This window comes from Erythranthe guttata, chromosome 12 (assembly GCF_056151865.1).
Source record: "Erythranthe guttata isolate IM_541 chromosome 12, IM_541, whole genome shotgun sequence".
NCBI lineage: Eukaryota > Viridiplantae > Streptophyta > Magnoliopsida > Lamiales > Phrymaceae > Erythranthe > Erythranthe guttata.
Window position 1 is genome coordinate 6,904,208 of NC_142544.1, and position 72,089 is coordinate 6,976,296.

The 72,089-nt window shown below is 33.1% G+C and overlaps 1 long non-coding RNA gene across 1 annotated transcript; it reads left to right on the forward strand.

The window, feature by feature from the left end:
• Positions 1-25,260: 25,260 nt before the first annotated feature.
• On the forward strand, positions 25,261-38,670 carry LOC148766339 (uncharacterized). Its single transcript, XR_016034983.1, has 3 exons — positions 25,261-25,388; positions 25,526-26,031; positions 38,467-38,670. It is a non-coding gene; the product is annotated as an uncharacterized LOC148766339 (long non-coding RNA).
• Positions 38,671-72,089: the final 33,419 nt, after the last annotated feature.

The following is a 72,089-nucleotide window of genomic DNA, read 5'->3' on the forward strand; positions in this document are numbered from 1 at the left end:
TGGGAAAAATAGGTGTTTGATATATGCTTAAAGAATTGATGTACAATTGATCGACTGATTGAGGCCTGAACTCATTCGGGTTTACTTTAATTGCTTGGTTAAGATTCAAATTTTTTGCTGGTGACTCAGATCGTAATTAAGCTCTTACAAGTTATTTCTATGCTACAATCGTTGAAAGTTATATTGAGATTTTTACTATTGATCTACACGTACCAATATGTGTGTTTGTTTGTTTATAAAATGGTAAAGAGTTACCTGGTGTATTTCACATGGTGTAGCACAGTATAAATCGGCTCTTGCATTAGTTTACGATTTCTGTTGAGTGGAGCTGGTGATTACAAAGTCGACCTCTTGTTTAGTTTTTTTTTTCTTTTAATTAGTTTATTATCATAGACTTATTAATCTAATTTATTAAAGGGCGAATGGCAAAAAGGTCCGTCCCAAGGGACTTAAATGCATATTGATCCAAAAAAAAAAAAAAAGTCTTTTAAATACAGCCATCCCTTTGTCTTTAGTCAAAAATGCCCTCCATAAATATATTTTTTGTCAAGTTCATCCATTATGCTATAACTTTCTTAATATTACACATTGACCCCAAGTTTAAACAAATATATCACATTGACCCTCATTTTAATATTTTCTGAAAAAATATTCTTTTTTCAGAAAATAATTTTTTTTCTGAAATTCATTTTTTTCCGGCCAGATTCCGGCGTTGACTTTCTTTTTTTTTTTTAATTTTTTTTTGAAATTTATTTCCGGCCGGTAAACCACCGTTGACCGCCGGTCTCTGGCGTTTCCGATTTCTTTCTCTCTTTTTTTGAAAATTTCAATTTTCTTAGAAAAAAATATTTTAATTAATATTTCTGTCTTGGCTGCTAAATTACTATCTCATACAGTAATATTACTGTTTGGGATAGTAATATTATGAATATTATTTTTACGAACAGTAATATTACTGTCCAAACAGTAATATTGTTGCATAAGATAGTTAAATTACTGTTGGAGACAATAATTTAGCAACCAAGACAGTAATATTTATTAAAATAATTATTTTTAAGAACAAAATAAAATGTCAAAAAAAAAAAGTCAATTACTGTCTTCGACAGTTAAATAACTGTTGGAGACAGTAATTTAGAGCAAAGACAATAATATTAATTAAAATATTTTTTAAGAAAAAAAAAGTCAATTAACAGTTCAATTACTGTCTCCGACAGTTAAATTACTACTGAAGACAGTAATTTAGCAGTCAAGACAGTAATATTAATTAAAATACTTTTTTAAGAAAAAAAAAGCCAATTAACAGTTAAATTATTGTCTCCGACAGTTAAATAACTGCTGGAGACAGTAATTTAGCAGCCAAGACAGTAATATTAATTAAAATATTTTTTTAAAGAAAAAACAAAATTAAGAAAAAAAAGTTAACGTTGGTTGACCTACCGGAAAAAAAATTCAGAAAACAAAATTGAAAAAAAAAAAAAAGTCAACGTCGGGTGACCGGCGGTCTCCGATTGTGGCGAGTCAAAATTAGGGTCAAAATTAAAATTAGTGTCAAAATTGGTTAATTGGTGAAATTGGGCTAGATTGTGGTGTAAATCATGAAATTGAAGTTGAAATGGGTTTCAATGAATAGGGGGTAATTTTGGTATTTATATAAGGGTTTTCGTTATGTGCAAATAAGTTTGAATGAGCTGGAAATATTTGCAAGACAAAAAAGTTGGATGTCCCTTTTTGAATTAAATGACTTTTTCATGGGTCTTTTTGAGATTAAGCCTTTATTAAATTTGGGCCATGTAAAACAATATCTATTTCTTTTATATAATTGATTGTCAAACTTCCAAAACCCATGTATTATGTAATTCGCTATTAGAATTTCGGGTAAACAACATAAAACCCTCTTGTGTTAAAAAAAACCTGCGTCAAATTCCTCTGTGTTTTTTTCTTGCGTAAAAACCCCTTGTATTTTATTTTACTTTGCACGAAATCCCTTTTCCGTTAAAAGTTAACACCGTTAACTATAGATGGGGTTTTATGCAAGTTATTTTAACATAGGGGAATTTAGTGCATATTTTCTACAACACAAGGGAATTTTATGCAAAAATTAATTTATTTGTTTAAATTTCATATTATTTTCTAAAATTAAGTTGAACACATTTATTCAGTTACACTATTGAAAAAAAAAAAATTCAACGCCGGAGACCGGCGGTCAATGGTGGTGACGGACGAAATTGTCCATAAAAATGTGTTTTGGGTCAAAATTGAATAATTTGTGAATTTGGAGTCAAATTGAGGTTAAATTAAATTAAATGATGATATTAGAGCATATTAAAGTATGAGAGACTATTTTAGTCTTTTACAAAAATCTGGACCATGTGTGAATTTTTTTGTAAATGAATTTATTATCTAGATCTCTAAGTACCAATTATGAGTTTATTTGTAAATACCCCTAGTTAATAAGCTGGTTCTGGACTTGTTTTATTAATTCAAGATGACAAGACATACAGAGTTCACTTCGGACAGTAAATCAAAGTTGACAAGTACCCATAATAAGTCAACTACATTAATAACATTGCATTAAGCTTGATTCTTAACATTTTAGTAATTCAGGACATACAAACAGACACCCTAATCAAAGTTGACAATGAATAAGTCAACTACATTTACCTTGAGCTTGTTATGAAGAACAGCTGACCTAGTTGGTCGGTTTGAGTGATTTGACTTTGAAGACTGGATTGCGTTCAAACAAATTGGTTGGCTTCAGCTCAAAAGCACCACTTAAAGTTTGCATCTGACTTGGTCTTTGCCACGTCATTCACGACCGTCCAATAGCTCCTCCTCGGCGACGACGGAGGAATTCCGTCGCTGTTCGGAACAACTTTCGTCTGCAGGTGATTTTGTACGAAGGAGTTTGCGCCGCCGTTGATGTCTAGGTCAAGATGGAAATTGACCAAGTGATCGTGTCGGGTTCCGACGGTGTTCTCTGCGACTAATGTACTGTATAAATCCTCCCCATCTTCTGTTTGGTCCTAGTGAGTGTATTTTGATGTCTTCACTAAGAATTCCTGATAAACTCACCTGTTTTGAATTTGTAGGGGCAACTAATTAATTAGTTTCATAAATTATGAATTTAGATAGTACATTATAAATTTGATCAGTTTGGAATATCTATATATCAAATTTAATTTGATTATAGTTGCATCTTTTATTTTTTGAAGAAAGAGAAGATATTATTAGGCTAAAGCTGCCAGTTCGTGAGGAAGAGAGGAACCCTCCAAAAAAGCTAGATTCAGCTCACTCGCGAGATTATTACAATGCCGTTTCACAGCCAAAAATAGACAATTATGAAAAGAAAAAGAGATAAGCCTAATATCATCGAGAAAAGCCCCGAAAGACTGCATGGATTGATCTTCATCGCGAATTGCTGATATTACTTGTAGGCAGTCTCCTTCAAGGATGATCGACGTACATCCAGCCTTGCAACGATGCCTTATGTATTGCTTTGAAGGCCGCGTGTGCCTCTCCCTCAACTGGAAGAATTTTTCCAGGAATTCTATCGACACTCCACCATAAAACAGCCCCCGGAGAGTCTCTCGCCACCATTGAGATTTGATCAAAATCATTGTTCGGAGGGAAAGCGGCATCAAAGTTAACTTTCACCACCCCCGAAGGAGGAGGTCTCCATCTGGTCTGGTTAGCGGGCTTATGAACCGAAAGAGAAGAGTGTTGAGCCTGTTGGAACACTTGCAAGAACGTTTGGCTCCAACTGACCAGGTCTCGACCCCATAACCCTTTTTCTCCATGGATTTCCTTATTCCTTGACTCCCATGCTTGCCAGCACACAACCAAAGCTAGACGAAGAAGATCTTTTGTCAGATTTTGTTGTAAAAAGATATACCAGTTTCTAAACGATGAGAGCTCTCCCTTAATTGAGAGTTCGAACGGGCATGAGCTCCACACACCATACATTCCTCGACAACCTATCATCACGTGCATGCTGGACTCCGGTTGTGTTCCACATTCACGGCAGAAAGGATTGGCTGCCACTCGCCTTCGGAAGACGGAAACGTTAGTTGGGAGAATATCCGAGATTGCTCGCCAAGCAAAAATTCTAACTTTCGGTGGAACTTGTAATGACCAGACCTTCCAAAAACCTTTAAAATTCCTTGTATTTGATGATTCAGCTTGACCCTTTCCGACTCCAGAGTTTGTTCGGTTTTCCAAAATATTATAGTAGCAAGATTTTACCGTGAATTGACCCGATCCGGAGTAGTGCTAGACTACTCGATCACGAGCTTGAAAGCTTCCAATGGGAACCGCCAAAATCCTTTCTCGGTCCATCGACCAGAAAATCCTATTAATCAACTCCAAATCCCATAGTCGCGACCCATTGAGAACAAGATCCGACACCTCATTAGGAAAAGGTGTATGGTAACACTACAAAATACGCTAAACGATTTTTTTTGGAAATAAAAAAATATACTTCAAGTTCTTTTCAGAAAAATTTGTAAAATTCCAATTCTCTTTCCAAAATCGGAAGATCGAAATTCGCGGAAATCGGAAAAATTCCACCTTTTTAGTCACTAAAAATATCAAATGTATAATAATATATATAATATAAGTGTAATTTTTGGAAATCTAATGAAATTTTCGGAAACTGAATTCGGGTATTTCATATATATATAATAACAAGCAACAATATTCAGTTTGGGCCAAATTTGGCACAATATTAATTGGGCCTTAGACCGGCTAAGAAGATTTATATGCAGTTTTTTGAGATCGACAACTTCAGATGTCCATTAATATCCATAAATCAACAATATTAACAGTCGATATTATTCACCATTTTAGACATTTACTTGTCGATTTTCTATTTTTTGACGAATAATATTGAATAAATGTTGGTTTATATATATGGGAATAAGTTTTTCGAATTTTGGAATAAATTTGTTAATTTTGATTTCGAAAATCCATTTTTTTGTAACGAAATCGAAATTAATTTTTCACTTCAAAAAATTTTGAAGTTCCCAAAAATTACTGATTCAATCCGATATGTCTAATTTCCACCTATGATCGTGACCTTTCAAACTGACTATTTGGAACTTCTTCAGTTTTTATTTTTTAATAGAAAATGTTGAAGTATTCTCGAAAGTGGATTAAATTAGTTATCGGTCTCGAAAAGTCCTTTGCCAATGAACCCGTAGGACTCGTATAATTTTTTCGGATGTCGTTTTGAATGTGATTTGTAGTTTGGTTTGTGGTTGTTAAGAGAGAACAATTTATGCATCGTATTTTTTGTTCTAAAAGTTCCGATTTCTTATATTTTTTGTCCTTTGATGTTTCTTTTCTCCTCTCCATTTCATGTATGCTTGAATTTGCAAAAGTCAACTTTATTTACCTTGTTTTGTTATATGTGCATCGTATTAACGCAAAGGAGAAGTTTTTTTAGTCGTTTGATTAACTTTTGAGCGATTGTATATAATCTCGAGGACTTAAATGCACATCCAGATCAAAAGAGTTTCTCAAATAAATGCATCCCCCTTCTAAACTATACCTCATGATATATTTTAAATCACTTTATCCATAGTAGTTAAACTCGCGAGATATCGTGATATATATCGCGAGACGGTATAATAATATTATTATATGAGAGATTAATATTGCAGGGCAACATAGTAATATTAATAAAAATAGTATTTTGAAAGAAAAAAAGTCATTACAGGAGACCGGCGGTCAACGGCGGCAGACCTGCTGGATAAAATTAAAAAAAAAATGGTCAACACCGGAAACCGTCGGTCAACAATGGCTGACCTGCCGAAATTTTATTTTTAATAAATAATCAACGGCGTTTACCGGCGTGCGGTCAAAACTGGGGTCAAAATTGGAATATGAGTTAAAATTGTTTAATTGGTGAAGTTGGGCTAAATTATGATTAAATCATGAAATGGAGTTGAATTGAGGTTTCAAGGAGTTGGGGGTAATTTTGATATACATGAATAAGTTTTGTCCTTAAAAGAGAATATAAGTTTAAATAAAGTGGATAATTTAGTAAAAAATAAAAATAATATGTCCATTTTTTAATTAAGTGTCATTGTTATGGATTTTTTTACAATTTGCCCCTAACTTTTAATTACTATTGGAAATTTTAATTACTGAAATTTACTATGTTCTTTCAAATTGGTTTGCTGTATTATAGATGGACAGGAACAAAAAAAAATTATTAGAAAAAACAAAAGGAAGAGAGGAAAGAGACAAAGGGTTGAATAGAGCTGTAATAAAATTTATTTCAAATTAGTAATTGTAATTTATGTGGCCGATTAAATCCGGTTCGGTTCACATCTATCCGGTTTAGATTAAATCTAGTTGGAACAAACGGATCAGACCAAGTTGACTTTTTTTTTTTTTAAAAAATCTGGATCCATATGGATCCACTTTAGATCTATATGAAAGTTCAACTAAAAATGAAGGACCATATTAGATCCAATCAAAACCCAATTAAATATTAAAATAATTTTCTCAAAAAAAAAGTCAAATACTGTTTTAATTATAATTTAATCGCTAAAAAATTCTCAATACGTTCTTAGATTTTCAGCCCTAATATTTTTCAACCGATCGCCACTCCGCCACCTCCACCACCTCCGTTGCCGCTCCTCGCCACTGTATGCTGCTTCTTGCCGTCAACAACATCCACTCCTAAGCTGCGCAGTCTTCCGCTCAGCTTCATCTCCAACTGCCAGCACTTCCCTAAGGATTTCTCCCCATCTATTGGTGTGTGTGTGTATGTGTTTCAGTGTATGTGTGTGTGTGTGTTTCAGTGTGTGTGCACAGGCGCGGACCCAAGGTCCTGGAGGCCCAAGGCGAAAATAAAAAACGAGGCCCTCTTAATTATTAACCTTGTTCTAACTTATCAACTCATTCCTCAACCACAAGTCCATAACTTCATTTTCAACATATTTTTTGCAAGGTTTTGTTTTTTATGCATAGAGCTCTTTTTGTGATTAATAATATAATACTAAAGAGCCAAATTATCAAATTCAAATACAAAGACCATAAACAAATCTAGGAATAAAAATGAAACGTGAGAATTTTGTGTTAAAAAACTCGGTTATTTGCTTACCATTTTGGACCCTTTAGCTTGGCATTATGTTTTCTTATTTATGTTTTGGGCTCATAAGATTGGCCCATATATATATAAAAATGAAAAAAAAAGGAAAAAACAGCCTTCCAAACACAAAACCTATTATTGCTTATTATTTTGGGGCCTTTAGCTTGGCATTATGTTTTCTTAATTATGTTTTGGGTTTTATTAGATTGACCCATATAAATGAAAAAAAGAAATAAATGAAAACCCAACTTTTCCAACTCTGCTGAAGACAAATTTAAAAGAAAATTGTACATGTGTTTGTCTATAGAGAGTTTATGAAAATTTGAGGCCCAAATATTTTCGATTTTCTGGAGGCCCAAGGCGACAGCCTTGCTCGCCTTGGGCTTGGGCCAGGCATGTGTGTGTAAAAAGTGTGTGTGAGTGTGTGCGAAAAGTGTGTATGTATGTTTGAGTATGTGTGTGTAAAAAAATATGTTGGAGTGTGTGTGAAAAGTGTGTATGTGTGTGTGTAAAAAATGTGGAGTGTTGAAAAGTGTGAGTGTGTGAAAAGTGTGTATGTGCATGAGTGTGTGCATTGGCGGATCCAGGATTTTTGTCAAGGGGGTTCGAAATTGTAGAGTAAAAAATTTAAATATCACTTTATAAAAATAGTGGACCAAAAATTTACAATTTAAAAATTTTAGGTGAATTGTGTAAATATTTAATGAGAAAAAAGGTGAAAAATGTTCAGATTTGGAAAAAAAAAATTAGTGGACCAAAAATTTACAATATAAAAATTTTAGGTGAATTGTGGAAATATTTAATGAGAAAAAAGGTGAAAAATGTTAAGATTTGGAAAAAAAATCAAATATTGAAAAAAAAATCAAAATAGTGGACCAAAAAGGTGAAAAATGTTACGATTTGGAAATATTGAAAGGGATGGAGTTTGAACCCGGGACCTATTAATAAAAAGAGGCATATCTTTACCACATCAACAGCCTATGTTTTCTGTTAACATATGTATAACAGTATTACTTGTTTACAATCAAGGGTGTGCAACTGCACACCCTAGACCACAGCTAGATCCGCCACTGAGCGTGTGTGTGTGTGTGTGAAAAGTGTGTACGTGCATGTGAGTGTGAGCGTGTGTGTAAAAAAGTGTGTGTGTGTGAGAAAAAGTGTGACTGTGTACGTGTGTGTAAGTGTGTGCTTGTGTGTGTGAATATGTGTAAGTAGACATGGCCATGGGCGGGGTCTGACCCGGAAAAAAGACCCGCCACCCGGCCCCAACCCCACCTCCTTGGACCCGGACCCGGCCCCAAGTTAGCATGAGTCAGTTTCAGGTCCTATTTATCCGGATCCGAAATCGACGAGTCTACTCGACAGGAGACCCGAGGGTCCACCTGAATTTAATGTGAAATATCACAAAAATTGCATGGCTTGGGGCTGAAACATGTAGTCCGAGTGGTTTAGTACTTTAATAAACCATTCGGGCAAGCAACTTATTATTATAATCCGAACTATAAATATATAAATATAAATACAACTTTAAAATGATAATAATAATGGCTCGTTCGGTTATTGCTATAAGGTTCTACTGACTAAATAATATGGGTTAATAACATGTCCGGTTAGCAAGATTCACATTTTTTTAAATTCGCTACTAAAATCAAAGTGCGCTATTAAATACAACTATTTCATTAAATTAGTAGCACCCCTCTCCCTATAATTAATTTAATGGGGCTATTTGACAAATCCCTCTCATTGAATCATGACTTTATTATAAATCTATTTTATTAATTGATACTTGACATAAGTTCATTTAATTCAAATTATCTGAAATGCCCATATCACACTCTCTCTCCAAAATAACTCCTCACAAATCTCAAGTCATTTCAATTTTTTTTTAATCTTTTTTTTTGTGGGTTTTTTAATTTGAATTTTATAACAAAATATTTCTTTTATTTAATTTCAGTTTTTTTATTTAGTTTTTTATTTTTTCCACCGGTTTTAAAAAATATGATTTTTAACAACTAATTTTATTTAAATTTTTTGTTTTTCTTTTATATTTTTTTAATTATTTCCACCAGGGGTACGAAAATTAAAATCCACTATATACTCATCGGAAACTATTACAAAATTATCGAGAACCACTGTAAAATTCTTGTAAAATTCACTATAAAATTAACATAATCCACATTAATATTAACATGATCACAACAAATTTATTGAAATCCGCTAAAAACATATGTAATCCACTACTAACAGAACTCAATAATAACAAGAAAAAAAAACGTAAATTCACTATTCGAAAATCCACTATTTGAAACGTAAACCACTAGTATGCCCAGGAAAAAGTGCCAGACCAATACACCACCACCAACAAAGGACGACGATAGTCACTAAATCAATCTGAATAAGAAAAAAATTAATTAGCAAATGAAAACCAATTTCCAAAGCAAACATTGGTGTCACACCATCGTTGGTGGGAACAAAATCTGGGAAGCTTTCATAAACAAATTCTTTCCAACCTACTAATATTGCATAAATCTGTTGAAACGAAAAATGAATGAGGGAACAATAATGAAAACCATTCTGTATAAACAGCTATATAAACATGAAAACCACTATGTATAAATAGCTATATAAAAGGAAAACCACTTTATATATACTTATCGAAATTCACTACAAATTTATCGAAAACCACTTTGTATACTTATCGAAACCATTATAAATTTATCGAAATCCAATTTGAAATTAACGAAGTCCACTATACAATACAACAAAAGAACAATAACAAACATATAAGGTTTATGTTTTAGTTTTTCAAAATTAATCCCATGTTCATCGAAAAGTTGTCGATGTATTCATACAGAGAAGCAGCATGTGCCTTCTTTCTTAATTGAAGAAAATGAATTATACTAAAAAATAAAGAACATAATTCTAAGTTTCGTACGAACATTCCTAATTATAGAAGAAAATCAATTATTCAATTAAAAGTTAAAAGGCTCCGAAAAAACAATTAAAAAAATAAACAAGAAAGTCCATTATTTCTCCACAAATTGCTAATTAATGTGTTGTTTTTCCAATATTGTTATTCATTATTTATTCATTTTTATTTTCCAATTTTACTTAAGATCGTAAAAAAATGAATAAATGATTATATTTATATACATTAAACAATCGAACAATAAAACATCAATCAAATTGAACATATCCCTTCTCAAAATAAAATAAACAAATTCAGATCCAAAATTCTATGGCTCAATTGAACCAAATACATAAAACAGAACAAAAGAACAAATTGATAATAAAAAAAACAAATCTAATAATTATTACCTTCTTATCAAGTTGAGTAAACGTCGATTAAATAATCTAATAATTTTTACATTCGTTGAGAGAAGGCTGAAATTGATGGGATTGAAGCCCCTCACGACGGGTTTGGTTTGACGAGAGATATGAAAGTGATCTATGAATTGTGGATATCGTTTTCTACAGCCAAATCGATTTGAAAATTGCAGCGGCGGAGGCCAAAACAACGGAGAAGAGATGGAGAAGACGAAGAGAGAAAACCAAAGAGAGAAAAATTGGGCGGTGAAGAGAAAAGCGAGAAAGAGAAGAGACCGTGGAATATAGGGTGAAAGGGTATAATTGTATTAAAATAATAAAATTTTAGTATTTATGGTGATTAAAATTATTTCGGATTTTTCTTCAAAAGAGAAAAAAAATATGGGCCCATCTTAATTGTACAATGCATATGAGGGGGCTTTTGTCAAATAATCCCTAATTTAATAGGAGTGACTAAAAAGGAAAAAATACAATTTTATACTTAAAATCATATTTTGTTATTGTCAACTAAGTGGTGTTATAGACAATTCATATACAATAACTGATTATAATAAATTTAATAGAAAATCTAATCTAAGAAACCGAACATGCTACTAGCTAAATAATTAAATAGTCAGTAGGGAGTTAATCCAATCTCATGTAATCCAATCTAATCCAATATAGGTAACCGAACGAGCCCTAATTGTACAACTAATGTTTAATAAATTATTAATTGTCATATTCACTATTATTAATATTAAAAATCTCCACTAATAAAAAATAAATATATATTTAATTTTTAAAAATATAAAAAATTACGATTCAACCCGTATAATTTAAAAGAAAGATTGAATTTTGAATTTTTTAAATTTTTAAAATTTTAAAATTCTCTCAATTATTATTTTCACTTATAATTTATAAATACCCCTAATCCAATCATCACCAATTCATTTTCACAACTTTCATTTTATTTAGTTTATTTCCCAGGGTCTTAATTGTTCCATTTTTTCTAAAATTATTTAGTGTTTAAATTCAACTTCTTTCTTTCCTTTTGTTTTTTTAATTTTAAATTTAAAGTTAATCTTTAGTTTTTTCAAATTTCAATTTACTTTTTTTTTTCTTTCTTCTAATTCTTCGGAAAAAAAATTTGAAAAACCGATTTGGACCCGGACCCAGATTGACCCGGCGGGTTCCCTAAAAGTCGTGACCGTGTCTATGTGTAAGTAAGTGTGAAGGTGGAGATATTTACCACATAAGTTGAAATATTAAACCCTAAAAGTTGAGATATTCAACCTCATAAGTTGAATTAAAGATGCAATGAATCCATGTAGATCACATCCGAATGGGTCTAAATTTGATTCACATTAAATCAATTCATATAGGTTGATTTTGGATCCGATTCCTTTTGTATCTAATCCACATGGATCGGGTCCAAGTTGAGAAGTTGCCACCCCTTTTACTAGTTTAATATTTTTAATTTTCAATTTTCAATTTTATTATGAAAGCCGTTAAGACTTGAGAGTGAGTAAATAAAGAACGGTAAATTTACGGGTTAGAGTTTACCAATAATCAGCTAGTGGTCCCACATTGTATTTCAAATCTTTTTATTTTTGCAGTTTTTTCGTGTGTTAGAATCCATGATGGTAAAAGATTGATCGAATATGACGAATCTATTGTGTATCGGACGACCTTAACAAAAGTGTTTTATAATTTATATATACAGCTTATATATTTATTAGTTAAATATTAAACATTAATTTAATGATCACAAATTTATTCCTATAAAGAAAAAAGAACAATGGAACACAGTTAATTTGGAAGAAAATATGTAATAGAACTTATACATAATCAAGCAAAGTTTATATTTTAAACAAAAATTGAAATAAATTTATAAATACTATATTAAGATTTATTCTACCATACACGCTACTGAGAACGTTATAAGATTTCACATCTAATCATTCAAGGGATAATTAGCAAGACCCCCCTTATCTAGGTAAATGAGTTAAGAAAACCCTCATTCCCAAAAATAATTAGAGAAAACCCCCTTACCTAATATCCTACCCAAATATTATTTAATAATTCTCAAACCACCCTTATTATCCCTAACCCATTGCCGTTCTCTCTTTTTTTTTCTCGTCTTCTCATCTTCTCGAATCTGCCGCTCTCTCTTCTTTTTTTCTCGTCTTCCCTCTTCTCGTCTTCTCTCTTCTCTTGGCAATTACCTCCGCCATGGATTATCGGTCAGAGGAAGATGTCTTTGTATTCGCCACCCAGCTGGCCATGGCGGCAGTGTTACCCAGCAGCACTCAAAATTGCCGTCTCCGCTCGGGAACTCGCCGCCCAGCTTCCCTCCGCCGCCAATCCCGAAGGAGGGTTGGATTCTGATGGGAGTAAATCAAGGCCCATAAGCAATTAGGGTTTTTTGGTGTAAAAACAGTTAGAAAATGGAAGTGGGGTGGTGATGCTGTGGTGTGGCGACAAAGTGGTGACGATGAAGAACAGATCTAGGGTTTTTTGGTGGATTGTGGCGGAAGACGGCGCAGAAAAAAAATTTCGCGCAGGCAGGGCCCTTAATCGACTACGTGGTTTAATCGACTAAGTTCAATAGTCGATTAAGGCTTAATCAACTATGTTCAGTAGTCGATTAAGGTTAACCGACTCTAGTTGTTAATTTTTTTTTTATTTTTTGTTTATTGATTCCAATGTATAAATCAATTACAATGTTTGTATTTTTTTTAAATATAATTGATTTTGTATTTTTTTTGTAATTGTGATTTTTTTATTTTTAATAGTTAATTTTTAATCGACTATCCATTAATAAACCTGATAGAGAAAAAAAAAAAAAATAAAAAAAAAAAAATTAAAAACAAAATTGGAAACCAAAAAAAAGTTAAAAAATAAAGAATTTCCTTAATCGACTATGAAGCATAGTCGATTAAGACTAATCGCTAATCGACTATGCTTCATAGTTGATTAAAAAAACGGAAAAAAAAAATTTCGCGGAGCGCGTGGCCTAGTCATGAGGTGGCGTGCGGGGGTAAAGCTGGAAACAGAATGGCTGAAATCGGAACATGGGCTTTTCTCAAATGGTCTATAATATTTTGGGCTTATCCCCATTAAAAAAAGTAATGTGGGTTATGTCAAAGAGCCCCATCATTCAATTGTTTTAAGGCGAGTGGCAAAAATGCCCATCACATAGGACTTAAATGCATTTTAGTCCACAAAAAAACAGTATCTCAATTCAACATCCCCATGTCTTTAATCTAAAATATCCTCCATATTATAATTCTTATCAATTCCTTCCATTATGCTCTAACTTCCTTAATATTACACATTGACCTCAGATTTAAACAAATATATCACATTAACAACCAAAATACTCTTTTTTTTTCAGAAAATAATTTTGTTTCTGAATTTTTTTTTCCGGCCAGATTCCGGCGTTGACCACCGGTCTCCGGCATTGACTTTTTTTTTTTGAAAACTTTTTTTTTTCCCGAAATTTTTTTTCCAGCCGGTCAACCACCGTTGACCGCCGGTCTCCGGCGTTGACTTTTTTTTTCGAATTTTTTTTTCTTAGAAAAAAATATTTCAATTAATATTACAGTCTTGACTACTAAATTACTGTCTTAGACAATAATATTACAGTTTGGGACAGTAATATTATTAATATTATTTTCTCGAACAGTAATATTATTAATATTATTGTCAAAGACTGTTAAACTACTGTTGGAGGCAGTAATTTAGCAGCTAAGGCAGTAATATTAATTAAAATAATTTTTTTTAACAAAAAAAATTTCAAAAAAAAAAGTCAATTAACAGTTAAATTACTGTCTCCGACGGTTAAATAACTGTTGGAGACGGTAATTTAGCAACGAATACAGTAATATTAATTAAAAATATTTTTTTAAGAATAAAAACGTCAATTAACAGTTAAATTACTGTCTCCGACAGTTAAATAACTGCTGGAGACAGTAATTTAGCAACGAATACAGTAATATTAATTAAAAATATTTTTTTAAGAATAAAAATGTCAATTAACAGTTAAATTACTATCTCCGACAGTTAAATAACTGCTGGAGACAGTAATTTAGCAACGAATACAGTAATATTAATTAAAATATTAAAAAAAAAAAGTCAATTAACATTTAAATTACTGTATCCGACAGTTAAATAACTGCTGGAGATAGTAATTTAGCAGCAAAGACAATAATATTAATTAAAATATTTTTGAAGAAAAAAAAAGTCAATTAACAGTTAAATTACTGTCTCCGACAGTTAAATAACCGCCGGAGACAGTAATTTAGCAGCCAAGATAGTAATATTAATTAAAAAAAATTTTAAGAAAAAAAGTCAACGCCGGACTGGAAAAAAATTTCAGGGAAAAAAAAGTGTTGAAAAAAAAAAAAAAGAGTCAATGCCGGAGACCGGCGGTCTCCGGTGGTGGCGGGTCAAAATTGGGGTTAAAATTAAAATTATGGTTAAAATTGGTTAATTGACGAAATTGGGCTAAATTGGAGTGTAAATCATGAAATTGGAGTTGAATTGGGTTTCAATGAATTGAGGGTAATTTTGGTATATATAAAAGGATTTTCCTTATTTGTAAATAAGTTTGAATGAGGTGGATTTATTTGAAAGACAAAAAAGTTGGATGCCCCTCTTTTAATTAATTGCCCTTGTCATGAGCCTTTTTGTGATTAACCCTTGTTTTAATATAATATTACTAAAAAAATGCAACGAGTAAAAAAAATGGGGTTTATGTGCATAAGTCCCTAACCAAGCATCTTTATTATTATAGGTTTAGGGATTATATCTCTTTCATCAATAAGTCCATCCATTTAATATTTATTATAAATAAAGGAAACATTCATGTATATGACAATATTACCCCCAACTCTTTATACCCAATTATTAATTGTTATCCCAATTTAATCAATTTTGTCCACAAAAATCCAATTTTGACCACAAAAATCCAATTTCGACTTTTTTTCTTCAAAAACATTTTTTTTGCCGCCGGATTCCGGCGTTGGCTTTTCGATTTTTTTTTTTCTTCCAAATTATTTCACCGGTTTCCGGCGTTGAATTTTTTTTTATTTTATGGTCTGTTTTTTTCCGGCATCGGATTCCGGCATTGATTTTTTTTTAGTGTTTTTTAGTGTTTATTATTTTATTTTATTATTTTTTTACGTCCGCCGCTAAACGTTGACCGAAATTGTGCTGTCACTGACAGTAAATTAACGTAATTGTACTGCCGTTGACAATACATGTATGTAATTGTTCTGCCGTTGACAGTAAATTAACGTAATATTATTATTATTATTATTATTATTATTATTATTATTATTATTATTATTATTATTATTATTATTATTATTATTATTATTATTATTATTATTATTATTATTATTATTATTATTATTATTATTATTATTATTATTATTATTATTATTATTATTATTATTATTATTATTATTATTATTATTATTATTATTATTATTATTATTATTATTATTATTATTATTATTATTATTATTATTATTATTATTATTATTATTATTATTATTATTATTATTATTATTATTATTATTATTATTATTATTATTATTATTATTATTATTATTATTATTATTATTATTATTATTTTTATTTTATTTTGTTTGATTTGTTGAAAAGTCAACGTAATTATATTACTGTCGTTGATAGTAAAATAACCGTAAACACAATAATATTGTTGTCAACCACATCAATATTTTTTTTTGTTATTTTTTTTTTTTGTTTGAGTTATTCACGGAGCAACGTAATAATATTACTATCTATTATTGTAATATTACTGTAAACACAATAATATTACTGTGGTTGACTATAATATTATTGTTGTTATAATAATATTGATGTCAACCACATCAATATTATTATTTTGTTTGAGTTTTTTTGTTTGTTTGAGTTATTCATGGAGTAACGTGATAATATTACTGTCTATTATTGTAATATTACTGTGGTTGACGGTAATATTACTGTTATTATAGTAATATTACTGTGACTCACAGTAGTATTAATTGTTTTGGTTTTTTATTATGTTTACATTTGTTGAACGGTCAACATAGTAATATTACTCTATTACACAATAATAATGAGTTTTGTTGTGTTAATATATTGTGCTAAAGATTAATATATCAATATTACTGTGTTAAACTGTAGTATAGTTAATTTTATTGTGTTTAACAGTAATATAGTTAATATTACTATCAATCACAGTAATATTATTGTTGTTTAAACGAAAAAAAGATGTTACAGAAAGAAAGAAAGAAAGAAAAAAAAAACAAACCAAAAAATCGAAAAAGTCAACGCCGGAAATCGGTGGCGGAAAAATCAGGAGAAAAGAAAAAAAAGTCAACGGCGTTGACGAACGTATTTTTCCATAAAAATGTGTTTTTGGTCAAAATTGAATAATTTGTGAAACTTTGGGCCAAATTAAGGTTAAATTAAATTAAGGATGAAATTGGAGCATATTAAAGTATGAGGGGCTATTTTAGTCTTTTACAAAAATCTGAACCATGTGTGGACTTATTTGTATAAGAGTTTATTGTCTGGATCTCTTTATGAATAAGTACCCATTGATGGGCTTATTTGTAAAGACCCAAAAAAATTAATGAAAAAAAAAGTGAAATAATATTTACCTTCATGAAAACCAACCAAAAAAATCCTAAATGATATTTGCAAGTTATTAGAAAAATTTAGAAACAAAAGTGAAAGAAGTGAAAAAAATCTTAGTATCTCTTATTACTGGAAACCTTTTATATTCTCAAATCTCGGTTCTAAATTTCAGCAATTGAGTTTAGATGGATAGATTGCATTTAATTCCTATAATATTTTACATATTGTCACTACCACCACTTAATTCCTTTTATTTTTGATCTTTTCTTTTCAAACTAAATAATCTTATACGGTTGTAACTTGTATGTTGCCATATGATTAATATAATAAAAAATATTATATATTTTATTATTAACTTAATCAGTCGGGCCTTATTTCGTCGGTTGACCCATAATAGGCTCAAACTCGGCTTATAAATAAATCGGGATCTATAAAATGGTTCAACTCTGCCCTGGTCACTCAAAAATAGGTTCGGCTCAAATATAATCGTGTCAAGCAATCGGGCTTCGGTTAGGATCGGCTCAATTGCGGAATCCTCATCGCGAAGCGACAAGACAGGTCGCTTGGTTGCTCGTTATGTGTCCAGCGCCTCATAAGCAACCGCCATCTTCTTTGATGATGCTAAAATAGATCATCTCAAGTAGTTGAGCTGGGAGAGCAAAGTGGATCACTGCTCACGTGCTAAATGACCCTGAGATACCTGCGAAAAGAGAACACGTGAACTCGGCCGGGGGTTGATCCGGCGGAAACCCCTCCGACGCTCAAGTTAGACGTGAGGATAGTAAAAATAATTGAGAGAATATGACTCTTAGTATTATTTAGATAATAGGGCATACCTTAACAAAATGAGTAAAACCTCTATTTATATGTCGTTTATTGGGTTGGGTTTGTTTTGTTGGGCCCAAGCCTTATTTTGAAGGTGTTTGGGCTTTCGTGTAGTGAGCCCAATTATTAGAGCATTTGTGGGCCCATTGGGTTGGCCCAATTAGGCATATCATTAAGCCCCCCACTCTCGAGACGATGTGGGGGCCCTGTCGGAATGGATTTCAGATCGTGTCGAGAGTAAAAATTGTAGTGATCGCTCTTTGGCATATGGCCTGATGGTGTGCGAAAACGCGTTGGAGTGTGTGTTAGAGGGGCGTGAAGGCGCGTTGGCGCGTAGCGCGACCAAATTGTCGCGATGTAAGTTACATGAGTTGTCGGTGTGGTCCCGCGACGATGTTGTAGCGAATTATCTCCTCGTGGGAGTTGTCTCGTCGCGGGATAATAGAGTTGATCGAGTTATCTCCTCGTGGGAGTTGTCTCGCGATAATGTAGTAGCACGGATCAAGTAATCTCCTCGTGGAGTTGTTATTTATTGACATTGTCAATGTTTCGACGCGTTGCTCGTATGTGTTTACATATAGCCTTGTGCGTGATGTACTTGAGGAGGTGATCAAGCTCTCAAGATTTTTTTATGGGGATCGTGCCGTTTGTTAGACCTCGTAGGTTGTAAGTATGTTTGGACCGTGGCCACGTTTTAATGAAGGACCCGTCGAAAGCAAGTAGAGAAATTTGAGTAATCAAGCTGGCCAGGCTATATAGATTCCCATAATATCTCTAAGTGTTTCTAAGGTTGTAATCGTGCTAACTTGAGCTTGCGATTGTGTAGTGAATTGCGAGCGAGTTGTCTCCTCGAGAGAGTTATCTTGCAGCGAAGTTGTAGGAGCATTGGATGACGCGCGACTGAGGAGCGTGCAGATTGAGGTCGCTTAGAGCGAGTTGTCTCCTCGTGGGAGTTGTCTCGCAGCGAGTCTTTTTATCGAATGAGGTGGCTGCACGTGGGAGTTGCCTTGCAACGGATTTGTAGTGCCGAACGAGTTGGCTCCTCGTGGGAGTTGTCTCGCTGCGGGTTGTGGTACCGAGCGAGTTGTCTCCTCGTGGGAGTTATCTCACTGTGGTTTCGTAGACCCAAGGGAGTTGGCTCCTCGTGGGAGTTGCATCGCAAGGGGTTATAGAACGGAGCGAGTGGTCTCCTCGTGGGAGTTGTCCCGCTGTGGGTAGTAGTTCCGTTAACTGTTGGCGTGACGTGGATAAATAATAATTTTAATTTATTTATTGGAGAGTACAAGCGCTTTGGTGAGGTGAGCTAGAGAGCGTGCGCGATTTGGTGGAGTGTATTGAAATTCGCATCAATTGCGGAATCCTCATCGCGAAGCGACAAGACAGGTCGCTTGGTTGCTCGTTATGTGTCCAGCGCCTCATAAGCAACCGCCATCTTCTTTGATGATGCTAAAAATAGATCATCTCAAGTAGTTGAGCTGGGAGAGCAAAGTGGATCACTGCTCACGTGCTAAATGACCCTGAGATACCTGCGAAAAGAGAACACGTGAACTAGGCCGGGGGTTGATCCGGCGGAAACCCCTCCGACGCTCAAGTTAGACGTGAGGATAGTAGAAATAATTGAGAGAATATGACTCTAAGTATTATTTAGATAATAGGGGCATACCTTAACAAAATGAGTAAAACCTCTATTTATATGTCGTTTATTGGGTTGAGTTTGTTTTGTTGGGCCCAAGCCTTATTTTGAAGGTGTTTGGGCTTTCGTATAGTGAGCCCAATTATTAGAGCATTTGTAGGCCCATTGGGTTGGCCCAATTAGGCATATCATTCTTCTTATTCTTGCATAACACCCTAATCAATTTCTATTTCGAGCCCGAGCTACCTCATAGGGATTAAATTATCACCATATTATTGATCAAAATTGATTCGTCAACGTCTATAACTGATATATTTTCTTCCCAGACACTTGTATAACGGGAGATATTGTCTGGATAGTCTTGGTCGAGAACTCGAATATATTATATTGACCCTCCTGAAGTTGTTTGGAATATTAGGTCCTTGGGATTGAAGTCTAGAAGGTCGAATTGCGTGCAAAAAGAGGCTGCAGGTAGTTTTCTCCTGACGGTTCAATGAAGCCCGGTAGTTTTCTCCTGACGGTTCAATGAAGCTCGGAGCCAAGTTCTTTAGGGTAATTGCGATCCGGGGTCGATGAAGTCGTCTGCGCATATCAATTGACAACGTGTCCCATGATGAATAACTCCATAGAGAAACCATAGGAGCCTTGCACTTGGAATAATTGAAATGGGTGGCAGTGGGATTCGAACTCAGGATCTTTTCATTTGTGCGGTTCTGATAGCATGTTGAATAACCATCTCAACCAAAAGGTTAAGCTATTAGTGAAATGTATAATTTACTATTAATATCTCCAATATGGATAGACAAGCCTTTATTGAGACATTTTGTGACATCGAGACGAACATTCACTCTCGTAAAGTTAGATTAATTTTTTTTTTTTTTTTGTCAATACTATGGATAGCTAGGAGCAGGATTGTTTATGAAGATGGGGTGATGAGCACCGGAGATATTATTCGTCGAATATTTCACAATGTGAAACAACTAGAGTTTATATATATATGTTCCTCGACAGTTTATCACAAAGTTTCAACTTAAAAAAAAAATTCTCTACTTAATTAGGGAGGCAGATTAATTAGGGATTCTTCAGGTGGCATTTCTGCATTTTCGGTCTTTTTTGTGGAAGGATCGAATAAAATTCTCAACTTAAAATAACTAAATAACGTTGCGGAGTTCTTAGCAGTTGTGCATGGGCTGCGATTGTGTTAATGCAAAACGTGGTGGTGGAGAGCGAATCCATGTTAGTTATTAATGCAATTCGAGGCAATCAGGTTAATTGGGAACTAGAATATGTTCGTCGTCTTTGTATGCGAGAGCTTGTTCATTTCTTTTCCTTCAATCATATTGTGCGACAAAAAAATATGGTGGTGAATCGATTAGCAAATCGGGTTCACGTTCACGGGTCTACTCATGAATATTTCTCTGTTGAAGACTTACCTCACCGGCTAGGGCAACTTTCTTTAGTGACAGGTTGGGTTTATTTAGTTTTAGACCATGATAGTTAGATTAAAAATTTTTATTATAGCATTTTTAGCGCTCTTTTTGGGCCTCTTTGTAATACGGTGCTTGCTATACCGTTTTTATTCCTTTCGATTTAGGGGGTACTCTTTTCCTCGTGTGGTTCCACAAGGTTTAACGAGTCCTGCTTGTACTTTCAAAAGTATTTAATGGAACAAATTTTTTTAGCCAAAAAAAAAATTATCTACAAATGTCTATCACAAACTTTCAATCTCCATAAGAATAAAATATAATTGGTGTTTTAATCTATATTAATTAAGGATTTAAAACGTTATTATCAGGTACTAACGTAACATATGTCTTCTCTAGGGCTGGGCATTTGGGATCGGGATTCGGGATTCGGGATCCCGTCCCGTCCCGATCGGAATTTTACTATTTGGGACTAAAACTTCGGGAATTCGGGATTACGGGATTCGGGATTGGGATTAGGAACAAATACGGGATCGGTATTAGGGAATTGGTTCAATCCCGATCGGGATATTTTAATCCCGAATTAGGAAAAAAAGAAAAAAAAACTAATAAAAATACACACACACACACACACACACACACACATATATATATATATATAGTTTCAACTTATTTTTAGATTTTTAAAATTTTATTTGTTCCAAGTTTTGTGGTAAAAATAAATAAGGCAAGAACATTAGTATGTATATAATATATTCAAGTTAGTTTAGTGTATAAAATAATACTAAAGGAAAAAAGATTCAATATTTCTTAGTTTTTAGGAAAAATATGGGATTTCCCGATCCCAATCCCGATTCCCGAAATATTTAGGGATACCGATATAACCGGGATTTAATAGTATGGGACGGGATTGGGATTTAAAATTTTCATCCCGAATCCCGAAATCCCGATCCCGAAAATCCCGAATTCCCGAAATCCCGTCCCGAACTCACCCCTAGTCTTCTCAATATATTTCATCACACGTGAAGCAAGTTGAACGTTTTCCCCACAAAGTGTAAGCACACGTTTAACAATGAAAATTATATTATGTTCTTTCAAAATTTAAAATGTTACCATCTGTTACATTATTTGTTTATGAATTAAAATTTGCTTCGAGTTTTCATTTCATTATGTTTCTAAAAAAATTATGTTTATGATATTTTGGTACCTATACTTAGACACGGCCACGGGCCGGGTTAGACTCGGACCGGGCTCGAACCCAACCTGACGACTCACCCGCCCCGCCCTGTTTACCGTTGATACTTGGTTTAATTTGTATAAATTGTAAGAATCAAATTGTAAATCATATTATTTATTTTACATTTACATTTTATTCAAAATTTGAATCGAATCGTAAGATTTAAATGGATTATGATTAAGTCCTTTCAACTTATTTTTTTCTTTATTATATTATACTATATTTGTTAATAATTTAATTAAGATTGTTTAATAATAATGAATATGATAATTAAAAATATATTTAACATTATTTATTATAATGATTTTACTTTTTTAGTTGTATAGAGTTTTCGCATGTTATTTATCTGTACCATGTCTCACTGGTTAGGAATATGTTCACTCTCAAGAGACCTGAGTTTAAAAGCCAATTAAAGCATTTTGAACAAAAAATGAAAAATCTAGACTCGACCTCGAACCGACCCAAACCCGGTAGGACCCGGACACGCCTTCCCATGGGTCGGTTTTGGGTCCCGAAAAAGTTGGACATGGACCCGGCTGGTCGACTCGGCCCGTGGCCGTGTCTGCCTATACTCTTCAATTCATCAACAACTCAATTCAATTTGCAAAAAATCGCTCGTGAATTTATATATTTTTCAGCCCAATTTAGTTATTTCTAAAAGTAGGGAGTGTTTGTAAACTTCAAAAAAGCTTTACATATTTAGCTTAAAATAACTTATTTTCAAAAACAAAAAATAGGAATAAAAGTTGGTATTGCAAATACTTCAAAGTAATTTTGAACAAAATAAAAAAAGCTTAGAATCACACTTCAAAGTTCAAAGTGATTGAACCATCGAGTTTATCGCATTAGGACACTCATTTATTTGCTTTGTACTCTCTCCGTTCCAAATTAACTGTCGCTTTGGGTGATTTTTCTTGTTTCAAATTATTTGTCACTTTAGAATTTCAATAAAGCATTAAGTACTATTTTCTGAATTTTACCCTTATTACTATGCATTAATTGTCTGAGAATTAATGGAAACAACATTAATAACATGGATATTGATAGTCATTCTATATACTTTTCTCTAAAATTGAAATATATTTATTAATTTTCTTAATATGTGCGCAACAACTCAAAGCAACACATATGTTGGCATGGAGGGACTAATTAGTTTTGACACTTCACAACACGTTACTGCAATGCCCTATAGGCTGCCTCGGTGCTACACGTGATTATCACCGGGTGTCTCTCCTTGTGACACGTGTCCCATAGTTCAAAATTGAAAAAAATATTTATTTAAAGGGGTAATTTAGTAAAGGTCAACCTATAGTAGATTTTATGTATAAAAATTCAACAAATAATTCCCTATTTTAATTAAATTTATTATTCTTACTATGTCTAAAATACCCTTTATAATATATGACCTTTTTATTTTTGATTTTATACCCTGAAGATGCGTAATCAACCATTCAATAGAACCCAAAAATCAGCGCTACTAATTGAAGATATGAAAATCAACCCATCTACAAAATCGATTTCAGAAATAAAGAACACTAGCCAAAAGTTGCATCTCGCCTGCCTTAGCAAATCATAGTTAATAAGGTACAAGAAACTAATACGAGATTTGATCATACATACATTGGTATCAAGTACTGTTGGGTAGCAATACCTAGGGCTGGGCATTTGGGATCGGGATTCGGGATCCCGTCCCGTCCCGATCGGAATTTTACCATTTGGGACTAAAACTTCGGGAATTCGGGATTCGGGATAGGGATTAGGAACAAATACGGGATCGGTATTAGGGAATTGGTTCAATCCCAATCGGGATATTTTAATCCCGAATTTGAAAAAAAAAAAGAAAAAAAAACTAATAAAAAATACACACACACACACACACACACACACATATATATATATATATATATATATATATATATATATATATATATATATATATATAGTGTCAAGGAGATGAAAAATACAATATAAAATATATTGTTTCAACTTATTTTTAAATTTTTAAAATATTATTTGTTCCAAGTTTTGTGGTAAAAATAAATAAGGCAAGAACAATAGTATGTATATAATATATTCAAGTTGGTTTAGTATATAAAATAATACTAATGGAAAAAAGATGCAATATTTCTTAGTTTTTAGGCAAAATATGAGATTTCCCGATCCCAATCCCGATTCCCGAAATATTTAGGGATACCGATATAACCGGGATTTAATAGTTTGGGACGGGATTGGGATTTGAAATTTCTATCCCGAATCCCGAAATCCCGTTCCGGAAAATCCCGAATTCCCGAAATCCCGTCCCGAACTCACCTCTAGCAATACCTATACGCAAGTGCACGTATCGTACAAGTAATATAGTACTATTGGGTAGTTAGTACCTACACGCTAAATTCTACTAATTATGCTCAATCCCACCCTACACAGTCGAATGTTGATTTATAATTAAATTAAATTAAATTAAAACAAATTAAACAAGCAAAAGCAAGAAAACAATTAAACATGAAGATTAATCAAGATAGACAAGCCTAGGATTTTATTCTTCCCCCCATGTGATTATTAATTCTCATTCCTTCAATTATGCAAGTTATTAAATCGGATTACTAACATGCTATGTTAAATTAATCGTAACCCGCTTCCGCGCTTATTATGATTCTAATACTCTAGATTCAATTATTATATCCCACACAATTAAATCTAGAACACAACATGAAGCACAAATCTCAATAATGGCTACCTAAGAGTTTAACTATATTCCTGTGTTAATACTACACAGGTTTTTCTACCAAAGTTCTAATTATTAACCCGATCTTCCGATTCATGCGATTAACAATAACATAAAAGCACATAAAGTGGCCAGTTTCATGCACTTAATAAAACAATTAGAAGAAATAATCCGGAATTAAAACTTGTATAAAATCATGGAAAATGAATCATAAATCCCACATTGGGTTCGAAATAAAATCCTAGAATTAAATGAGTTATCTACTCATGATTAAAGTAAAAAAGAAATTAAAATAATTGATGGAAGATAAAACTATGGAGTCTTGCAATTTGTCATGGCTTATGAGATTTTTCATTTTTTTTTTTTTTGAATTCGTCGACATTGCACCAGTTATTAGGACTTTGTATGCTGCCCAGTGAAATCTGAGATTTTGCTGCTGAAGAATTCAAATTGCCTCCTCAAACCAGTGCCATAGTCAATATAAAACGGTATTCACTCATTTTCTTAGTTTTTTATTTGTTTCTTTCTGATATTATTGAACTGAATTTTTTTGAATCATTGTGAATCTTTTATTGGAATTTGTTAAATCGGACTTTTTAATGCTTATTAATTATTATTCATGTAGTAGATGGCGTGTGTATTAATCCCAACAAAGAGCGCAGGTATTTTAGATTTTCTTTTGTAATTTCAGTTTTATTTTTCTATTTTCATTGTTGTGTATTGCTTCTTACTACACTGAGAAAGGGAAGATGATGTTTGTGATTAGAGACTCGACATTGTTTGTTGGCTATTGGAAAAATTCCATGGGTTTCTACATTAATTGGTTTAACTTGATATTCATTTTTTTTTAGGATGTGGTTCTTTTCCAGTTTCAATTTTATTCAAATGATTTCTTTTTATTTATTAATTTTAAATGTGTCGATCTATTTAGTAGCTACGGTTTCCCAATTTATTGTCTTTGCATTATTTCGCAGAAGGAAAGTCTGTAACATGTCGGTTTATGGAGAATACTTCTCAATATTGATTGGCGTCTTTTATAGGACAACAATTGACATGTAAGCCCTTCAATCCCTTCCGGCAATGATACCGCTCGGTTGGATATTTTGTCTATCCTTCACCAAGTCTCTCATGGTTCGTTTCTACTCATCTAATTGCAGTCATTTTTGGTCGTTTGGGTGATTATTAAGCAAAATACTAATTTATGTACAATATCACATATGCAATTATAGTCGGTTTCATTTGGTTGTTGCTCTGCTCTAAGTGGCGTTTTTTTTCTCTTCTTTTTAATATATTCGTTATATTTATTCTAGGCTGAGATTTGACGATTGGATGAGTTTTTACGAAAACATTATGTCTAGGCGAAACTTAATTTAGGAGTTTGAAGACATTGACAAGAAATATGTTCGGTTATGGTTATTTTTTTTATTTCTCTCTATTCTGTTTTATGTTTCATCTTCTTATCGTGTGTTTAATTTTCTCTCTATGTTGATTGATGTTGTTGCAGTCAGTTAAAGATCCGCCTTCTCACACATTGCTGTAAAATTTAATAGTAAGTCCGTATATTATATTTTCTTGAAATTCACTTATCATGTGGATTTTTTTTCCCGATATTTTTACCTCATATAACAGGAGAAAATGTAACTACGCTAAAGTGTGTTAACCGGTTCATGCAGTGCAATTTATGTGTGTGTGTTAGTAGTGTGCGCTAATGTGTGTTGCGTTGCTCATCTCTGTGTTTGTGAATTGTGACTGTGTTTGGTATGGGTAGAGTACGCATTGTGTTGGAACCACGGCTGCACTTTGACGAACAATCACGAAACTTGTGGATTGAGGCTTGGACTCCATTTGTTCTCCAATTTTATAGGTAACAAGTTGCTGCAGTAAAAACCACGATAATATGGAGATAGGCAAGGTGAGGCGCGGACTAGGTCGCTTTCTTAAGACGAATTTCACGACCCCTTCTCTAATGAGGTGCAAAAAGGTTCCGATCGTGTCGCCTATGGGATACAACAGCCCAGCCTATCTCTCCGCTGTAACTTCACCGAAATTGCACGCTCGAGTGAAGTAGAAGCTTACACCCGACACACAACAAGAGCTCACAATATATGTATATAGTATAGATGAATAGTGTTTCTTTTTCTCTTCACACACCACCATGTAAAGCCACAATATCCCCTTTATATAATATATAATATAGCCCCCATAAAACCTCAATTTAATATAGAAATTATGGTATTATATGTAGGAAAATAATGACTTTGAAGGTTTCAAAATAGTGGTCTAATGACCCTCATAAAAATGGTCAAAGTCATTATTATAATTTATAATAAAATATATTGTTTTTATTAAAATAATCCAACAATCCCCCACTTATTTTAATAAAAATAAGAATATAAACATACTTGAGCTCTTGCGGAATATTATGCATAATGAAAGTGATCAATGCCTTGAAATCTTCACTTAGTACAATATGTTTCCCGTACTAGAATCAAAGTGGACTTAGCCTTGAAACAGTGACCCTTGGGGCACGTAGAATCATATTGCACACATAATATTCAAAGTGTCCCGATCGAAGCTTCTCAAGCCAGCACGTTAACGGCCATGTGCTTTACCCCATTTCTCATGAGAGCTCTAGAGAACAGCCTATAATTCTCATAGGAAGCGGCCCAACTTCCACACTCACAAGGTGAATTCTATCAAGGATGTTTACGTAACTCCAACACCCCACCCATCCCGGCTATAGAACTCATTAAGAGATCAAAGTCTCAACCTCACAATTCGTTACGAGCTTTATTAGTACACACATCATAGGGATGGATAATAAAAGTGTGCACTTTTATCACTATCAAGTTGCTTTCAGATTCGTTTTTCTTCGCCTAGTTCGTAGGATCTCTAGCCCCTAGGCGGTAGTATCCTCATCAACAACTTAAAAAAATATATTAGGCTTTAATCCAATCCCCCTCGATGCATTTCGGATGATTTATGAAATAATATGAAATATAATTTCACAAATTTTGTAGCGTTTATCTGACATTTAGTCTCGTAGACTCAATGGTTTATTAACCATTCTCAAATAATCTTACATGTAATATTTCATAGATTTTCACGTGAATTTTCACATATATTCACAGTACTGTATTTTCTTTTAATGGTTCCGGATTCCATTAAAAGATTCTCGCCATATGCCAACTGCAGTTTTTCAATCTCATTTATCAAAGAACAGAGCATTTGATTTTTCTCAATCATAATTTTCAAAGCACAAAGCATTTGATTTATTCTCAATCATATTTATCAAAGTACAAAGCATTTGATTTATTCTCAATCATATTTATCAAAGTACAAAGCATTTGATTTATTCTCAATCATATTTATCAAAGCACAAAGCATTGATCTATCTCCCATTAGGATTTTATATACCACATTCGGTACCAACCGGCCCCCTCACAGGCTAATGTCAAAATAATCAATCAAAATTGATATGAATTTTGACTTTTAAATTATAAACAAATAGTCATTCGCACAATGTGATAAATCTAATCAAATAGGAATATGATTCCTCTTATTTAGATATTCAATAATCAACAATATTGAAACTTTCAAAAAACGTTTCATTTCACAAATCACAAATTTATTTTCGCTAATTAATATCTACTCTTAGGCCTTTCTAAATTATACCAATGTCACGTATATGTAAAATTAGGCCTTTTACTAATTACTTGCATATTCAAGATTGCAAATAAAGCATAATTTATTACACTATCACTATAAACAATTTGTAATCATAAGATGAGCAATTAACATAGATCACATCAAATTCAAATTGTAACATGCTCATATACTTAGGCACTAAAAACCCCCACTATTTCTCAATATTTAAACAATACATAAAATGTTTAATCATATGATTATGCTCTCTAAGATCCCCACTACATCAAATATTCAAACACATGCATCGTGAATCAAATTCAAAATATAATATATCATGCTCATTTTCACAATTAAAATCCTTTAGTCTCAACCGTATTTATAAAATTGACCATCTACCAAATAATAGTACACTTTCACAAAAAACTCTATATTTATAACTTATAAAAAAAACTTTCAATTGACCGAAAAATCCCATAGTACTGAATTTTGTAAAATACTTTTATCTCAACAAGTTGTTTATCTTCTGTATAAAGTGCATTTTTCAAAAATATAAATGCTTGAAACGGTCAATTTTCAGATTGTTTAAAATATATTACTAGATCAAAGAATTATTTGAGGAAAAAGGAATTAATTAAAAATAACTCCTATTCAGTTTAGAAAACGTTGCAGAAACATTATCTTTTATGTAAACAAATCATCGCCACATAAATAAGCACTAGACACGGGTAGATCAAATATAAAAAAATTGGAGTACCCACAATAACGTATTGTAACTTATTATGAGGTGACAATCATAATAATTGGTTTCCAACGTTCATTCTTAATTTCTTACGATAATTGCAAATTTATGTGCAATGGCTCCACATAGATGTTCAATTGATGCTCCATTTGACCATTCAAATATTCTTTTATCAATCGCCATTTTAATTGTCATGAAAATTACTTGTGGATGTAATTCAAGCTGAACTACGCAATGCAAGAATACACTAGCTTTTACGTTACCACAATTCACATTATATTATCAACACAATTAACATGTCATTATATTTCACTATCATGCAATTTTATTATTTAATTGAAAAAATATCATAAATAATGTGGAAACCAAGAATATACCTGATCCGATAATTTTCAATTATGAATTCTTTCGATACCTCAAAAACGCACACAATTTCGCAGCTGCAGCAGTGCTCAGTATTTGGAGCATATGTCTCTTTTTCGATGTCCGATTTCAGTGATTCAAGATGTTTCGGACAGCCAACAAGAATTCCAACAACTTTCGTGTTTTACACATTCTCAGAATATGATTATATCAGGTCCGAAATTTGACTCAAAGTCTGCCCTCGTGAATTGTACGAAAATTCACCTATACCAAAAAATAAGATCATTAATTTTTTTTTTTTCGTCAAATCAAAATACAATAAAATATAATTTATCATCTCCCCTTTTATCATCAAGAGCCTATTTTGGATCATTGTCAAAACTCATCTTCATGGGATCAAACAAACTTCGTCTTAAATTGTTGGAACCACGGCTGCACTTTGACGAACAATCACGAAACTTGTGGATTGAGGCTTGGACTCCATTTGTTCTCCAATTTTATTGGTAACAAGTTGCTGCAATAAAAACCACGATAATATGGAGATAGGCAAGGTGAGGCGCGGACTAGGTCGCTTTCTTAAGACGAATTTCACGACCCCTTCTCTAATGAGGTGCAAAAAGGTTCCGATCGTGTCGCCTATGGGATACAACAGCCCAGCCTATCTCTCAGTTGTAACTTCACCGAAATTGCACGCTCGAATGAAGTAGAAGCTTACACCCGACACACAACAAGAGCTCACAATATAAGTATATAGTATAGATGAATAGTGTTTCTTTTTCTCTTCACACACCACCATGTAAAGCCACAATATCCCCTTTGGGCATCTTTGGTTTCTTGGAACCCATTGGATTGATGAATTTATTTGACTGGATCTCATCTTAGGATTATTGGACCGAAATCCCAGATTGATCCCCGGCCCGGTCTGCTATCCTTGAAACGAATGATATTCCATCCGCCCAAATGAGATCCGATTACATAATCCGGTTTTTTTTGGGATTCAATTTCCATGTGAATTGACAACAATACCCTCTATAATTTCAAACAACTACACATAAACCTGGTATAAATATCTAACTCACTCCCCCATTTTCTTCTCTGTGCCCTAAATTTCCTGAATACAGGTATGTATACAAATATTTTCTTCTGCGTTTTTATTCTTCTATTTTGTTTTCTTCGATTTGGAAACTAGCAACTTCAAAATTTGGTGTTTGTATATCGTTGAAGATTCTAGTGGTAGCTCAGGAGCATTGCATTCGTGGGCATACATCTCGAAGGCTAGATTTTGAAGGTTTGTGTAGATCGTCGTCAATCAATTATTTCTTCAAATTCAGCTTGCTTCTTTTGCTGGGTACTTGCAATTTTTTTTTAAAACTCATATGGTAGAAGAAACTCAGTTACAAACACTTCAAGTTTTTGCTATTTTTCCAGATTTTGTAATCATTTTTTTCTCTTCACTAATATATTTTTCTTTGTTTTGGTTCTTTAGGGTGCTGTTCCGATTTGTCAGACAAGGGTCCCGAATTTTCAGTATCCTTATTTGGTTTTGGTCTCTACTCTTTCAAGGTTAGTGTTTTTCTGCCTTGTTATTTGTGTGTGTGTGTGTGTGTGTTTTTTTTTTAAATGTTTCCTACTCTATATGGTGTTTGTTTATGTGAACCCAATGATATTATTAGTTGAGTTAGTTGTGGAACTATGCAAAAAATGTAAAAAAAAATACATAAATGGTCATATAGATTTTTTGAGAATAAACAATGATTTTCAAAACATAAATGAGTAGTTCCAGTTGCTGCTTCTCGTGATGTTTGATTTTTTTTATTTCAAATTTTGTAGTTCATTACAATTTAATGGTTTGTCAACAGCCCAGTTTGATACATGGATGCCAATACGGAAGAAGAGGTTGTCGTAGTCATGGCTTTTCAAATAGTTGAGCAAATTAGAATGCTTATGGTTATGTTTACACAACTTGTGCGACTAATTAGACGTCGGCAACTTAGGAATGGTAATGTTAGTGGTCGTTGCTATAGTTTGAAAAGTAAGATACCAATTCAAATACAACATTTATCTTACCTTGTTGGTTGGAGTGATATTGTTTGCCGTCAAAATCTACGGATGAATACCGACACATTTTCTCGGTTGTGTTTTCTTCTTGAGAATGTTGGTGGTCTAGTTGCGACTAGGAATGTCTCCGTGGTTGAGCAAGTTGCTTTGTTCTTACATGTTCTATCACACCACGAAAAAAATGTCATAATTCAAACAAATTATAGGAGGTCCGGTTACACAATTAGTATTCATTTCTCTCGGGTTTTGCACGCTCTATTAAAATTGCACAACGTTATGCTTGTCACACCTGAACCCGTCGACTCAAATTGCGATCACGCGCGTTGGAAATATTTTGAGGTAAAAAATGAGAACGTCATAAATAAGTGTTTAACCAATCATTAATAAATATTACCAGTGTCTTACTTTATTTTATTTGACAATGTCATAGGGTTGTCTAGGTGCATTAGATGGGTCATATGTTCCTGCACGTGTAGCACTAGTCGACAAGCCACGGTATAGGAATCGAAAGGGTACGGTTTCGATTAACGTTTTGGCGGTGTGTGATGTGAACTTGAATTTCGTTTACTTGTTGAGTGGTTGGGAGGGATCCGCCGCCGATAGTAGGATCTTACGGGACGCAGTCACTAGACCCGACGGTCTTCGTGTTCCAAATGGTACGAATAGCATTTCATAACTTAATACGTTAATTCATACCGAAAAGAATTGCCACTACTTTAATGCAATTAATATTTTACCTTTTCCAGGGCACTATTATTTGGTTGATAATGGATACACAAACGGGCCTGGCTTTCTAGCACCCTATAGGAATACTAGATATCATCTCCAAGATTTTGGAGTAGGTAGAAATGTGGTGCAAAACCACGAAGAGTACTTTAATATGAAACATGCTAAAGCTCGTAATGCGATCGAACGAGCATTTGGCATATTAAAATCTAGATGGGGAATACTAAGAAGCCCGTCGTACTATCCAATTAAAATTCAAAGTCGTATAATAATGGCTTGTTGTCTTTTACATAACTTCATTCGTACGACGAACGATCATGACCCCGAAGAAGACAAAGTTCCCAAAGAAGTAATTACGCCGGTCGATCGCAAGCATTACGGTTTCATTGAAACGGTTGAGACATCAACAGAATGGTCCTCTTGGAGAGATAGCCTAGCAATTAGTATGTATAATGCGTGGTTGAGTAGGGGTCAAGCTTGATGTTTATTTATTTGAATTTTGTATGTGTGATTTGCAATATACTTTTCGTATTCCTTTTGTTCAAACATTCCTTTTAATTTGTATCTGTCAAACAATGGGTATTTTGTCAGTTTTCGTATGGGTATTATTATATTCATCTCTACTGTATTGGTTACTTATGCATTATGAATTGTGTGATGAAGTTGCATGGGCATTTATTGTGTGATGAAGTTGCATGGGTATATATTGTATTCATCTCTACTGTACTGGTAACATGGGTTTACACTATATTTTTATTATGTAATGAATAAATGCATCTATTTTGAGATAAATTGGCCATTTTATGTTATGATTTAGGAAAAAACTATGTCGACTTCAATGTCTCAGAAGTCCAATGGAAAACGTAAGACCCCGTCGACCATTACTCGGCGTAGTTGGTCAGTTAGCGAGGAACATGCTTTAATAGCAGCCCTTAAAGACATTGTTTCTCGGGGTTGGAAGTGTGATAATGGGTTCAAAACGGGTTATTTGGGTGTACTTGAACAACATATGGTGCAACAATTCCCAAACACTGATCTTAGAGCCACACCGCATATTGTCTCCAAAATTCACGTGTGGAAGAAGCATTACGGTTCATTGTCTACTATGCTAACCCGTTCCGGGTTTGGGTGGAACGAGACGGCCAACACAATCGATGTGGAAGACGAATTGTGGGATGAATACATCAAGGTAAATATTATTTTGACTAAACTGATAATTTTAACCGTACATATAGCTACACATAAAATTAATTTCCAAATTACCAATATCTTTCATCAATTCTAACAGACCGATCCTAGTGCACGCGTTATGCGTTACAAATCATGGCCGCTTTACAATGATTGGTCGGCAATATTTGGAAAAGATCGGGCTACCGGTGAGAACGCCGAGACACTTCTTCAGGCTGTCAACGATCTGTCAACCAAAGAGATCGGTGGAGGTGATACTTCGGGGGGAGCCGAGCATTTTCCGTTCGTCATTGCTACAAATGACGAAGAAACGGAGTCCATGTCGTCAATGCAAGGTGGATGCACATCAACCTTCAATCATAATAGGGGAGGGAAGAAGAAAACGCACAAGCGCCAAAGGAATCATGATGACCTCGACGCCCGTATTGTTGACATGATGGCGGATATGACAAAATCATTTGCCGAGACGAAGACTTTTCTTGGTGAGTTGGCCCAAAGAATTGGATTCGAACATGACACCTCAATCACCCGCAAAAAAGTCTTGGAGGCACTTTCACCAATGGCCAATTTAACCGTTGAGGATAAAATCAAAGTGGCTAAAGCCGTATGCAACAGCCCGAAGGAGTTGGATATTTTCTTCGGACTTGAAGATGAAGAGAAAATCGTAATGGTTCAAATGATTCTCGAAAATCGTTATTAGTACTACGTTCTTGACAGACATAAAAGAAATTTTCAAATAACCCAACTTTTTATGTCCGTCAACAAGCGGCATTAATAGTTCATAACATTTCGAACTTTCGACTTATTAATTCGTAAGTGTAAACTTTATTTCATAATATTTTATTGTAACATCTGTTTCCAAACATTCAAAAATGAGGATGTAATGTTACATTGTCTACAATATTTTGTTGGAGTACGTTTTTTAAAAGAAAGAGAGAATATAATTACTGTCATCTGTAAGTAATATATTCTATGCATTGTAAGGAATATATTCTATGCAGAATATAATTACTGCCATCTTTTGCACATTGTATGTTCAAATCAATTGTCACATAATTGATAATATACAAAAAAAAAGGAATAATGTCTAATTATTTAAAAGTTGTATAAAATATTTTGGTTTCGGTTTAATACAATAATGAAATTTTTGCAAGTTAAAATTAATGCAGTAATACATATTATGGTGTTGTTCAAACTAATACTTCTGCTGAGGTCCATTGATAAAAAAGAAAGTAACATTCAATTAAAATTGACTAAACTAATTAAACGGTTCAGTAAAAAAGAACAATTGTTATGTTGTGGTACTGCAAAAGAAATATTCAATTAAAACAATTAAAGGGTTGAAATAAAATAACATTTAACTAAAGAAATATTCAATTAAACACTTTAAACATATAAAACTAACATATTCAACTAAAGAAAAATACAATAGAAATAGAACTTAACACACACTCTGGTACTGCAAAAGAAAGCTACAACAAAATAAACCACAAACAAACTTGAAAGAAAATTAATAAGAAGTTGAAATAAACAAGTACATGCCGAATCCGGGAAAATTGAGGCCGTTGCATCATACCTTCTAATAATAGGGCTTTTTACCATTAACTTTGTCATCCTTCTCGTTGTCCTCCATCCATGGGACGTTAGAGCCCGACGAGCTTACACCGTAGACACCGGGAAATTGCTTATACTTTGGCATTAAAGCTTCCTTTGGTTTGAGTGGGCTCGGTCCCGCCGAAGTACGCCCGAACCTCGAATGAGCCGTGCTATTCTCCGTGTTCAAAGATCCTTCGGAGTCGTAGTTGTGAGTTAGTAAGTCCCACACATTGAAGTGCAAGCTACTCGAATCGGACGAGATGTTGATAACCGGCGCTTCCGGGATCGGAACCGGTGGAGGTGCACGTGCGGGCTTAACATCTTCATCGTCCTCCGATGACACGACAATGACCTCTTCATTTTGCGGATTTGCTTGAATAGCCGGTTTGGAAAAAATAGTTTGTAGATCTTCCTATTTGGAATCACCGTATTTACGGTATGCCCAACCAAACACGTGATCCTATACATTTCGAAAAAAGAGGTTGCATTAGTAAACGGAAAAAACTAAATGAGTACATAATTTGTATGGTATCCTAACAAATTCGAAATGATTACCTTCAATATTTCAGTCCATAGGTCATCCGACGCGGTTACCACGTTACTTGTTTGATTCCACGAAAATCCGGGAAGAGTGAGCATCCAACCAAAGGTGTCGTACCTTGTTTCAAGAACAACCAACTTCTTAAGAAAATACTTTGCCGAGAAATGTTTGCCATGTTTTTTTTGTATAACACTTTGTGCCATACGAATTGAATCTCTCATTTTTTTACCCGCAACGAAATCCCCCAAACGAGCTTGGTATGACAAAACTTGTATAAAAGTGTCGTCTACCTTCTCATCCCATTCCAATTCATACAAGAAATCAGCTTGTTTGAATATTATTGATTTTTTGGGTTTCATTGCTCCAATTTTGTGTGGAGGAAAGCTTGTTGGTTTATGGAGGAGGAAACCTGTAGAGAAGCAATGGTGTGGTAACTCATGTAAGTTTCACATATGTATAGGAAAAAAAAGAGCTTACTGTTTTGCATTTTCTACCAAACAATGATTATTATGTTGAAGTTGTTAGTTGGCATGGGAATATAAGATTTTGGCAGCAACAAGAGATATTGTGTGGCAGGAAAAAAACACAATATTCTCTAATCAATTATTCAAACTTGTTGACTAAGGAAAAAAATGCAAAATTAATTATTTAAACCACGGTGTATATTATTCAATTATTCAAACCACTTAAGTTATATGTGTAATTTCAATTTCAGGAAACTAATATCAACATGTGATGCTTGACTATTCATTTAATTTCAGTCAGGGTATTAATCATATGGTACTTGAAATTTCAATTTGAGGATACTAATAACAAATGTGGTTCTTGCAAACATATTGTGATTAGTCATATTATATTTATTTAATTGGGCAGCCACAAATAATCGGAAACCAAATTGAAACATCGTGTGTGTAAAGGAGGCGAAGATAATGAAAACGCGTCGTTAATTTCCACAATATAAGATCCCAACAACACAAGCATCGTGTTTTCTTACACGCAAAAAAAAGATACAGTACAGTACAACAACACCAACAGTGAACTAACTACGTGAAGTTCCTAACATAATAATGAATATTACAACTATAGATATCATATCATAAGGAACCTAATATGACCTTGGTCATTGTTGTAGTGATGTTACAAGTTACAACCCTTACTATGGATATTAATTATTTGTACTACTACAATGTGCACAACACCACACATATGAGAAAAAACAGAAAAAGAGCAAATGATGAATATATAGCAACCTTTTTGTAGAATTTCGCTCTGCGTGATTCGATTCCCAACTGTTGCTTCAATCCTTCAATCCTTTCCTTTAATCCAGAAATCATTTCACTCGAATTTTCACAAAATTCATGCTCCACCCATTTGAAAAATTTACACTTCAAATCCTGCCCAATTTATAATTTTATTAGGACAAACAACATTCAACTGGAATTGTTATCTAATGCACCGACAAGAATGAGAAATACATAATTAACAAGCGGGTAATTGACAGCTTACATTCCTTCGCTCCGGACATGAAACAAACCGGCGTCCTGGATTGGTACTTGTGGATGACGTCTTAACGGACAATTTCAACCCACAATAACAAAACATCGGTGTTGTTTCATCGAAGCGGCTGCAACCACAAGCGTAACTACCTCCTCGCCCCCTCGCACCCGTAGAACTGCTGCTACTCATGGCAAGATGGAAAGTGGTGGACTCAACACACAATTCGTACAACTGGGAAAAGAATTAAGAAAAAAATGAGGCGTGCTGTTAAACCTAAGTTTTGTTAATTTGGGGGAAAAAAAATCTGACTTACCAATTTTAGAATACAGACCAACATCAGCCGATTGATTACCTTTTATTTCTAATGGGCTCAAATGGGTAATTTTGTATTTTCCCATTGTATTCTTAATTAGTCAAATAAACCTAAGATGAGATTGATATGGGCTGCACTTATCCAAATGCCCAAGAACGAAAAACCAAAGATGGGCTACTTCCACTATTACCTTTTTGAAACAGCCCAATCCAATATAAATAGTCCAATCCCATATTTATTGTTCCGAGAAACCAAAACAGCCCTTTATATAATATATTATATAGCCCCCATAAAACCTCAATTTAATATAGAAATTATGGTATTATATGTAGGAAATAATGACTTTGAATGTTTCAAAATAGTGGTCTAATGACCCTCATAAAAGTGGTCAAAGTCATTATTATAATTTATAATAAAATATATTGTTTTTATTAAAATAATCCAACATAATGGGTTATGAATTTTCCTGCATTCTTTTTGAAAAGATTGAAGAATTTTAGTTTACTATATTTTTTTTCTTTTGTACTTCTTTGATGAACACATATTGTGATAATCCTATATATTGTCGTCAAATGTGTGTTGTGTAGTATTTTTTTTATTTTATTTTTTAATTTTTTATCTCAAACTATTTCTTCATATTTAAAGGCCCTTTCTATTGTTATGATGATGTAAATGTGTGCTTTCTGATATCTTTTGTTTGTTGGCTATTGGAAAAATTCCATGGGTTTCTATTTTGAGGAACTGACTATTTTTTATTGTTTCATTTTTTGCAATACTCTTCTTATCTTTAATCGAAATATAATTCCAGTTTCTAAAGAGTTTCCACTATTTGTCGTCATTCTCAATAATTAACTGAAGAATGATAAATGTGTATGTACTCCTTGATTGTTTATGCAGATAGAAGCTAACTTTTTGGTTAGTTTGAGGAATTGGTAAAATTGCAGTATTTGCTTTTTATGCCGAGCATTAGTAATGACTTGGAAAGATGATAAACAGAGAGGGAGGAGAGATTTCATCAGACACCTTCAGTCACATTCTACTAGAGGCAGATTTTGCAAAAAAACAGTTCTTGATTTATGAAAATGTATTATGATTTCTACACTTCATTTTTCGTCGGTTACTCCTGTTGGAATTATTTCAATAGTTATGTGGGCTCACATATGTGACGTAAATGTGTATGGCTATCTTAAAGAAAGTCCAAATTAATTGTGATCTAATAAAGGTTATTGGGTTGGACTTATGGGTATTAAACTATAATTATGGGCCTAATGTGTAGAGACAATTAGGGCTTAGTTGTGATTTATTGATGGGGCTGAATCACAATTATAATATAACTGGACTCTACAGTTATATAAAGGGTCGTGGTCCCCAAAGAAACGCAATCATTCCGTCTCTTCTAAAATCCATCGTTAGAGAGATAATTAAGGAATTGCGGATTCTTTGGAAGACCTGTCCCAAATCCAGTGGAGATTCGAAGATTCGATTCCGTTATGTAAGGTACGCTTCCGTGTTTATGTTTCTGTATAATTCTCGTTGATTTAAGCATGTTGGTTCTTGGGAATTCGTATGTGTATACGATAAATTTTCTAACAAGTGGTATCAGAGCCACCATGTATTAATCATCGGGGATTTAGGTGTAATATGAGATATGATTTAATGGATTTAATTATGTAAATTGTTATCGAAATCTGAATCCATAATTGTGTTATGTAATCCTGAATTAAGATGTAAGAATTTTGGTCTGACATTGAATCTGAAATTAGGGTTCGTATTGAATCTTAAATGCGTATTAATTTCTGAATTGCATATCTGATTCTGTCTCTTTATGCGAACCGAATCTGATTCTGTCTCTTTATGCGAACCGAATCTGAATTACAATTCAATTATTTGAAATTGTTCTATTGTTATTGATTGATTCCGTTTTTTGATGTAATGGTTTATGGTTAAGTCAATTCTCATGAATTAAATTAAGATTAAGAATTAAGAATGAAGGAATCAAATCTGAAATTCAATCGATGGTGAGGGTGGCAGCTGTTTAGGTCTTCCCGGCTGAGCCACCCCTAAGGATCCACCACGGTTAATCCTTAACCAGCCCTCCATGCCCATCATCCACCTCCGACCACCACCAGTCAACCCCAAATTCAGTCAACATGCCGTCGCGATTCAGCTAAGGAGTTGACGGCTCTTCGGTTTCTCGGCCGCCACTCCTCGTCGACGACAAGGGTAAATCCGCCGACCATCGTCCTCGCAACTCCGGAGGCGGATAGAAGGATTCGTGCCATGTCTTTCGCAATTTCAGGCGGCGCGATTCGCCGAAGGAAGCATATTGGATCGCCGGCGGTGGACTCCGCCGCGTAAACATGAGCCGGAATTTGGTATTTTCCGGCGACGGTGGTGGACTGGGTGTTGATTGGCTGTAAAGTCTAAAGGAGATTTAGGTGGTGGGTGGTGACTGGTGACGGCGGATGAATGGGGGTGAATTCAGGTTAAAGAGTTTTTGGGAAATTGCAATTGGGTCCCAGATTTAGGGTTTCTGTAATTTGGTCCCCAAATTTAAGTTTGAGATATTTAGCAATATTTCAATTTGGCCCATTTTTTTGGTTATTCCTGATTTTGAGCCGGGGTCAATTTGAAATAATGAAAAATCTGTATAACAGCCCTCAACCTTTCGAAAACTGCATTTCAGTCCCCATTTTTAAGTTTCTCCCAAAACAGTCATATATTTTTCGAAAATATATTATAAATCTCAAATTAAGTATTTCTGAATCTTAGGTCCCTTTTCTCTCAAAGGCCTTTCTTTTAAAATTTCAATTCAGTCCTTTAAGTTGAAAGATTTTCTGGTTTTGGGGCAAAGGCAATTTTTAAGGAATAAAAAGTTAGTTTAAGGTCTTGGGGGCGTTTAAAATATTTCAATTATTTTGAGGGACCGAACTAATATGTGAATTCTTTTAAATTCACTTAAGGTTTTGTTTGGTCATTAAAGTGAAATTCATTTGGAATTTCAAATTCGGTTTTATAAGGATTACTTTGGGAATTTTCAGATGATAAAGTTTATGCCGTTTAGACTTAAATTTTTGAGTAATGGGTAAAAATTAAGGATACAAATTAATTTTTAATAAGCTTCTGATCCATTGTCATTTCATCGTTATTGAGTCAAAATATGGATATTGGTTATTATTAACTAAATAAGGATTGACTTTTTCGATATTTGACTCACGGCTTTTATTTAAGTCTAATTATAAGTTTATTAATTTAGTTCCAATCCATATAAGGTTAGATTTATTGGTTAAAGTTTATTTTGGCCACTAAATCTAAATAAGATTGAATTGTGAGCCCCACATCATTTTTTGGCTCAAATTCAAAATAAAGATGGATTTGATGTTGTCAATTCATACTCATTTTTATGAATAACCATATTACTGAGTTTGATTCGAAAACAATACAGTGAGGCAACCTTAATGTTGGATACAACCTGTTAGCGCTTAGGTGATGTCATTAGAGCCTTAGCGTTTAACAACGACTTTAATCTTTTGAATAATTTTTCGGGTACATCTAATGACTTGTTATTAAGTTTGTCTGACATTTAAAAGAACTAATTGAAGCATGAAGCCACCCTCGTGACCTCTCTGTGTAAGTTAGCTTATTGAGAATGTCAAGATGATTGTGTGTATGTGAATTCATGCGAATATTTAACTATACCCCTCGGTATGTTGATATTTGGCCGAACCACATATGCATATGTGGTAATAAATATGTGATGGTTGTTGGGCTCCATGTGAATGATAGTTGCATCCCTCGATGAACTTATTATTTGACAGGATTTACTATCAATGTTTGATTACTACAACAAGAGTGCCACTTACAGTTAATATTATTGTCCCTTCGGCTTGATATTAATGTTGTGCTAGGCATCTTGAGATGTATTCCATAATTATTTAAAGTTTTTTTTAAAGTCAAACTTTGGATCATAATGTGAGCATATTGATTTTATTTGCGTTCTCTATGTAATTTATTTATCTGCTTACACATTATCTGTCTATAACACATTTGTGCTTCATTGCACAAATATTTTTTATTATTATTATTTATTATGGTGCATGGATCTTAATTTATTTTTATTTTGGATAGAACAATAGAAGAACCTAGACTATATCACCGTTCTAATTATAAATTTAAGATCATTAGGTGCATCTATTTTAAATATTTTTTGGGGCATAAGGTTTAATTAGGGGCTACGTACTAGAAGGTTCCTTAAAGATAGTAGGGATACGTTTTATTTTAAAACGATAAAGTTGCAACAAATTAGATTTTGACATCTATTGTTTAAATAAGGTATAAAGAAAAGGAACATAAATGAGCACATTAAGTAATAGTCTAATCTCATTTTGAGGTATATCACTTCAGTTAGTGTGGTTTCGCTGACTTGAAAGTGAATATGGTTTAATTTATTTTTCTACGTGAATGGTCAATATAAGGTTTGTTGTAAAACATAAATAATAAAACTTTGACCGTTCACACGAAGAATAAATAATTAAGGGAGAAAAGACTAAGTGCTAATTTGACTAGTACATCTTAAGATAAATCATTATAATTGCAGTTTACATCTGAGGTACGTTGAATAACGTAATTATGCTTGTTTCTCACTTTAATCTGTTCTAAAATATATTTTGACTTTGTACCTAGACACATTTAGTGAATAGATCCTGGGTTACACTGTTCACATAAGTGTGTATATAAAGGGTTATTTACATAACCAATATTCAATTGATGTTGGAAGATACATCTATAAAGGTTATGTAAGATACTTAGGATTGATGCTATAAGGACTCTTAGGTTTTCTTTTGAATTTGAAATAAACATTTGGTACCATCATTAGATGGATTTAAATTTTCTCTTGAACAAATTCGGTTAGCTTGTTCATCAGGAAATATTAAGCTTGGTCTATTTCATAATTCAAAATTTGACCTATAATTTAATAAAAGTCTCATACAGTAAAATCTTGCATAAGCAATTTAAATGGTACAAAATTCAAGAATAGAACATTCAATGACATTCAATGAAGTATGATAAGTCATTCTTCTTCACTAAGGTACATTTAGGAGAAACATTAAGTGCTGCAATATATTATGTTTTAAAAGGGGAAATTTAAAATCTTTTAAGGATGTTGAGTTTGAGGGGAGAAATTTAGATTATAGACATTGTCTTTAAAGAGGAATCAATTTGATTCCTAATACTGCTTTTGACAATGTACATGTCTTTATACTTGTCATTGTTTGAAAAGTAGATTTGGAGATTTGATAAGACAATGTTGAACAATTCCCCAATCAAGTCTTGATAATTGTTACTTAAAGAGAAAACTCAACAACCTTAAAATAATAAAGCATTAAAGATGAGTTGAAATTTAGAATGACAAGACATTAGGATCTTATCAAATTGCCATAAGGTGTGAATTTGGTTCCAAATAATTGAGACCAAATGTAATTCAAATAGGCAATATTGAAAGATATATGGTACGTTTCATTAAATATTTCACTCATATCGACTCTATTAAGAGATTTATGGACACACGGAATATGTTTCTCAAATGGTAATATTTTTGAAACAATAAAGTGCAACCATAAAATCTTAAAGATTTGAAGGATATTGATTGCAAACTAAAGTAGTCCATTAATGAAATTAAAATTCCCGTTAATGATTTTACAATCCTAAGCTAATTATCTCATATGTACTTTGAGATAAATAAAGTTAATGATTGTACATACCCAAGGATCAGTGGGAGATAATCTCACAACAAAGGAGACTTGTTTAGTCTCAATTCAATGCCCAATAAATATTTTATGTAAAAGAATGTACACATTCGGTTAAGGTGTGCATAAAGTTAGGCAGATATTTGAATAACCCTATAAAGTGGATCATTTAGCAAAGCAGCCAAATGGGTTATACAGTAATTATAGGGAATGTAAGTTATATACAAATGCTCATTTATCAAAATCAGATATTTTGGGAGATCGTGTGGTTTATTCATGATTTTGATTTTTATGATGCGTATAAAGTATAGATCCATTTTGGTTAATGTAAACCTAAGTGATTGAGCTATTTTGACACGGGTGTTAAGCAAACACTTTAAGCTCTATTCACGATGGTTAAGAATTTATGGTAATTTTTGGCATCTTCTTTTTCAATATAGCTATAAACATTTGTCATTAGGCTGCACATGTTGATTTGTATTAAAGTTATACGGTGACAATATTTAACAGCTATACTTTCGAACAACAACAAGAGCTTGTGAAAGTTCTTTGTTGTTAAAGGTCAAAGTGAACAGTACATAGAGCATATTAAGATAAACTCCACAATTGCGGATCCGCTTACTAAAGGATTAACACATAAGGTATTCATGAGCATTGCTCATGTAGGTGTTATATCATTTAAGGATATTTTGGTTCAGTGGGAGTTTGTATGTATGTGTACATATAAATACATTTTGGTAGCTCTATGATATGTTTGGACACAATTTTGTGTATTTGGTTTTCTGCAGAAATAAAGTATTTGGCTACACTTTGTACAATTATGTAAAGATTTGGTCTCAATAAAGTTTAAAGTAGGACCAGTTGGAAATAGGCATGTTAAGATCACATTATATGTAATTTCCATGCTACACACCATGATTTGATCCATGTCGTTTGGCTATATTGGTATACGTGATTACTGTTGGGTTTAGACACGGTCAATGTGACGAAAGCCTCTTTAGTCCTATATTAGTATGGTCAATGGACGAGATTGTAAGGAATACCTTTTTATATGATAACAATTTTGAGCTCATAAAGTGTACACATTTATAAGGTATATAACATATGTGGCCCAAGTGGGAGATTGTTGGAATTATTTCAATAGTTATGTGGGCTCACATATGTGACGTAAATGTGTATGGCTATCTTAAAGAAAGTCCAAATTAATTGTGATCTAATAAAGGTTATTGGGTTGGACTTATGGGTATTAAACTATAATTATGGGCCTAATGTGTAGAGACAATTAGGGCTTAGTTGTGATTTATTGATGGGGCTGAATCACAATTATAATATAACTGGACTCTACAGTTATATAAAGGGTCGTGGTCCCCAAAGAAACGCAATCATTCCGTCTCTTCTAAAATCCATCGTTAGAGAGATAATTAAGGAATTGCGGATTCTTTGGAAGACCTGTCCCAAATCCAGTGGAGATTCGAAGATTCGATTCCGTTATGTAAGGTACGCTTCCGTGTTTATGTTTCTGTATAATTCTCGTTGATTTAAGCATGTTGGTTCTTGGGAATTCGTATGTGTATACGATAAATTTTCTAACAACTCCATCTACATAAACTTCTCTAATTTAGGTCATCGTTTATGCAGGTAGTTTAAATATGTTGACAACGATTATCTTTTTAGTAGCTGAATATCTTAGGAATATAAATGAGAGTTGGGTTAAAATTTCACAATTTTTTTATGAACAAGTTACCAGAAATTAGTTTTCCACATCAATATGTTGTTCGATTTTTTTACCAGTTTATTTATAATTTTAAATTGTCCTATTATTTTGGAAAACGATTTTAATAGGATAGTTTAGACATAAAAATGAGTGTTGTGTTCAAATTTGACTATTTTGGATGAACAATTTAAGATAAATTAATTTCAAAGTTAAAATAATTAATCTATTTTATTTTGTTAAGTTATATTTTATTCTCACGTTTTACATTATAATTAATCTATTTGATTTTTTTAACCACGTTTTACATTTATATATTATATATTTGTTCATGATTAATTGTGATTAAAGTGATTTTTATTTATTTTTTAGTGAGACATTTTAGACTATAGCAATTAAATTATGTTTGAAGGATAGAGTAACTTTGTGAATCGTATTGGGAATTTTGTTTTCAAAACATTAACAACCAAGAATTTATTTGGCCAAAATGAAGGGAAGATTTTAGGACCAAACATTGTAACTATAATTTTAGGAATATCTATATTATTACTGTAATTTCAATTTGACAAATAAAATTTTAACATTGTGTAATATATATTCTTTATTGCGATTTTTTTTTATGTATATAAATAATTATTTTATTCTTATTTGGAATGCTGCTCCGTGCAACGCACGGGATAAATTACTAGTTAATCGTTAAAAGTAACAATATACTGATCTACATCAAAAAAAAAACAAAAAAAAAAACAAGATATTGATCTAGTAATAAAAATAGAATAGTGTATTTTCATATTCGCATTGGTTCTGACTTGGAGTGTAAGTTGGAACGAAATTTCTAATTTTCACCGGTTCTAATTCGAAAAGTTTCGATTCTGGAACATTTTTTTCATTTTGATTGCCGAAATTTCGGTTTTCAAAATTTTCTGATATTTTTGGATTGAAATTGGAATTATATAAAAAAAATGGAATTTCCAATCCGATTTAATTTTTGAAATTTAATTCCGATTTTTACCGATAAATACACCTACAAATAATATATATTATACATTATTTATTTTACATAATTTAAAATAAATTAAGGATTTAATTGAATTTATACTTTATGGCCATGTAAAGACTTTCTCATGCTAGATGTCAATTGTCACCTAAAAAAACCCTAGTGTCTTATATTTTATTTAGAATTTGTTTTAGAATTTTGACATATTGAATTGTTGGTAGAAGTTTTATTAGATATTATGACGTGGTTTGTTTTTATTTATTGTTTTTGAAATGAAATTTAGTAGTTGTTACTTATTAGTTTTACTTTTATTGATGTGGATGTTTATATTTTTGGAAAATTATGAAATTTTAAAACTTATGTGATTTCGAACTTTTTCAGAAATTCCGAAGTTTCCGGGCATTTTGGAATTGGAATGAATTTTTAAATTCTGAAAATTTCGGAATCGGAGTTGGAATTGATATTATACTTCCAAAAATTTTTGAAAATTTTCAAAAAAGGCTAATTCCTATCGATCCATCCGATTTTCACTCCTTGTTCTGACCAAAAATGAACTGCCATATATTTGTACGATTTACGCTTCGATTCGTATGATGCATAATTTTGTAATTAGAAACAATGTACATTTTAGTATTTTACCATAAAAGAAAAAAATTCAAAAAAAATAGTCGAATTTTTCAAATATATTTAAAATATCATAATTTTTAAAAAAATATATTTACTGTATTTTTTTTCTATAATGTTGGGCCCCCAAATTTTTTTTTACTACTATTATAAATCAGTATTTTTAAAATTCGGTCGAGGCGGCCGATTAATCAGTCTCCGAGGCGGAGGCGGTCCAAAACCTTTACGATTTTAGTGTAAATGTTTGAAAAATTGTTTTTTTGCCTGTGAGGCGGTTTGAGGCGGGTTGAGGCGGTCCGAGGCGGTCAAACATTTAAGGCGGGTCAAACTTCGGTGGGAAAATCGGTCAAAAATCGTTTTTTTTTTAATATATATAATTCAAAATAAAAGTTGGGATTTTAATAAAAAAATATGAGTTTATACTTTATTTTGATTATGTTAACTGTAATTGTTGAAAAAATAATGATGTATGCTAGGAATGTTCAAGAATAAATGTAAATTAAAAAAAAATGTTATTTATATTTTATAAGGATATTTATATATTATGATCTTATTATTACTAAACTTTTATTATGTTATTAGCATATACACATGATGGAGATATAACCATGTTTAAATATCTTTATATATATATTTTGAGTATTTATAAATAATATCTAGAAATATATTATATTAAATTTTAAAAACCAATTTATTTCCGATTTATCATCGATTAATCACAGCCGCACCGATTAATCATGAGTCGGTCCCTGACCGCCTCCGACCCGATTACCGCTTTTTACAACCTTGATATATATATATATATATATATATATATATATATATATATATATATATATATATATATATATATATATATATATATATTAATACTCATAGAAAATGAAAATGAAAATTCATAAATAACTCGTAGAGCTAAAGTGAATTTGAAAATAATATTATGTCTTGTTTTAACTTCATTAAAATACCTAAATATTCGCACGACTTGAGTTAATAAAATTGAATATGAGTGTGAGTTAGAATCCGAGATACTTGATTGCTTAAACTATATTTGGAATTGTCACGAGACTACCTACACTACTTGTATGAGTACGTACAAACAGTGGCTAAGCCAGAAATTTTGGTGGGGGGCTTAAACAGAGAGGGCTTCAGGGGCAGCGCCTCAAAAAAATTGTGCTACCATAGAAATTTAAGATGAAAATTTGATATGAATTTATTTTCACCCACTTTCAGAAGATAATACCAAATCGATTCACGAAAGCTAAATTGCTATGAAAATTTAAGAAATATGAATATCAAGTCGATTATCAAATTGACCCAATCGATTTCTAATTGTATTCAATCTGAAAATTAAGATGAGAGAGAAGTTGTCAAATGCTAAACGATCGCCGGTGGGTGGCAATTTAACCACTATTAGTGCGATTGTGGTAGATAACAAAGTTTTTTTTATTTTTTTTATTTTCAAGAAACATAACGAAGTTGAGAAATAAAAGATGAGAACGTGCCATGCATAAGGAGACTTTGAATAAGTGGACTAAACATAAGTGAGCTTAAATAATATGATTGAATAGACTAAAAAGACAAATAGTATATATATATATATATATATATATATATATATATATATATATATATATATATATGGGGAATAAATTTGGAAGTGAGGGGGCTCTTGTGTCCACCCTAACCCTTAGATGGAGGGGCAATTTTTTTTTTGAAGTTGTTTTTTTGTAGTTTTCAAAATGGGGTTGTTTTGGGGGTGTAATTGAATTGGGGTTGGACGCCACCTACCACGACGGCACCGGCAGGAGACGCCAGCTCCAACGGCGTCTCCGTAGAAGACGCCACCGGTGGTGGCGTCTTCTCTTTAAATATTAATATTTTAATATTTTAATATTATAATATTTAAAATTTAATATTTTAATATTTTAAATATTTTAAATATTTTAAATATTTTAATATTTTAATATTTTAAATATTTATATTAATATTTTTAATATTTTCTGATTTTTAATTTTTTTTTACAAAATAAAACATTAATGTTAGTATTATTTATTACATTTTATATATTTTCTCCATTAGTGTTAAATTAATCATTGCTTATATTTATCTAATTAACACAATAAAATAGTGTACAATCTTAAAAAACATGTAGACAAAAACAAAAGAAGTTCTAGAAAATAAAAGAGTTATATAAAATAAATAGGTTCAATAAAAGAGTTATATAAAATAAATAGGTCGACAATGAGTAAAAAAAATGACACTATGAAGTCTGTGCCATATATATATATATATATATATAATACATTTGCTTGTTATTTTATATTTTTTTTTTCAAATTACTCAAAAAACGAATATACATATTTTACAAACATCAATAAACAACACTCTTGATTTTTTTTTATTAGGGTATTTAAAGAAATTAACACAAAATAGGTACATATTTCTAAAATTTAATCAAATTATAATAAATCAATCCAAAATATGATCTTTAAAGTTACACTAGAAAATATAATTTCATACTTCAAACTGCCACTATTAATTGGTCAAATTTTGCGGTACGATTTCTTCCCTTCCAGTTAGTACATTCTATTGAATTTTATAAAAAAATATTAATTTATTGGAAAACCAAAATGCAAAAACGGAGAAGATTGTACACTATTTTATTGTGTTGATTAGATAAATATATGCAATGATAATTTAACACTAATGGAAAAAATATATAAAATGTAATAAATTTTATACTAATATTAATGTTTTATTTTGTAAAAAAAATTAAAAATCAAAAAATATTAAAATATCAATATAAATATTAAAATATTAAAATATTATAATATTATAATATTATAATATTGAAATATTAAAATATTAATATTTAAAGAGAAGACGCCGTTGAAGCTGGCGTCTCCTGCCGGTGCCGCCGTGGTGGATGGCGTCCAACTCCAATTTGGTTACAACCCTCAAAACAACCCTATTTTAATAACTACAATAAAAAACAAAAAAAAGAAAAAAAAAAAAAAATTGCCCCCTTAGATGGACTCCCCGTTGCGTACACATGACACTCGCGAAGGAGAAAAAATTAAAAAGGAAGAAAAATGTCAAATAGGAAATGAAAATTACTATTTTCTCCTTTATCTTATGCATCATTTTCGTCAACTGCACTCTAATAAATTTGGTTCTACTACTGTCGAGTCAACTTTATAATAAAATATGTTGGTAAATTTTGATTTATAATAATAGGTGAAACATTAATGTATATATTGCATCATATGGGGTTTATCCAAAATAGTTTCAGCAACCTTCTCATTATATCACCGTACTCTCTTTAAATATGTAAAGTTTCCCTGATTTCTTGAAGATTTATATATAATATATATTAGAAAAGAAAAAAAAAAAAAAAAGGTAATTCGCGAGCTATCGAACTACTATAGTTGGATTCGAGCTTGAGCTCGTCCGAAGCCCGAACTCGAACTCGAACTCGTCCAAAGTTCGAACTCGTATGATGCTCGAACTCGACCTCGAAAAACCCGAGCTCGAGTTTGAGCCTTTGTAACACCCCTAGTTAGGGATATTATAAGCTATTTTTTAGAGGTCGCGGCTAGTCGCAATACTAATTTCAATAAGTGTAAGACTAAATTGAAGAAAATTCTTAAAAGATTTTATTTTATTAAGATGAAATGACAAATATACCCATAGGTCAAATTGTCTTTTGTTCGTTCATACAAGACCAAATAACAAATAATTTGTAAAACAAAAATAAAAAGAAAAAATAAAACTTAACCAACCCCACCCCTCACCCCACTCGTGAAACCCTTCCCCGTCGCCCACAACTGCCACCGCAACGCCTTTCAAGCACCATCGCCGCCGCAAGCTCGTCGTCCGACCGCAACCGCTCACTGTACAACTGTGAGCGACCTAAACTCGCCCAACAACGACCCAAACCTAATCCATTGTTAATTTTATATTTTATTCAATCTTCAAAAAAAAAAGAGGAAAAAAAGTTAAATTTGAAATTAATTATAATCGACACCAAGATGTCGAAAAACTATTCTTCAAATCGACATCTTAAGCGTCGAAAAAAAAACTAGAAATCGACATCAATGATATGTTGAATTTTGCTGGCACAAATCGACATTACAATTTTAGCACCGAATTCGACATATCCACAGGTTGAATCTGTAGCACCAAATTCGACATATCCAAAATGTCGAATTTTATGCTACAAATTCGACTCTGTCATGTCGATTTTCAGCTTTAAAATTCGACCTATATATGTTGACTGCATCTGCGCATTTTTTTTTTCTCTCGAAAAACGATATCCTAGTTAAAAAACACATAAATGCATAGTTACCTGGGTTCTTCCACCGTAAAATCTTCGATTTTAATGTCTTCCGACTCCATACTTGCCATGTTTGTACGATTTATTGAGGTTTGAGGGTTTTGAATGTTTAGGTTTTGTGGGTTTATGGAGGAAGAATGAGAAAGATTTTGGTGGGTTTTGAAAGATGAAGAAGATGGGACTTTGGTCTTACGGTTTTTTGAATTTTGGTATTATATTATTTTGATTTTTCTAATTTTTTTTACAAGTAAGGGTATTCTTTTAACAAGTAAGATTTGAGTTTTTGGTATTGTATTTGAAAAAAAATAATTTGGTCTTACACTTATTTAAATTAGGATTGCAAATAGTTGCGACCATTTTTAAAAAGTACATACACCCCACTTTTTTATTTTAGATCTTATTTGATTGTATACTAAAAGACTGGAATTATAAAATTACGCTCAAATACTTTATTATGTGGGCACTTTACAAATAAGTCTATCAATTGATACTTATTCATAAAAAGTGACACACAATAAACTCTTTTACAAAAAGTCAACACATGGTCCAGATGTTTGTAAAAGACTTAAATAGCCCCTCATATTTTAATATGCTCAAATTTCATCATTTAATTTAATTTAACCTCAATTTGACTCCAAATTTTACAAATTATTCAATTTTGAAACAAAACACAATTTTATGGAAAATTTAGTCTGGTTTCCGGTGTTGACTTTTTCGAAAAAAAAATTCTTTAACATTTTTTCCCCCGTTTAAACATCAATAATGATGTGGTGGACAACAATATTAACATTATTACTATTAAACACAGTAAAATTTACTATACTATAGTTTAACACAATAATATTGCTATACTAATCTCTAGTACAGTAATATTAACACAACAAAAGCCATTATTATTGCGTAATAGAGTAATATGATGTTGACCGTTCAACAAATGTAAACATAATAAAAATCAAAAAGAAGTAATATTATTGTGGTTGACAGTAATATATACTATAACAACAATAATATTACAATCAACCACAGTAATATTATTGTGTTTACATTAATATTTAAAAAAAACCCCAAAAAAAAATAATAATATTGATGTGGTTGACAATATTATTGTGTTACAATTATTTTACTAGCAACGATAGTAATATAATTACGTTGACTTGTCAACAAATAAAAAAAAAAAAAAAATAACAAAAAAAAAATAATATTGTCCTTGACTCTAACTGTAGTCAACGGTAGTACAATTACGTTTACGTACTGTCAGTGACGGTATAATTACGTTAAATTACTATCAGTGACAGTATAATTAGCGTTAATGACTGCACAATTACGGTCAACGTTTAACGTCGGGTGTAAAAAAAATCGAAAAGTCAACGTCGGAGACCAACGTTGGCAAAAAAATATTTTTTGAACAAAAAAAAGTTTTAAAAAAAGGTCAAAATTAATTAAATTGGAGTTACAATTAAAAATTTAGTGTAAAGGGTTGGAGCGATTTTGTTATATACATGATTTTTTACTTTATGTAATAAATATTAAATGGATGAGCTATTGAGGAAAAAGATATAACCCCTAAACCTAAAATAATAAAGATGGTTAGTTATGGACTTATGCACAAAAACTCTTAAAAAATAGATTTATCAAAAAGTCAAAATTTAATGAGAGGTGTTTGTGTTATAGCCCAAATTAAGATGATATTTGTAGAGAAGCGTACCCAAAATATTTAAATAAAATCATAGCCTACATTTTTGTTTGTATTTTCAATGTTCAAACATTAAATTAAAATAATTCAATTGCTTAGTCTATAGCAGCATCCTCGAAAATCTTTTATGTTTAAGGGATCAGAAAATTTAGGATCTCACAAATAATTAAAATTTATCACTTCATAATAATTATCTACAGTTAAAACACTTCAAAATTATATATTTTAAGTGGTTTAATTATTTATTGTCTTGCCCTCATATGAATGATTAAACCGCGTTGAACCTTACGATTTGCTTGTGCTGATTCTATTGCGTGATGACACATCATATAATCACTTATTTTTATCCTGCTTGTTCTTGAATTTAGATTTAGTTGCTAATGTTGAAGTTAACTAATGTTGAGTGAGCTAATTAAACAGAAATTCGACGACCCACGGTGCAAAAAAAAAAAAAAAAAAAAAAGATGTCTATCAATGATAAAGTTAACTAATGTTGAGTCACCCAATCAGAGCTCCAACGACCCACCATCGAAAAAAAAAAGAGAAAAAATTGAATGTCAAATGTCAACTAATGTTGAGTCAGCTAATCAGAGCTCCAACAATCCGCGGTCGGATAAAAAAAATAATAATTTTTTTCAAAAAAAACAATTGACCGGGTCGGACCGGCCTGGTGCGTGGGATGTGATGCGGTGGATTGGGCTTATCTCAAATAGAAATATGTAGGGCTATTTTCGAAATTCATGTTTTTGTGGGTTATTTGAAATAAAAGTTAGGGTGTGTTGATTTGTAGTAAAACTTCATTATATGGGCCTACCTCAAATTCACAAATATTATTATTTTTATTTAGGGCGAATGACAAAAAAGCCCATCACATGAGACTTAAATGCATTTTGGTCCACAAAAAAAACAGTCTATCAATTAAACCCATCCCCATGTCTTTAGGCTAAAATAGCCTCCATAATATAATTCTTATCAATTTCACCCATTATGCTCTAACTTCCTTAATATTACACATTGACCCCGGATTTAAACAAATATATCACATTAACCCCCCAAATGTTTTTTTTTCAGAAATAATTTTTTTTCTGAAATGTTTTTTTTTTCCGGTCAGATTGCGGCGTTGACTTATTTTTTTATTTTTTTTTTGAAAACTTTTTTTTTCCTGAATTTTTTTTCCTGCCGGTCAACCACCGTTGATCGCCGGTCTCCGACGTTGACTTTTTTTCTTTTTTTCAATATTTTTTTCTTAGAAAAAAAATATTTTAATTAATATTACTGTCTCAGACAGTAATATTATGAATATTATTTTCTCGAACAGTAATATTATTAATATTATTGTCTAAGACAGTTAAATTACTGTTGGAGCATAATTTTATAATTCGAGTTTTTTAGTATACAATCAAATAAGATCTAAAATAAAAAAGTGGGGTGTATGTACTTTTTAAAAATGGTCGCAACTATTTGCAATCCTAATTTAAATAAGTGTAAGACTAAATTAATTTTTTTAAATACAATACCAAAAACTCAAATCTTACTTGTTAAAAAAATATTTTAATTAATATTACTGCATTGGCTGCTAAATTACTGTCTCCAACAGTAATTTAACTGTCTTAGACAATAATATTAATAATATTACTGTTCGGGAAAATAATATTACTGCCTGAGACAGTAATTTAGGAGTCAAGACAATAATATTAATTAAAATATTTTTTTTAAGAAAAAACAAAATGATATAAATAAAAAAAAGTCAACGGCAGTTGACCAGCCGAAAAAAAAAATTCAGGAAAAAAAAAAGTCAACGCCGGTCACGGGTGGTGGCGGGTCAAAATTTGGGTCAAAATTGAAATTATGGTTAAAATTGGTTAATTGATGAAATTGGACTAAATTGGGGTGTAAATCATGAAATTGGAGTTGAATTGGATTTCAATGAATTGGGGGTAATTTTGGTATTGATGTGGTAAGATTCCACGTCACGTTTTGCAATTCTTCCCTCCCACTTCTTGATTCCTCGTGTGGGCACTACCTGCATCGCAAAAAGTCGTTAGGGCGCCGGGATTGGTCCCGGTGAAAACCCTCCGACGCTCAAGTCAACTTTGTATGATAGAAGTATTCAGAGAATTCAAGAGACTGCTCGGGAGTTATGAATTGCGTACCTTTAATTGTGAGGTTTCCGGGTATTTATATGGAGATATATACTCTCATGGGCCTAGCCACTTAAAATGGGTCGACTTGGACCTAACTGTTTAGATCATGCCAGTTTGGGCCTTCGTCGACTTGAACTTGTATCATTATCTTTAGTGGATTTGGGCTTGTTTTGTGTGCCTCTATGGGCTTGTCGATATGGGCCTTTGTGCACCCATCATAAGCCGACTTGGGCTAATTGTATTATTATCTTTAGTCGATTTGTGCTTGATTTGTGTGCCTCTATGGGCTTGTCGATATGGGCCTTTGGGTGTGGACCCATCATAAGCCCCCCACTCTCAATTGGATCTCGAGTAGCGAGAATTGATGGAGAGTAATTAGTGGGTGTAGTCATGTTAGGGACATTTGTAATTTAGTTAGTCGATTGGATGGCTCGTAGTGGAAGCAACTTGACAATTGATGAAAATAGTTGTAGGGCATTTCGCGATGCCATTGAAAAATTGGTAGTCATGAGACCGTGAGTTGCTCAATAATTAGTACAAATGGTGGATGCATGCCATTGAAAAATAAATAACAAGTGAGACCGTGGTCAACTCAAAAACATTATTCTAGCAGTTGACAGCTTGCCCTATTATTGATAAGTAGGCAGCTCGTGAGGAAGTGTCGGCTCAATGATTAGTAGAAATGACAGCCGATTAACATGCCACTGGCAAGTAGGCAGCTCATGAGGACATGAGTGGTTCAATAATTAGTAGAAATGAAATTTGATGGCTTGCATTTTCATTGGCAAGTAGGCAGCTCATGACGCCGTGGGCGGCTCAACGATTAATCAAATGGTGATTGATGGCTCGCCAACTCGTGAGACACTTCATTTTCAAGTTGGCAGATATGGAGGAGTCGTGTGTTTGAAATAAATATTCGAAAATAAAAACAATCCCTCGACAATCATCTTAAATCGGGAGAAACGAGAAGTTTCGTGCATAAAAGGCACATGTTCACGAGGAATTTCCTGCATAAAAAAACACATGTTTTGGCACCAAATTATCAACAAAAAAGCATAAGATTGGGTGTACAAGGTCTTTGATGAAGCCAATTAGATATGGACTATAGGATGCCATCTCAAAGTTTTTCAAGTTCTTAACTAAGCCACCAGAGGACAGACCGCGAGTTGTTAGCTTAGAATGTACCGACTTGGAATGAGACAAATCCAGGGTGTCGTCTTGGAAGGCGACAACCTGAAATAAGACGATTAATTAAAGGTAACAACTTTTTGGGCGGCAGCTTGCAAGCCAATCAGTGGCAAGACGGCTCAAGATGTGTCGTCTTGGAAGGACATGGTCATACTATCTTAGAAGATGACAACTAATTAGAGGTGACGTCTTAGAATGAGAGCGTTCAAGGTATGCCGTTTTGAAAAGATTAGGCGTGGTAACCATAGATGTCGACTTGTATGGAAGTTGTCAATTGCGACGTGGCGAATTTGGGGGATGCAACCTGCAATATGATTATTTATGAGTTGGTAAGTTTCGTGACGTTATTTGTTTCGCCCACAAGGTGCCATCTTAGACGGATACTGCAAAGTGGAAGGTATAGTGGCGGTTTGTGGGTGCAGATACAAGACTTGTCGATTTTGCGTCGGATCTTGAATGATGACAACTCAAAGGATGTCGCCTTGTGTATGGTAATTAAAAAATTTCCACCTTGGATGACGGTTGTTTAAAAGATGTCATCTTGGGTGATGACAAAGGTGTTGGATGAAGATGATTCAAAAAGCACCAGCTTGGGTGACGACAGTTCAAACAATACCACATGGGGAGATGACAAATTAAAAAATGCCACCATGGGTGATGACATTTTGAAAGGTGTCAACCTGCAAAGAAATGTAACCATATATCATAATTTCAAGATGGTGTTTCATGAGGTGTTTGCTCGTAAAAACGGCTGATTCAAAGGTTGGGTGATGGCAATTCAAATGATGCCGCATGGGGAGAGGACAACTCAAAAAATGTTGTCGAATTTCAAAAGGTGTCAACCTGCAAAGAGATGTAACCATATATCATAATTTCGAGATGGTGATTCGCGAGGTGGTTGCTCGTAAAACGGCTGCTTCCAAGGTTGGGTGACGGCAATTCAAACGATACCGCACGGGGAGACGACAACTCAAAAAATGATGTCAATGGTGATGAAATTTCAAAAGGTGTCAACCTGCAAAGAGATGTAACCATATATCATAATTTCGAGATGGTAATTCGCAAGGTGGTTGCTCGTAAAACGGCTGCTTTCAAGGTTGGGTGACGGCAATTCAAACAATACCGCATGGGGAGACGACAACTCAAAACTGTCAACCTGCAAACAGATGACAAATTGTTGAATGTCTGTAGTGCATAAAGAACTTGTTCAATGTGGAGCCGGTGGTGGCGAAAGGGCGTGCCATTGGAGGACTTGTCAATGTAATTAATGAATCTCCACAAATTTGAGTTGACGCTTGTTCCGGAGGGACCATTGACCTTTTCACGATTGAGCTTGATGTCTACACTGACTTTCAGGTTGAGCCTATAATCTCTCTATCGACTTTTATGCAGTGTTCAACTTTCTTTTCTTTCCAGGTTGCATTTTGATGTGATACTTCTTTTGGTCTTCCACCATTGCCAATGTCATCTGTTCTCCGTTAGTGGAACTTCATTATCAGTGATCAGGTAGTGTATTCCCACAGACGGCGCCAAAATGATGTGGTACGATTCCACGTCACGTTTTGCAATTCTTCCCTCGCACTTCTTGATTCCTCGCGTGGGCACTACCTGCATCACAAAAAGTCGTTAGGGCGCCGGGATTGGTCCCGGCGAAAACCCTCCGACGCTCAAGTCAGCTTTGTATGATAGAAGTATTCAGAGAATTCAAGAGACTGCTCGGGAGTTATGAATTGCGTACCTTTAATTGTGAGGTTTCCGGGTATTTATATGGAGATATATACTCTCATGGGCCTAGCCACTTAAAATGGGTCGACTTGGGCCTAACTGTTTAGATCATGCCAGTTTGGGCCTTCGTCGACTTGAACTTGTATCATTATCTTTAGTGGATTTGGGCTTGGTTTATGTGCCACTATGGGCTTGTCGATATGGGCATTTGCGTGTGGACCCATCATAAGCCGACTTGGGCTTGTATTATTATCTTTAGTCGATTTGGGCTTGATTTGTGTGCCTCTATGGGCTTGTCGATATGGGCATTTGGGTGTGGACCCATCAGGTATATATATAAAATGATTTTCCTTATTTGCAAATAAGTTTGAATGGGTTGGATTTATTTGAAAGACAAAAAAGTTGGATGTCCCTCTTTTAATTAAGTGCCCTCGTCATGGGCCTATTTGCCATTTACCCTATTATTTATTTTATATTTTAGGTAACCAAAAATTGGAAATTTCCGAATTCCGCGTATTCCGATTCTAAATTTTTCGATTTAGGAACAAGTTTTTTTCATTCCAATTTAAAAAAAAAAAAAATTGATTATTTTGGAATGGAATTGGAACTAGTTTTTCACTTCCGAAAAAATTAAAATTCTACCAAAAAGTCTAATTCTGATCCCATCTGATCCGATTTACACCCCTAATCTGTATAGAAATCCAAGTGTAGAATGGTGAAGGTGTTCATTTCTGAATTACGCAAGTCCTTTGTAATAGAGTAATAGACTCATCTTAAATTCAAGAATAACACCAATTTTCTTACCGGACGAGTCAAATTGGATGCTTATTGGGCTTTGTTATCGGCTTGAATAATGCTATCCTTGTTTCTGATTTGTGTTAAGCCCATAAATGTTCAATTTTCATGATCAACTTATCCATAAAAAAATAAATATTCCAATTCAAATATTGAATCAATAAAATGTAAAATGCACTATTTTTTTAAACTTATTAGGTAATGAAATTTATTATTCGTGATTTCTCAGTGCTAAATTTGAATTTCTACAACGAAAATGTTGTTTCTGGAAATAAAATTTATTCTACTGGGCAACGTCTACTTGTTATTATTTTTACTTTTCAGCTTTTTTTCCCGCTTTTTTCTTACTTATTATATGAGATTGTTTTAATTTTTAACAAATTATCTATATATTATATAAAAAGAGGATCTATGCCCTCTTTGGATGACATGTGGCAAATTCCTATGTCATTTTCTCAAATCGCTTAGTTGGCATTAAATTGATGATGTGTAATACTCAATTGATTATTGGACATTTTAATCTTGGTATGTTTTTAAGTTCTTTCCTATTTAATATTTGCACATTCATTTAACAATTACCATATATATATATATATATATAATATTTAATGCATTTAATATTCTATAAATTTGAAAAATATTATTTTTTAATAGGTTAAGTTTTCGAAATATATTTTCCTCCTATATTTTTTTAAAATTCAGAAAACTCAATCTTTAATGTATAAATATTCAATTTTTTTTATATTATGTATATATTTTCGATTTTTTTAATATTATGTATATATTTTCAATTTTTTTAATATTATGTATATATTTTTGAATTTTTTTATATTATGTTTATATTTCCATATTTTTTTGTTTTTTTTATTATTTTTTTAGTATTAATTCTTTGAAATATATTATATTTATAGAATTTCACAAACTAATTCGAAATATCAAGTTTTTAGGTAATGGTTTGATTTTTTTTCTTTTTAAATCCGATAGTATATATATTATGCTTTAAATATATTGAATTGTAACTAATTTCTAAGAAAAGATAAATCTAGAAATATTAATTTTGGCAACATATCATACTTTTATTGTTTGATTTGATAAATGTGAAGGATTTAATATGGGATAATAATATCATAAATCTTGATTTTATTTCCCATTTTGAGAATAAAATATTTACATATGACACAATATTGTACCATAATTATTTAAATTTGCTTATTGATTTTCGGAAATGAATGATTTCTTAATAATTAGGAGTAAATGATTTGTACCTTAATTATGTATTATTTACCTTTTTAGCAAATTAAAGACAAGTATAAAATCATTTTACACCACACTCATCACTTTCATCCAATTTCGTTCCAGAAAACTACAAATGTTCCATTAAGTTTCATTTTTTCTGTTAATTTTTCGCATGCTTTATATTTATGCGTTTTTATTATTAATTATGTCGTATTGATACAATAATTATTTATAATTTTATTTACATATAAGATTGTATATCTAACATTTTATTTTGTTTGTTTATTATTGTAGATATAGTCGGCAAAGGTTTGTTTTTCGTACTGATTGATTATTTTATGTTAAGATTTAACTCCATAATAATATATCATTATACCAAATAATTGTCTTATTTGAAATTGCAAGGAAAAACTCAAGACTCAATGACAATATAGAGATTATAGGTAAGACTCAAGACTCGGTGAAATCAAAAAATTGTCTTTTTCGGATTGTGCCAAGAGAGCTGGTGAGTGGAGTTTGATTGGTCTACCAATTGTTCATACGAATTTATAAGACACCAGAGTCCAGACCATTATATTAATATATATATATATATATATATATATATATATATATATATATATATATATATATATATATATATATATATATATATATATATATATATATATATATATACATATATATATATATAGATAACGAGTATTGCCGCAATACAAGATTCGTTGTGTATCATTTTATTCTATGGTGCAAAATGGACATTTTTTCCACTATATTTAAGATTGTTAATACTATATGATTTGATTGCATTTAGTTGCTGATTTTAATTTTTTTAATGTTGATTTTCATTTTTTTTAAATATCTATGTTGTTTTCTTAATCATTATAATTCATGTTGAATAAAATTTTGTTTTGGTTATTCATCTGGACTTTTACAATAATTTAGTACTTAGTGTAACGAAGAAATATATATATATTTTTTTTTATTTCTTACGTGAAATATTTATTTTATTTTTCTAATCCATAAGTTCTTAGAAAATTTCGAAACAAATAAATATTGGGGTAATTTGCTATAGGTCCTCCTATAAGAGATTATATGTGTTCAAATCCATCTGATAAACTATAATTTCCAGTAGATTTTATTATTTGTAATTTGTCAAAAATACCCCTATCAATATATGGTAAAATAAATCCTCAAAATCAAATCCCCTATTTTTCTCCCTATTATACGGCAAATCTGAAAATTAGGATTGCAAATCTCTTGATATCGATTCTTCCCTGTTTTTTTAAAAACCAAAATCTCCACAAATTTTGAAGCCTTCCATAGGTTTGGGTGTCTGAGCGTTTGCAATTTACAAGGTCGTTTGCAGTTTGCCTTCATTCCCTTTTCCTTCGTTCGATTTGTTGTTTCCCAATTTGCCTTCGTGTCGTTTGCTGTTTAGAAATTGTTTGTTGTTCGGTAACAACTCAGGTTGTAAAAAACTCACCACCGCTACGAACGCCGCGCCACTGCCGCAGCCGCCCGCTTAAGTCTCTGTAAAATGCAAATAACAAACTAATAATTAAAACTTGCATTATTGAATTTAAAAAAACAAACTACCTATGAATTCACCAAATACAAACAATAAATCGAACAAGTAAAAAAATCAGCATCATCTAATTACAAACAACTAGTAATTGTACCCGTGCGATGCACGGGACAACAAATTGCATTGTTTTGATGTTGTAAGAATATGATCAAAATTCTATTATACTGGAACATTATTAAGTATACTACACAAAAAAAAAGGACATAACTTTACTGTTGAATAATTTTCTAAATGAATTGAATCAGCTAATACCAGTAGATTGAAAATTTAAACCAGGAAAAAAATCATCAATTATGTCTTTCATGTTGAGCTTAAAAGTAATTAGATTTAATAACTAAGTTAACATAATCAAAACTGAACTATCGACAACATACCATCGTAAAAAGGCCATCTATACATCTTGCATCGGAACTAAGCCCTTCTCCACTGCCTCATTTTAAGGCTGTTTTGCCACTGGAATTAACAATTGGAAAATTAAGAAACAAAAATAAATTCAAACAATAAATTAAATATCACATACAAACAATAAGTCTTGAAGGTCGACTTCCAATAGCTTGTGGCTCCGCCCATTTTTGGTTAATTTTCTCAAATCATCCCTTTTAATAACATGTCCAATAACATATAAAATGAAATAATTTATACATAAAATTTGAAAACTTTGGTATAAATTAATGAAACACATACTTTAACAAAATGAAATTACCTATAAGCCATGATGGAAAATGATGTAAACTAATTGTCAGACAGTCAATAGGATGAAGAAGAAGATAAGAAACAAAATCTAAACTCGGGTTACCAAAAGAAGATGCCTTAGGTAGGGAAGAAATAAAATTCAAATGTTGCAGACATTCTGTAAAACGATGTCACAAAATCCGCTAGGGATGAAAATTAGATTTATTTACCCTTTTCTGTAAAAATTGAAAATCAGATTATTATAAATAATATCTAGGAGAATTTGATGAAAATCGATAATAATATTTAAAATAATATTTAGGAGATAAAAAATTGATAAAAAATCAAAAAATAATATTTAGGAGATAAAAATCTGATAAAAATCGAAAATAAAATTTAAAATAATAGTTAGGAGATAAAAATTTGATAAAAAATCGAAAATAATATTTCAAATAATGTTAATGAGATAAAAGTTGATAAAATATGAAAATAATAATTAGAATAATATTTAGGAGATAAAATATGATTAAAATAATTCCGTAATAACTCCAATTCCACATTCATACCACTCCTCGGTATTATATTGAACCATATAGGTTTCCTTGATTGCTTCAAGCGTATATTGACCAAACTGATGAATTGTATTATAAAGATGTTTAGGTATGTTTCTACATAAATAATCTTTAGCGCATATAAGATCCTTTCCAATTAATAGTTTGATTAAGTTAGGTGTCTCAGAAAAAAGTTGAAAATTATATTTAAAATTATAGTTAGGAGATATAAATTTGATAAAATTAAAGAAAATATGATTTATAATAATATTTAGGAGATACAAATTTGATAAAAATAAAAAATAATATTTAGGAAATAAAAATCTGATAAAAATAAAAAATAATATTTAAAATAATATTTTGGGGATACAAATATGATAAAATTCGAAAATAATATTTAAAATAATATTAAGGAGATAAAAATTTGATAAAAATTGAAAAAAAATTAGAAATATGACATTAGGGTTTCTTAGGGTTGCCCTAGCGTTTCTTTCTTCTATATATAAGATATCTAGGAGATAAATAATTGATGAAAATCGATAATAATATTTAAAATAATATTTAGGAGATAAAAATTTGATAAAAAATCAAAAAATAATATTTAGGAGATAAAAATCGAAAATAAAATTTAAAATAATATGTAGGAAATAAAAATTTGATAAAAATCGAAAATAATATTTCAAATAATGTTAATGAGATAAAAGTTGAAAAAATACGAAAATAATAATTAGAATAATATTTAGGAGATAAAATATGATTAAAATCAAAATTATTATTTAAAATAATATTTTGGAGATAAAAATTTGATAAAAATCGAAAATAATATTTAGGAGACAATAATCTGATAAAAAACAAAATTAATATTTAGGAGATAAAAAACTAATAAAAACATGATAAAACTCGAAAAAAAGATTAAAATATTATTTAGGAGATATAAATTTGATAAAATTCGAAAATAATATTTAGGAGATAAACATCTGCTAAAAGTTGAAAATTATATTTAAAATTATAGTTAGGAGATATAAATTTGATACAATTAAAAAAATATTATTTATAATAATATTTAGGAGATAAAAATTTGATAAAAATAAAAATAATATTTAGGAGACAAAAATCTGATAAAAATAAAAAAAAAATATTTAAAATAATATTTAGGGGATACAAATATGATAAAATTCGAAAATAATATTTAAAATAATATTAAGGAGATAAAAATTTGATAAAAATTGAAAAAAAATTACAAATATGACATTAGGTTTTCTTAGGGTTGCGCTAGCGTTTCTTTCTTTTATATATAAGATAAAATGAAAATATGATATGCAATATCTAAATGCAAATAATAAAAATAAAAATACAGAACAAAAATATCATACATATCATAAAAATGCAAAAAAAAACAACAATAAAATTATAAAAAATATTATATCAATGGCAAAATTGCAATTTGCAGTTTGCAACAAAATCTACTGTTATCGATTGCAATTTGCAGTTTGCAACAACAATTTGATTTTGCTGTTTCATTATTTTGTGTTTTGCTTTTTATTGAACCAAAATCAATTAGAAATACAAACAAACATTATAAACTCACTACAGATAAATACAAAACGAGAAAAATAAAAATCACCTTGTGCAAGCAAGGAGCGATTTATGTTTGTTGTCCGCTTTTAACTCTTTCACCGAAAAATCATCTAATAATGTAAAGCTTCAATTTTTTTTTCTTCCCTACAACATAATCCAAAAGAATTCGAATTCCAAAGGGAAAAAAAATCAAACAGATGTAATCGAGAAAGGGTATAGAGAAAGAAAGAAGTTGATCGGAAAAAAAATCGAAAAGTGTTGATCGAAAAGAAAAAAAAATCAGAAGAAAAAAGCCAGAGACACGATATGGAGAAGAAGAGAAATATGAGAGATTATATATGAAGAAAGATACGTAAGATTGGAGAGAGAGGGAGCGTATGAGATTTGTTTTCTTATTAATTGAGGGTGTTTATGTCCATATACTAATTGTTTTATTTTATTTATATTATTTTTTTGTGATAAAGGACCTATGCCTATATTTATCTAACAACTAGGATCTCTACCTATATAAGTCCAGAATAAGGGGTGTCTAGCCAATTTCCTCATAAATATTTTGTATTATCTATAAATGAAACTGTTTGTTTTGGTTATTATACTTTTGTAAAATCTTTAATTATTAATTTAAATGTATAAGTGAGCTTTTAATTAGAACTATAAGTGTGCTGAAATATTTGAACAGTTCACATAACCTTAAATGTCTTAAATTATCAAACATATTGGTAGAAATATATTTTTACAGTACTGTATATATATAATAAAAAATATCTTTAAATAACTTTTAAAATAGTATATCATACTTTACCTTATTAAAATATATTTCAATATTAATCATATTATCAATATACAATATTCGTATTATTGATAATATAACAAATATTTATTAATGGGCAATTCGAGCTACTATGTAAAATATCGTGTTTAGTTTGATTACCTACATGAATATTACTTACTAAAAAAGTCAAAACCCCTGCTACAAATAGGTGATATTTTTATTTTATTTTTGCTAGATTTAGTTTCATATATTAATTGTCAATTTTGATATAATTTATCTGACATGTGTAACTAATTCTTACAATAGATATAATCAAAATAAATATAAAACATAATTTGACATGACATCGATTTATTAGAACTTTTAAATACTTTAATAACATTTAAATGAGTTTCTAAAAAAAACATTTAAATGAGTTATTACGACTATGTATATGAAATATTTGAATTGTTATGTCTGATTTATAAGTTACAAAATATTTGGTAAACATATAAATATTTCTATGGGTTATTATTATACATGCATGTGGTGATATATTACAAAATATTTAACTATTATCGACCTCACATTTCTGAAAGTTATTAAATATATATTCGTACTTACTATTTCCACAATTCCTATAGATGAAAAATAGTTACTTTTTTGCATTATAGTTACTAAAATATTTAATTGTACTAAGATATTTAAATATGCTATAAATTTAAGTAATGAAATTTTTAAGTTTTTTTTTTTGCTTAATCTCAGAGTTCTAAACATTAGTGAAATAACATTTAAATTACTATGTATACAATATCATAAATTGAATTCATTTTCTTGACAATTTGATTTTGATAAAATTGCAAAAAAAAATGTAAAGGTTTAAATATGTAAATATACAAAATTTGATTTTTATTATCATATATATTCATAAATAGGTATATAGTGAAAATATTTATAAAATATAATTAACATGTAAGAGTATATATATATATATATATATATATATATATATATATATATATATATATATATATATATATATATATATATATATATATATATGATGATGCTAATTACTTAGATCACCTGGGGTAGTGTAGAAAATGAACTGGGAGAGCAAACCAGATCAGTAGCTTGACAACTTGATGATCCTGAGGTACCTGCGAAATGAACACACATGAACTACGCCGGGGGTTGATCCGGCGGAAACCCCTCCGACGCTCAAGTCAGACGTGCTGATCATAGAAATAGTCCAGAGAATACGTATTGTAGTATTGCTCAGTTAATAGGACGTACCTTAAGGAATGAGTTCAAACCTTTATTTATAGCTTAGTTGAGATTGTCGGGCCCAAACCTTACTTGAAGGTGATTGGGCCTCGGTGATAATGGTCTTCGATATTGGGCTCGTGGCCCAGTAGGTAAATAACTTGTAGGCCCATTGGGTTGGCCCAATTAGGCATATCATTAAGCCCCCCACTCTCGAGTCGATGTGGGGGCCATGTCGAAATGGGTTCTCAATCGTGTCGAGAGTGAAAATTGTAGTGTTCGTTCTTTGGCATATGGCCTGATGGTGTGCGAAAATGCATTGGAGCGTGTGTCGGAGGGGCGTGAATGCACGTTGGCGCGTAGCGCGACTAAGTTGTCGCTATGTAAGTTATTTGAGTCGTCGGTGTTGTCCCGCGACGATGTAGTAGCGAATTGTCTCCTCGTGGGAGTTGTCTCATCGCGGGGTAATATAGTTGATCGAGTTATCTCATCGTGGGAGTTGTTTCGCGATAATGTGGTAGCACGGATCAAGTAATCTCCTCGTGGGAGTTGTCTCGTCGTGGGGTAATAGAGTTGATCGAGTTATCTCCTCGTGGGAGTTGTCTCGTGATAATGTAGTAGCGCGGAGCTAGTATTCTCCTCGTGGGAGTTGTTATTTATCGACATTGTCAATGTTTTGACGCGTTGCTTGTATGTGTTTACATATAGCCTTGTGCGTGATGTACTTGAGCAGGGGATCAGGCTCTCAAGAGTTTTTTTTATGGGGATCGTGCCCCTTGTTAGACCTCGTGGGTCGTAAGTATGTTTGGACCGTGGCCACGTTTTAATGAAAGACCCATCGAAAACAAGTAGATAAATTTTGAGTAATCAAGCTGGCCAGGCTATATAGATTCTCATAATATCTCTAAGTGTTTCTAGGGTTGTAATCGTGCTAACTTGAGCTTGCGATTATGTAGTGCATTGCGAGCGAGTTGTCTCTTCAAGAGAGTTGTCTTGCAGCGAAGTTGTAGGAGCATTGGATGACGCGCGATTGAGGAGCGTGCGGATTGAGGTTGCTCTGAGCGAGTTGTCTCCTTGTGGGAAATGTTTCGCAGCGAGTCTTATTATCGAGCGAGGTGGTTGTACGTGGGAGTTGCCTCGCTGTGGGTCGTAGGATGGAGCGAGTGGTCTCCTTGTTAGGAGTTATCTCGCTGTGGTTTCGTAGACCCGAGGGAGTTGGCTCCTCGTGGGAGTTGTCCCGCTGCGGGTTGGGGTACCGTGCGAGTTGTCTCCTCGTTGGAGTTGCCTCGCAACGAGTCTTTTTACCGAGCGAGGTGGCTCCTCGTGGGAGTTATCTCGCTGCAGGTTGTAGTATTGAGCAAGTTGGCTCCTCGTGGGAGTTATCTCGATATGGTTTCGTAGACCCGAGGGAGTTGGCTCCTCGTGGGAGTTGTCTCACAACGGGCTATAGGATGGAGCGAGTGGTCTCCTCGTGGGAGTTGTCTCGCTGCGGGTTGTGGTACCGAGCGAGTTGGCTCCTCGTGGGAGTTGTCTCGCTGCTGGTTCGTAGTACCGAGCGAGTTATCTCCTCGTGTGAGTTGTCTCGCTGTGGGTTGTAGGACCGAGCGAGTTGTCTCCTCGTGGGAGTTGTCCCGCTGCTGGTTCGTAGTACCGAGCGAGTTATCTCCTCGTGGGAGTTGTCTCGTTGTGGGTTGTAGGAACGAGCGAGTTGTCTCCTCATGGGAGTTGTCTCGCTGTGTGTTGTAGGACAGAGCGAGTTGTCTCCCCGTGGGAGTTATCTCGTTGTGGTTTCCTAGACCCGAGGGAGTTGGCTTCTCGTGGGAGTTGCCTCGCAACGGGTTATAGGACGGAGCGAGTGGTCTCCTCGTGGGAGTTGTCTCGCTGTGGTGTTGAAATCCGAGGGAGTTGGCTCCTCGTGGGAGTTGCCTCGCAACGTGTTGTAGGATTGAGCGAGTGGACTCCTCGTGGGAGTTATTTCGCTGTAGTTTTGAGACTAGAGGGGGTTAGCTCCTCGTGGGAGTTGTCCCAACGGGCTATAGGACGGAGCGAATGGTCTCCTCGTGGGAGTTATCTCGCTGTGGTTTTGAGACCCGAGGGGGTTGGCTCCTCGTGGGAGTTTACTTGTAAGAGGTTGTAGGACCGAGCGAGCTGTCTCCTCGTAGGAGTTGTCTCGCTGCGGGTTGTATTACTGCGCGAGTTGGCTCCTCGTGGGAGTTGTCTCGCAAGGGAGTTGTAGGAGCATCGGATGGCGCACGACTGAGGAGCGCGCGGACTGAGGTCGCTCTGAGCGAATTGTCTCCTCGTGGGAGTTATCTCGAAACGGGTTGTATGGCCGAGCGAGTTATCTCCTCGTGGGAGTTGTCTCGCTGTGGGTTGTATTACTTAGCGAGTTGGCTCCTCGTGGGAGTTGTCTCGCAAGCCCCCCACTCTCGAGAGGATGTGGGAGCCATGTTGAAAAGGGTACCGGATCTTGTCGAGAGTAGATCGGTGCTGTTGTCTTGCGTTAATCGTTGGCATGGCGTGGAGAAATAATTTTTTTTTTTTTTATTTATTTTCCATTTGATAGCGAACGCAATTTGGTAGGTGCGTTAAAGAGCTCGCGGAATGTGGTGGAGCGCGTTGAAATTCTCGTGCGATTTGGAGAAGCGAGTCAAAATCTACGCGCAATTTGGTAGAGAGTAGACAAAGTTGCGCGCGATTTGATGGGAGCGCGCAGTCCAAGGGTGTCTTGGAAAGCGCGCGCATGTGCTCGCGCGCGCTCCAAGTATTTATTTATTTATTTATTTATTTTTTTCCTGCTGACGCGCGCGTGCGGTGCACGCGCGCCTCCGCCTGTTTTTTTTTTTTTTTTTTTTTTTTTTTTTTTTTTTTTTTTTTTTTTTGCTGCCGCGCGTGATGTGCACGCGCGCGCGTCCGGCGCGTGTTAGCCACGCGCGCGTGCTGTGCACGCGCGCCTCAAGCTTTTTTTTTTTTTTTTTTTTTTTTTTTTTTTTGCTGACGCCAGCGCGCGCCTGCACTGCACGCGCGCCTCCTTTTTTTTTTTTTTTTTTTTTTCCTTGTATTTTTCCTTCTTCTTTCTTCTTCTCTTTTTTCATCTTCTTCTTTTTTCTTCTATTTTTTCATATTCTTTTTTCTTCTTCTTTCTTCTTTTCTTTTTTCTTCGTCTTCTTTTTTCTTCTTCTTTCTTCTTCTTTTTTCTTTTCTTTTTTCTTCGTCTTCTTTTTTCTTCTTCTTTCTTCTTCTCTTTTTTCATTCTCTTCTTTTTTCTTCTATTTTTATTTGGTTGATATTCACCCCTTGGGGATGTTTTATTTTTTGAATAGGGATATTACCCTCGTTCCTTGAGATGGAATGTGCACCCCCTTGGGGATGTTCTATTTTTTTTAGTAGGGAGATTATCCTCGTTCCTTGAGATCGGATGTGCGCCCCCTTGGGGATGTTCTATTTTTTGAGTAGGGAGATTATCCTCGTTCCTTGAGATGGGATGTGCACCCCCTTGGGGATGTTCTATTTTTTGAGTAGGGAGATTATCCTCGTTCATTGAGATCGGATGTGCACCCCCTTGGGGATGTTCTATTTTTTGAGTAGGGAGATTATCCTCGTTCCTTGAGATGGGATGTGCACCCCCTTGGGGATGTTCTATTTTTTGAGTAGGGAGATTATCCTCGTTCCTTGAGATGGGATGTGCACCCTTGGGGATGTTCTATTTTTTGAGTAGGGAGATTATCCTCGTTCCTTGAGATGGGATGTGCACCCCCTTGGGGATGTTCTATTTTTTGAGTAGGGAGATTATCCTCGTTCCTTGAGATCGGATGTGCACCCCCTTGGGGATGTTCTATTTTTTGAGTAGTGAGTTTATACTCGTCTCTTGAGATGTGATGTGAACCCACTTAGGGTTGAAAGGTAAGGGTGATGCCCAACCTTAGGATGGGGATAACTGCCCACTGTAGGATGAGGCGTTCGAGACCTATGGTCTGAGGTGGATGCGCATGGTTGTGCCATTGGTTCGCGCGTGCGCGTCATACCATTTTTTCTGTTTTTGAAGTAGGGACGTGAAACACTTGATGGGATGTGAAACCCCTTGGGGTTGAAAGGTAAGTGGATGTACCACCCTTGAGATGTGATTCCCAACTTTAGGATGGGATAGCCCCCCATTTAGGATGAGGCGATCACGAACCACTGGGGTGAGATGCCCCACCTTGGCGATATATGGTGCCACTGATTCAGTGGCAGCACGAGTTGAATCTTCCGTGATCATACGCTGAAGGTCTTCTTCGGTTATCTGACCCGTTCGAGAAGTAAGTAGAAATTGATCATGTTGAGGACCCAGTGGGGCCTCACGAGGAGGAGCGTTGGCTCCTGCTATGACGAATGAAATGTTTTGGGGGCGATGTGACCCCCAGGGAGTCGATAACCCTTGTCGAACGAAATATTTTGGGGGCAGATGTAAGCCCCCAAGGAGTCGATAACCCTTGGCGAACGAAATATTTTGGGGGCGATGTAAGCCCCCAGGGAGTCGATAACCCTTGGCGAACGAAATGTTTTGGGGGCGATGTAAACCCCCAGGGAGTCGATAACCCTTGGCGAGCAAAATATTTTGGGGGCGATGTAAACCCCCAGGGAGTCGATGGCGATGGTGCCATAGGTGGCTCCACATGTGGAGCAGGTGCTGGTATCGCGTTGGGAGCATTTGCTCCCATCGTGGCGATATATTGGCTCACGGCCTCTGTGGCAGCGCGAGTTGAAGCGCATCCTCGGTTATTTGAACCATTCGAGGAGCAGCGAGTGATGGATCGGCGAGTGGTGGGTCCCGAGGGGGGATCACCTGAACCTCGCGAGGCGGATCCATGGGATGGGGAGGAGGTGGCAAGCCAGAGCCTCTACAAGGTGGGAGGTCGTTAGCTGTGTCATTTTCTCTCCGAGCAGACGCCTCAGGAGGATCTTGTTGGCTACGTGATCTGGTTTGCATCGTTCCCACAGACGGCGCCAAAATGATGATGCTAATTACTTAGATCACCTGGGGTAGTGTAGAAAATGAACTGGGAGAGCAAAGCAGATCAGTAGCTTGGCAACTTGATGATCCTGAGGTACCTGCGAAATGAACACACATGAACTACGCCGGGGGTTGATCCGGCGGAAACCCCTCCGACGCTCAAGTCAGACGTGCTGATCATAGAAATAGTCCAGAGAATACGTATTGTAGTATTGCTCAGTTAATAGGACGTACCTTAAGGAATGAGTTCAAACCTTTATTTATAGCTTAGTTGAGATTGTCGGGCCCAAACCTTACTTGAAGGTGATTGGGCCTCGGTGATAATGGTCTTCGATATTAGGCTCGTGGCCCAGTAGGTAAATAACTTGTAGGCCCATTGGGTTGGCCCAATTAGGCATATCAATATATATATATATATATATATATATATATATATATATATATATATATATATATATATATATATATATATATATACTCTTACATGTTAATTATATTTTATAAATATTTTCACTATATACCTATTTATGAATATATATGATAATAAAAATCAAATTTTGTATATTTTCACTATATATTGATATTTTCTCGGATATTGAAAATACTGCCAAATTCATTTAATCAAATAATGAACTACGGTCTATCATAAGAAATAAATATTATTAAGGATTGTTGTGATGATTTTAATATAATTAATAATTTCATATGAAGTCAAATTATTTAAAAATTTAGATAGATATAAAATTAATAATATTTTAATTATACTATTTAGGTTATCGTTGCTTGAGTACTCATGCTTATCTTTTCAGTAAGGTGCAATTTTTTCTGAATTTTAGAAGTTGGTACATATGTATTTGCAATTTTGCACCATGCCAGATTGCAAATACATATGTATTTGCAATCTCTTTAGGCATGAGATTGC